We start from the raw sequence: 72,089 nt of genomic DNA on the forward strand, positions 1-72,089 counted from the left end.
GTTTTTGAAGCAATGTGTAAGTATTAATTAAAATCAGACAATATTTTATCAGCATGTGTGGAGTGAAGCTAGTGAGCAACTAAAGTTATGTTGGTTTGAGTGCAGCGAGTGCACAACCATGAAGTCATTCACATCTTGACTAATCACTAAAAATGGAGCTCAGCTGCAGCAAAGCACAGAAATCTGATAGAAACAACTCGGCAGCAAACTACATTTAGTTGTCTTTGGAACGACAGCGCAAACTGTTCAAGCCAATTTGATCTTAACACTGACATAAAGCTATGTAGAAAATATAAACTTGCAATTTACCAAGATGGAATGTAAGAATACCAGCTGTGCACAAGTTGGGCAAAGTTTTGATCATATAGTGAGGGGTTAGCCTCGCCAACTTGGCACCATTCCCACCTCCCCCATTTTCAATCACCGGTTCAAGACTGTGTAGCAGATGTCTAGTCCAAGCAGGCAGCGATTAACTAAGAAAGCTCATGCTGTGGTGAGATTATTCTGCTGAACTGTATTTTAACTCTAAACTGCGTTTTCCAGGTTCTTGACTTGTGTGCATGTGTTGACTGAGCTCTTGAAAGCTTAATTATTGTGATGGGCATTACACTCATGACTCTTTCTTGTTCTCATTGTAGAGTCCACAGTGAATAATAGTTGAAGACTCTCTAATCTAGCAATATAAATAAACATTTCGAAGTTTTGATGAAAGGTCGCCACTGAAATAATTAAGGTGGATTTCCATCCTTGTGACAGAAATTGAGAAACTTCCTGGCTCTTCCCATTCCCATCCCACCTCACTGCTATCCCTGCAGGAACAGAGGGTGTGCACAAAGATGGGATTTTCATTGCTTGTTGGGGATGGCATGTGTGGAGATGTTACAGGGCTAATTGACCTGGGAAATAATTCAGAGGTGGGCACGAGGGCTGCAAGATGCCAAGGTGGGCTGTTTAATAAGGCCATCCTGGACTTGTGAGTCTTTGTGGCATTTATAATGCTAAGGGCAAGGCTGTCTGGCCCTCACCCCTCACACATTCACCATGCTCTATCCATACCATTTCATGCACTTCTGCACCCCTACCACATGCTGAGCCAGGCTGGATGTTTGGGAGCTCTGCCAAGTATCATTATGCATTCATGGTTGAGACCCCAGGCTTCCAATAGACTGCTGAAGTGATCACAGAGAAAATAATATTAGATAAACAGCTTTCAACTGCTTTCCAATTTTGCTGTTGATATATTAAATAATCTGGATGAGTAACCCTTTCATTGGCCTACAGTACAAGGAGTTTTATAAGAAATTGAAAAGTTATCTTTGAATTGCTTTCTTTTAAAATAAAACCTTATCTACACACCCTATTGTTGTCATTGGGTTAATTGGCTCTATGTAGTACATAGTGGGTTAATAGACCTGAAAGTTCATGGTGAGGCATGTCATGAGGCACCAAGAGGTTAGGTGAGGGGCACAGTTAGCTTGGAGGCCGCCAGATGCCATAAAGGGTAGATAGAGGCATAGTTTAGCAAGGGAATCCATGAGGAAGATCTTTCAAACTTACCATCCAAGGGGTTTCATCAGGCAGACTACAGTTGTTTGCATCTCTGAGGTGTTGTGAACCACAGATTCATCAAAAAGCTGATGACTCCATGAAACTTGCAGACGACTAGGACATGCTTAGAAGTGCAATAAAGTTCGTCAGGTTGAGAGGGTAAGTACAGACTCATTATCCGAACCAGCCCATACCCTTAAGAGTTCCTGGCGAAATTTCAAAACACCGGGATAGGGGCTGGGGAATTCTAAAACTGAGTCCCAGCCATCATTTTTATCATTGTACAGAAGCTCCCTGACTCCAAGCAAACCTAGGTCATTCACTCTGTTTTGCTCTGTTAAAACTGATAAGCATCTAACATACCGCTTTATCATTTTGAGGGTAAACCTTCCAGTTTCATTTTTGCCAGTTTCCTCCCCTCCAACCAAACTACACTTAAACAGAATGCCATGTCTGACAGCTTCCACCCAGAAGATAAGGAAGCTACTGTCACCCTCCCTCACCCGACCGAATTGGTCTTGACATTCAATGCAAAACTTCAGAGTGTTCTTTATAAATAAGCAGTACATTTCTGGCTGGTCACTCTCTGTCAGTATCTCTATGGCCCCCTCAGTTGTCCTAACACCTCATTATGATCATTCTATGCTAAAATTCTTTGGACTTGGGTGAATGGGTTGAACCTACACAACGGAAATAAATATTTTTCATCCGTTAAGCAGATATTTTATCACACAAAATCATGATCAAGCAACGGTCACTCAGCCCATGATGTTTATCCATCTTAGTTACAGCATCCCCTATGTTTTTCTTTAATTTGCATGGACAATCATTTCCAGTTCAACATGACTCATGTAAAATTTGTTTTGCTTCGTCCTCATCATGAAATGCAGTGATGATCTGAGTTTTCCTCATTATGTAACCTTGAAAGGAAACAAAATATCAAAAGGTTGCAATTCTTTCTCGTAAACTCTCCGGTTGCTGGTGCTTAGTTAATTATTTTTCTTGGACTCCTCTTTTTTTAAGTGTATGCTTTTCCCAAAAGGACATAAGCTGCTGGAAACCAAGGATAACTTTACCCAACAATGTGTGGATCCTTGCTAAATGGTAGACTGTGCCTGAAGTAGACTATAATTCTTTGGGGCTGAAAATGTGTTGCTGGAAAAGCGCAGCAGGTCAGGCAGCATCCAAGGAGCAGGAGAATCGACGTTTCGGGCCTGAGCCCTTCTTCAGGAATGAGGAAAATGTGTCCAGCAGGCTAAGATAAAAGGTAGGGAGGAGGGACTTGGGTGAGGGACGTTGGAAATGCGATAGGTGGAAGGAGGTCAAGGTGAGGGTGATAGGCCGGAGTGGGGGTGGGGGCGGAGAGGTCAGGAAGAAGATTGCAGGTTAGGAAGGCGGTGCTGAGTTCGAGGGTTGGGACTGAGACAAGGTGGGGGGAGGGGAAATGAGGAAACTGGAGAAGGAAACTTGTCTCAGTCACAACCCTCAAACTCAGCACCGCCTTCCTAACCTGCAATCTTCTTCCTGACCTCTCCGCCCCCACCCCCACTCCGGCCTATCACTCTCACCTTGACCTCCTTCCACCTATCGCATTTCAAACGCCCCTTCCCTAAGTTCCTCCTCCCTACCTTTTATCTTAGCCTGCTGGACACATTTTCCTCATTCCTGAAGAAGGGCTCAGGCCCGAAACGTCGATTCTCCTGCTCCTTGGATGCTGCCTGACCTGCTGCGCTTTTCCAGCAATACATGTTCAGCTCTAAGCTCCAGCATCTGCAGTCCTCACTTTCTCCTCTATAAATACTGTGGCCTAGACTCCCCACACAAACACTAGCCTTGTAAAAAGCATTGCTAAATTTCAAATTTGGAAAAGGATTACTGCAAAATAAACTTCAAGGAAATATCCAGAGCAGATTCGCTAAATGCCGAGAATATTTTTTCCGATGAATTTCAAAACGACCAGACAGACATTACCAAATGCAGTGATAAACATTACAGCATTGATGGAAAAAACAACCCATATCCCCATCCTCGAGAGAAAGTTCTTGAAAGGGAGTTTTGAGGGCTGCCAGAAAAATCCTTTACCTCATAAATCTTATTGTATTTTTCTAGCATGGTTTTCTCAATACAAGTATTGTCTTTAACAGGGAGTTTAAAAAAAAAGACATTGTGAATATTTGAGATGCTCACCATTGTTTAAAGTAAGAATTTTTTTTAAAATGTGTTACCTGTAATAAATTAGCTCAAGGGTTGATCTTTTGCTTATCAATTCGACCCTCAGAGCGTTTTGTGAATGTCACAAAGATTTCCAATGTTTGTCAATTGTTAAGTTCGACAAAAAAGAGCTCACTTTTATAAAGCACGATTCACACCCTCATGATGGATCCACTTGTTTCGCAAAGAGTTATTTAAATCAAAGGTAACTCTACACACAACCTCCGAGCAATGAAATGATCTGTTTTTTGCTATGTTGGTTAAAGGACAGAGAGCTAGCCAGGCATGTGCAGTGTTATAAAGTGAGCATTCGTCCAGGTATTAGCTTTGAATGTCAGTGTTGGTCAGGCATTTGGAAGAATTGTTTATCTGAGACAGAAAACAAGGATACAGTTTAGCAGCATTTCTAAAAGACAGCACTGACCTCCTCAGTTCTGTGTCAAATTGCCAATCTATATGATGTATTTAAATCTTGAAATGCAGTTTAAACAGAGGTGAGATTAATACCACTGAGCCAATATCTGGAAGAATGCTTACTTTATAACACTGCAAAATATATTTATGTCCATTTTACATTGGTTTATACTTTGGTCACATTCCTTTGGTATGACTTACTTTGTTATGCTGTCTGTTGATAGGAGTTAAGCAGTCTGGAACATGGATTTCTCTGGAGCAGCCTCCAAAGCTGATTTTAATGCATCCTTACAAGGACTTATTCAGTAGGGAAAGCCAACCTGACATTTTTACTTCTTTAATGCAGCTGTGAGTTAAAACAACAGACAACTGGATTCCTTGAACTTTCAACCTTATAACTGGAAGACTCAAAGGCACCCACAATTCAGTCAGCTACTAGTTGGCAAACATTTTTTTTTTTGCGTAGCATGATTCTTAGTTGGAAACAAGTGTCTCACAAAGTTGGACAGACTGATTGTTTGGAGCACAGAGAAACATTTGCGAAATAACATTCCTTGGGCTTCTATTCACTATCAGGAGATGCCCCCATTTAAAGATTTGTATAGGAATGTCAGCAAAATATCAGAAGTAAAATCTGAATATTGGAGGAATTATCCAGGCCTACTAATAAATTCATCACAATTTTTATCATTTTAATGTCTGTTCCAAACATCTACCTCAGTAACTTTCTATTTGAACTTACTGTGGATAGGATTTCTAATTGTTCTGGGTTTCACCTTTCTTCAACTCCATTTGATCACCTCAAAACTACCACAGCATATTGTCCTATTCTTTCATAGTTTGAAATATTATCACTCGATGAGCACAGTACATCTGTAGTGGACAGTGAAGAAGGTTGCCTCAGATTACAATGGGATTTTGATCAGATGGGCCAATGGGCTGAGAAGTGGCAGATGCAGTTTAATTTAGGTAAGTGCGAGGTGCTGCATTTTGGGAAAGCAAATCTTAGCAGGACTTATACACGTAATGGTAGGGTTGTAGAGAGTGTTCGAGGAGAAAGTGAGGTCTGCAGATGCTGGAGATCAAAGTTGAAACTTTATTGCTGGAACAGCACAGCAGGTCAGGCAGCATCCAGGGAACAGGAGATTCGACGTTTCGGGCACAGGCCCTTCTTCAGGAATGGCCTGAAGAAGGGCCTGTGCCCGAAACGTCGAATCTCCTGTTCCCTGGATGCTGCCTGACCTGCTGTGCTGTTCCAGCAATAAAGTTTCAACCTTGTAGAGAGTGTTGCTGAACAAAGAGACTTTGGAATGCAGGTTCATAGCTCTTTGAAAGTAGAATCACAGGTAGATAGGATAGTGAAGAAGGCATTTGGTATGCTTTCCTTTATTGGTCAGAGTATTGAGTACAGGTGTTGGGAGGTCATGTTACAACTGTATAGGACATTGGTTAGGCTACTTTGGAATACTGCTTACAATTCTGGTCTCCTTTCTATTGGAAGGATGTTGTGAAACTTGAAAGAGTTCAGAAATGATTGACAAGAATGTTGCCAGGGTTGGTGGATTTGAACTATAGGGAGAGGTTGAACAGGCTGGGGCTGTTTTTCCTGGACCGTCGGAGGTTGAGATGTGGCCTTATAGAGGTTTAGAAAATAATGAGGAGTATGGATAGGATAAATAGACAAAATCTCTTCCCTGGAGTGGGGAAATCCAGAACTAGAGGGCTGAGGTTTAGGGTGAGAGGGGAAAGATATAAAAGAGACTTAAGGGGCAACATTTTCAGTACCTAAGGTGGTGTGTGTATAGAATGAGGCTGCCAGAGGAAGTGGTGGAGGCTGGTACAATTGCAACATTTAAAAGGCATCTGGATGGGTATATGAGTAGGAAGGATTTAGAGGGATATGGTGTGGGTGCTGGCAGGTGGGACTAGATTGAATTGGGTATCTGTTCGCATGGACAAGTTGGACTGAAGGGTCTGTTTTCGTGCTGTACATCTCTCAGACTCTATGACTCTATGGAATGATATCTGTTCCAACAGGATTTCAAACCACCCTCTCCAGTTATCCCCAATGCAAGTTTTATTACACGAGATAACATTCATGTTTATCTTCAGCATTCCTATTTTACTATCTCATCATTCTTCCTGTAAAATGAGACCCAATCCTTGATTTGCTCAGCTTTTGTAGAGATTCATCAATATAACTTATATATTATGCATCATCACTTGCCTAAAGACAATATTGTACGAATTCATTTTTAAAATTAATTTTATCACATTGGTGTATCAATTATAGCTTCCCATTGACCCATTTGAACCTTCAAATCCCTTCGCTCTACAGTCACCTAAGGTTCTAAGAAATAATTATGTATTGCTTTAAATGTCAAAGTGTAGCAACTGAAATTGAATTCCACCTGTCTATTCGAGCAACTTATCAATATCTCTTGCAGCTTAATGAATTCTTAGAATTATTTACTGTGCTTTCTGTTTTGGAATGTCACATGTATCTGAATACTAGTGACCAGTGTACATGTATACAAACAGGCATTGATTTTAGATAGGGTGAACAGCAATAGTCATCAAACAAAACGATAATTATATTGTCAATATCAGTGCTGAAGTAGCTCTTAACTCCAACTTTTTTACAATCTTCCAACCTGTTTTGACTCAATATTCTCTTCTTCCTGAATTTGATACATCTTATTTTCTTGACAATGTGAAACATGGTTAAAAGTATTCTCAAGGTCAATGTGGCAATTGCTATTGTAATCCCCTCTCCGCTATAGTTACAATAGGTTTTCCAAGTCACGAAGAAAACACCCACATCCTGCTTAAAGCACACATCACTATCTTATCATGTACTTTAATTGTAAGGAGGGAATTCTCCCATTTCAAGTTAATGAGTGGTGGCCAGTGTAACCAAAATGCTCATTGGCTAGAGAGGACCATGGTGCTAGATGGGTGGATGTAAGAGCTGCTGCTTTTTTGAGTTATTTTCAGTGCTGGAGCTGAGTTTCTCGAATTCAAAGAGCAATAGTTACTGTTTTACAACCTGTTGCATTGTTTTGGAATGTTGGGGGAGAAAATGATCAAAAGAACGACACTTTAAAAAGGAGGAAGGAAGATAAAGGCCGTGACTATCTGATAAGTGATTCAAATGAAGAAGGAAACCAACACTGCTGTCTGACCCAGTAGACAATCTGCAGAGCTGCTGCTTTGCTGTTTAGTTTCAAGTATCTCTGGACATCAGAGTTCATTCTAAGAAACAATAAACAAACAGCAAAATTCACAGCTGACCTTGGCGAAAACCAAGTGCAGGGGAGCTCACTGCAAGGGGGCAGTAAGTGACTAGTTTTAAAGGGGAACCTTACTTGTTTTTGTAACTCTACAATAGTGAGTTGCATAGGGTTCTTTCAATTATATGTTTTTATTGACATCTGTCTCTTGGTTAAATAGTAAAAATACAAAAACATAGCTACTGAGCTAGCCTGGATTAGTGTTTTTAGAGCAGTAAGACTGCGTTATTTTCTGGGTCTGTAGATGTTAAGGTGCAAAGGTGGCCTTTAGTGGAGTGATAGGCTCTTCCCGTCAGATGTGGGAAATTATGGAGAGTTTCCATTTTACTGATGATTACGTCTGCAGGAAGTGTGTTTGATTGTGAACCTTATCAGATCGCAAGGATCAGTTGAAGCACAGTGCAATGAGGAGTTTACAGGGGCTGGCGGGTTTGATGGATGGTGGCTGCAGGGACGAAGATAAACCAAAGATACAGTCAGGTCGATGGGTTACCTCCAGGAAAGGGTGGGGAGGGAGGCAGGTTGTGCAGAAGTCTCCTGTGACTGTCCCCATCTCAAACAAGTATGCAGTTGGGGTGATGGTCCCTCAGGGGAACATAGCACTGACAGCCAGGTTTTTGGTACTGAGACTGGCTCTAATGCAATGAGGGGTATGTCAGGTTCCAAGCAATTGATTGTGATAGGGGATTCTTTAGTCAGAAGTGCAGACAAAATTTTTTGTGGCTGACAGTGATACATCAGAATGGTGTGCTGCCTCCCTGAGACAGGAAGAAGGATATCTCAGAGAGGGTGAAGAATATTCTCAAAGGGGAGAGAGACCTGCAGGAGATCATTGGCTGTAGTGAGATAAGAAAAGGAAAAGATTCTGAGGAGAGAACATGGGAAGTAAGGCGGAAAGTTTAAAAAAAAAGGTTCTCAAGTATAGTAATATCTGGATTAATCCTATTACCATGAGCTCGTGAGGGTAGGAACAGGAGGATAGAGCTGATGAATGTGTGGCTGAGGAACTGTGCAGGGGAGAAGGATGCACATCTTTGGATAATTGGAATCTCTCCTGGATAGAAATGGCCTTTAGGATGGATTGCACCTGAATTGGAATGGGACTAATAGATTGGTGGGAGTATTACTAGAGCTGCTCGGGAGGATTTAAATTAGTACATTGGCCGGGGTGGGGCTGCGGGGTGGTGAGACCCAGGGAGATCATGAGGAAAGAGATCTGTCTGAGACTGGTACAGTTGGGAAAAGGAATAAGTCAAACAGTCAGGGCAAGAAGGAACAAAGCAGAGAACAAAGTAGGTCTGATAAATTAAACTGCATTTACTTCAATTCAAGAGGCCTAACAGGTAAGGCAGATGAACTCAGGGTATGGATGGGAACATGGGACTGAGTTTTCATAGCAATTACAGAGACGTGGCCCAGGGATGGACAGAATTGGCAGCTTAATATTCCAGGGTATAGATGCTATAGGAAAGATAGAAAAGGGAGCAAGAGAGGAGGGGTAGTGGCGTTTTTGATTAGATAACATTACGGCTGTACTTAGGGAGGATATTCTTGGGAATACATCCAGGTGAGTTATTTGGGTGGAACTGAGAAATAAGAAAGGGAAGTTCACCTTAATAGGATGGTACTATAGACCCCCAGTAGTCAGTGGGAAATTGAGAAACAAATTTGTAAGGAGATCTCAGTTAATAGTAAGAATAATAGGGTGGCTATGGTAGGGGACGACTTTCTGAACATAGACTGGAACTACCATAATGTTAAGGGCCTAGATAGAGATGAATTTGTTAAGTGTGTACAAGAAAATTTCCTGATTCTGTATGTGGATGTATCCATTAGAGAAGATGCAAAACTTGACCTCCTCTTGAGAAATAAGGCAGGGCAGGTGACTGGGGTGTCAGTGAGGGAGCACTTTGGGGCCAGTGACCATAATTCTATCAGTTTTAAAATGGTGATGGAAAAGGATAAACCAGATCTAAAAGTTAAAGTTCTAAATTGGAGGAAGGCCAATTTTGGCAGTATTAGTAAAGAACTTTCAAAAATTGATTCAGGGAGAATGTTTGCAGGTAAAGGATGGCTGGGAAATAGGAAACCTTCGAAAATGAGGTAATGAGAGTCCAGAGATAGTATGTTCCTGTTAGGGTGAAGGACAAGGTTGGTAGATGTAGGGAATGCCAGATGACTAGAGAAATTAAGGTTTTGGTTAAGAATAAGAAGGAGGCATATGTCGGGCATCGACAGCAGAGATCGAGTGAACCCCGAAAGGGTATGAAGGCAGTAGAAGTATACTTAAGAGGGAAATTAGAAGATCAAAAAAGGGCACATAAGATAGCTGTGGCAAACAGGGTTAAGGAAAATCTAAATGGATGCTAAAAATGCAGTAAGGACAAAAGGGTAACTAAGAGAGAATTGGGCCCCTTAAAGATCAGCAAGGCACAGTTTGTGTGAAACCGCAAGGGATGGAAGAGATACTAAATGAGTAGTTTGCATCATCAGATTTTACTGTGGAGAAGGACATGGAAGATAGAGAACATAAGGAGATAAATTGCGACATTTTTCAAAATGTCCATATTACAAAGGAGAAGGTATTGGATGTCTTAAAAAGCATAAACGTGGATAAATCCCCAGGACCTGATCAGGTGTACCCTTGAACCCTGGGAAGCTAGGGAAGTAATTGCTGGGCCCCTTTCTGAGATATTGTATCATCGATAGTCACAGGTCAGGTGTTGGAAGACTGGAGGTTGGCTAACGTGGTGCCAATATTTAAGAAAGATGGCAAGCAAAGGCCAGGGAATTATGGACCAGTGAGCCTGATATCTGGTGGTGGGCAAGTTGTTGGAGGGAATTCTGAGGGACAGGATTTACATGTATTTTGAAAGGCAATGACTGATTAGTGATAGCCAACATGGCTTTATGCATGGGAAATCATGTCTCACAAACGCAGTTGAGTTTTTGTAGAAGTGATGAAAAAGATTGATGAGGACAGTGCAGTGGATGTGATCTATGTGGACTTCAGTAAGGCATTCAACAACGGTCCTCATGGTAGATTGGTTATCAAGGTTAGATCAAACAGAATAGAGAGAGAATTAGTTATTTGGATTTAGAACTGGCTCAATGTTAGATAACAGAGGGTAGTAATGGAGGGCTATTTTTCAGACTGGAAGCCTGTAACCAGTGGTGTGCCACAAATCTTGGTGCTGGGTCAGTTATATAAATGATTTGGATGTGAATACAGAGGAATAGTTAGTAAGTTTCCAGATGACAACAAAATTGGAGGTGGAATGGAGAGTGAAAAAGATTTTCTCAGAGTATAATGGGATCTTGTTCAGATGAGCCAATGGGCCAAGGAGTGGCAGGTAGAGTTTAATTTAGATAAATGTGAGGTGCTGCATTTTGGAAAGGTAAATCAGGGCAGGACTTGTATACTTAATGGTAAGGACCTGGGGAGTGTTACTGAACAACCAAGCCTTGGAGTGCAGCTTCATAATTCCTTGAAAATGGAGTCACCGGTAGATAGGATAGTGAAGAAGGCATTTGGTATGCTTTCCTTTATTTGTCAGTAAATTGAGTATAGGAAGTGGGAGGTCATGTTACAGCTGTAGAGAACATTGGTTAGGCCTCTACTGGAATATGCATTCAATTCTGGACTCCCTGCCATAGGAAGGATGTTGTGGAACTTGAAAGGGTTCAGAAAATCTTTACAAAGATGTTGCCAAGGTCGGAGGTTTTCAGCTATAGTGAGAGGCTGAATAGGCTGGGGCTATATTCCGTGGAGCATTGAAGGCTGAAGGGTGACTTTATGAGAGGTTTATAAAATCATGAGGGGCATGGATAGGATAAATAGACAAGGTCTTTTCCCAGGGGTGGGGGAGTCCAAACCTAGAGGGCATAGGTTTAGGGTGAGAGGGGAAAGATATAAAAGGGACTTACGGAGTAACTTTTTCACACAGAGGGTGGTGTGTGTATGGAAAGAGCTGCCAGAGGAAGTGGTGGAGGCTGGTACAATTGCAAAATTTAAAAGATATCTGGATGGGTATCTGAATAGGAAGGGTTTGGAATGATATGGGCCAAATGCTGATTAATGGGAATAGATTTATTTAGGTTATCTGGTCGGCATGGACGAGTGGACAAAATGCTATATATCTCTACGACCCTATGACTCTAAGGTTTTTCATCTCCTTAATAAGCGAGATGTTGCACAATTATTTGGGGAAATGGTGTGACAAATGAACCTTCATTTCTTGCCACTGGGCTCAATTGGGTTGACATTTCGGGCCTGGTGACCCTTCCTCAGAACTGTTCTGAGAAAAGGTCACAGGACCTGAAACATTAACTCTGATTTCTCTCCACAGATGCTGCCAGACCTGCTGAGCTCTACCAGCAACTCCTGCTTTTGTTTCTCCTTTGCAACATGCGCAGTTCTTTCAGCTTTTATTTAGGGTTCAATTGATGCTTTATTTCTTTCAGTCTAAGATGGCTGCACCAGAACCGAACACATGGCTGCTGGGCATGACAAATTTCAACGAGCAGGTAGCCACTCTTAAAAGGTTGAGTTCTTGGAGTCAGGTTTTCAGCTCCCTCTGCAAACCCAACCCAAGTTGGTCCCAAGTCTGGGATTTGATCCTGAAGCTGGGAAGAAGACAGGACAAATTGGAGGAAAATATGTGATGAGCTGGGAATGAGGCTTCAGGAAAAGTAGAATCAATTATAACAGTATCAACATGGGCAGGTTGGAAGCAAGTGGTGAGATTGGAAGCAAGTGGTGAGATAAGATCAGCCACTGAAACTCTAAATAAAAATGTTTGGTTCAATCAGGCAGCATTTGCGAAAAAAGAACCAGCATTTATGTTCTGAGTTGAATATCACACTTCTTCACAACTGAAGGAGCATAAGAATGTGATGGCGTAAAAAAGGGAGAAGAGGGAGGAAGCACAATAGGGAAGGTCTAGGACAAGATAGAGGATAGGAGAGATTAAATTACATGGATATTGAAAGCAAAGAAAGTTGGGATGGTTGCAGTAAGGCGGAACATTTGTCGAGCATAAATGCAAAAGCTAGAATAATTAATAACTCTCTGTGAGAGCAAAGACACGAGAAGCACCTATATTAAAAGAAATGCATCTAATAGAGGACTTTTTAAAAATTCATTCACAGGACAGAGTAGGCCAACATTTATTGGTCATCTCTCATTGCCTAACATTCACTTAAGAGTAATCTGTGGATCTGGAATTACACGTAGGTCAGATCAGGTAAGGAAGGCAGATTCCTTCTCTAAAGGATGTTGGTGAACCAGATGGGTCTCCCCCCTAACAATCAGCAACAGATTCATGGTCATCATTAGTCTTTTAATTCCAGTATTTATTGGATTTGAATTCCACCATCTGTTGGGGCACAATTTGAACTCAGGTACCCAAAGCATTACTGTGTCTCTCAATTAACAGCCCAGTAGTAATACCATTAGGCTATTGCCTTCCTATGCAGCATGTTCTTGGTCTGCAGTTGTTGAACTTAATGTTGTGTAAAGTGCTGAACCTCAAGCTTGTGTTTAGCTTCACTGAGCAGGGGTATGATCATAAGATTATGGTGGTAAATTAAAATAGAAGGCTGGGGATCATGCTTGTGGACTGAGTGGAAAAAGTTATCCAGTCTGTGTTTGGTTTCCCTAAAATAGAGCCAATGCCTTGTGAGCAGCACAGACAATGGATGGGATTGAAAGAAGTACAAATAAATCACCACATCACTTGGAATAAATGTCAGAGGCCTTGGGTAGTGAGGAAAGAGGAGATAAAAAGGCAAGTGTTATACCTTCTGAGATTATATGGAAAAGTTCCAAGTGGAAGAGGGTGAGACTTTTAGAGTGATTGAGAGGGGAATGGTCCTTTGGAAAGCTGACAGGGAAAGGATGTTGTATTTGTCTCCTTGTGGAGGTGATAGATGTGTTGGGTGATGATCGTCTGAAAGTGGAGGCTGGTGGGGCACAAAGTGAGAACAAAGGTAAACTGTTACATAGTTCTGGGAGCCAAGGTAAGGGATGAGAGTTGAAGCCATGGTTGTAATTGAATTAAGAGACATATTACAGCCAAGCTATGTCCACATATTGAATAGAAATTCATGATAAAATGTTTGCAGTAGTTAGTAATCTCACAGGTGTGGATGTTCATTATAAAGTTCTTTTTTAAAGTTTAATTGATGTTAAACATTGAGCTATATCGATGGATGATGAGGAGTTAAAACTGGACTCACAATTTATAAAACCTGTAGGAGTCATTTTAAAAGTAACCCGGAAGTAATTTTATCTTGAATGAAAGAAAGGAGATTAACATGTAATAATCGGGGAGTGAGTAAGGTGAGTAAGTAATGACATAACTAACATGAAGAACGGATAAAATAAATTGAGTGGGCACTGTTCGAGCAAATTCTTGATTTTGTGGAAAATGAGTCACAGCATGAGTCATCAACTGCAGTAGAAAGGAGTTAACATAAAACCAAAGAACCATGAATACATCTTTGCTCAGGGACTGATAATAACTTGATTTAAATTATTTAGTGCTGTACCAAGAAATGTCCAAAATAGATGATAATTTGCAAATGATTAAGAGCAGAGTTCTTACATTTTTCATCATCAACAAACTCATCAATGCAACAAAAAGAATGAAATAAGAGCTTGGTTCCAAATATGCCCTGTTTGTTACATAACAACATTTTTCAGTATTAACATGACAGATAATAAAGACCAGCCTTAATTTTCTCAGAAATGAATTTTCTCATTTTGAAACAAATGTGTTTTTCATGTGAGATTGCTGGTGCCACATCCACCATTTTCCAATGGTCACATAATTTTCTGCTATTTGCTTTATTAGTTATAAAAACAGGCTGTATGACACCCATCTCATGGGGCTGTGTGACAGGAGAGGTGGAAGTCGTCACCATTGCGGGGACTTTGTGACATTCACACCATTGGCTTGATATTTCAACCTAGTTCCATTGCACTTTAGACACTGCAGGCCAGGAAGTGCCCTTCATAATGTGTGACTGCACCATTATTCTCATGGAAATGGCAAAGACGGGTAAGTTAGTTCTTGGTTCACTGACAGGGACCTGGAGATTCGGGTAGAAGGGGTGGAAAAGTGGAGAATAGTTCTGTATCTTGCTGACTAGCAAAGGAGAAAGTGAGGACTGCAAAATCTGGAGATCAGAGCTTAAAAATGTGTTGCTGGAAAAGCAAGCAGGTCAGGCAGCATCAAAGGAGCAGGAGAATTGACGTTTTGGGCATAAGCCCTTCTTCAGGAATGATTCCTGAAGAAGGGCTTATGCCCGAAATGCCGATTCTTCTGTTCCTTTGATGCTGCCTGACCTGCTGCGCTTTTCCAGCAACACATTTTTAAGCGCTGACTAGCAAAGGAGGCCACCTCAGCAGGTACAACCAGTCTGGACACAGACGATGGCCCCAATCAATGGGTGGCACGGTGGCTCAGTGGTTAGCACTGCTGCCTCACAGCATAGGGACTTGAGTTCTAATCCACCTTCGGGCAACTGTCTGCATGGAGTTTGTGATTCTCCCCGTGTCTGTGCGGGCTTCCAGCCACAATCCAAAGATGTGCTGGCTAGATGAATTGGCCATGCTAAATTGCCCATAGTGTACAGGAATGTGTAGGTTAAGTGCATTAGTCTGACGTAAATATATGGTAGGGGAATGGGTCTGACTGGGTTACGTTTTGGAGGGTTTGGTGTGGACTTGTTGGGCCAAAGGGCCTGTTTCCATACTTTGGGATTCTAATTCTAATTCAGTGTAACATCCCGGGTGAAACCCAATTGCAGCAGTACATGAAAAGATTAATGATCTTTTGCACACTGCAAGGGCAAATGCTACCTTCTTCTCCTTACTACCTCGTGGTCATAGAACCAACACTCACTCTAACTCTGCCACTGCACATGCATCTCACTGAGGCTTATAGAAGACAGCTATTATGTCCACTCAATGGCTGGCATCCATCTCATCCACCCAAACTACCAATTCTTCTTGCCCTTCTGACTTGCTTACTCCTTGGGTGCACCTCACCACCGCTGCTGCTCGTGAATCACCACCAATTGCTCTTTCACCCATTAAGGCCAATCTCTCATTTTTGATTTGTCACCATCATGTGGACTTTGCCTCCGGCAGGTAGTTGTCGCTTTGCTTATTGTAGCTCCCATAGCATAAGAACCAAATGTGGGAAACATGGTACTGAAAGATTCAGTCGGCTTTTATTACTGCTCTTGATTCGGTTACAAATAGTAGTACATCGTGCTCGTTAGTGTGTCAGGCTTCAAGTGGCCTCAGTTAAGACTGAGTCTGTGACCTTTATACCTTCAGATCATATGCCATGAAACAGTGATAGTATCATGAACACGCTTCTTTAAGGTATCCTACATATACCAGTGACATAAAACACAATACCTATGCTTCATTGTAGGATAAAAAAAAATTGCTTGAATTGTGTTCATTGTGTTTGCCACATAAGCCACATGGCACATGTAGTGGGTGTGACAATGTCATACTATGATACTGTACAGCAACATATCCACCCCTTACCTGTTCAGTGCTCTGAACTGTGACAGGCAATCTGCCTATCCTTTTGCACTTAAAAGCAATGCACACTTCAGAGGCTGGCAGGGTCCAAGTAAGCACATGATGAGTGTGTGCTTGTAAATGAAGCTATGAGCCTTAACATATATCCTGTGTAGTTGCATGAGATGCATGTATGTCTCCTCAGAGGATCGCTGAAGGAGGGTTGCCTGTCACATTCTCAGTATGTCTGGACCGTTATTCAGAAATTCCACCTCCGCCCCAGCTCCAGCGTAGAACAGGCTGCCTCCACTCCAGCTGCAGATTATGGAGCATTGTGGAAATGCGGTGGGAAGTAAAGAAAGAAAATTTCTGAGGGCACATAGGTGACATATTATTTCAGGTAAGTTTTCACATTTATAAATATATGCTCTTTTCACCAACTTTTGTGTGCATACATGTCTGACCAGCCATAACTGAAACATTGGAGCTACATAACTCATTCATTCTAAGAACCATACAAAGCTTGATCGTCCCACGATGTGAAGTGAGCAGCTCGTGCAGGCTGTGGTTTAAGCGTGGAAGGCTATGGGTTAATCATTGGTTGCTGCTGCTTTTGCATCTGGGGTCCAGCTTTCCAAGTAGACAAGCATACTGTGCACAGGTAAGAGAGCAGCAATTTCTTTAGATTTATTCATAGGTTTTGGTGCTGCTGGCTAGGCCAGCATTCATTGTCCTTCCCTTTATTGATCAGAGTATTGAGTACAAGGGATGGGAGGTCATGTTGCAGCTGTACAAGACATTGGCTAGGCCACTTTTGGAATATTGTGTGCAAATCTGGTCTCCTTCCTATAGGAAGGATGTTGTGAAACATGAAAGGGTTCAAAAAAGGTTGAGAAGGATATTGCCAGGATTGGAGGATTTGAGCTATAGGGAGTAGAGAGTAAATCATATTGTTGTGGGTCTGATGTCATGTACCAGCCAGTCTAGGAAAAGATGGCCGTTTCTTTCCGTAAAGGACATTATTGAAATGGATGGGTTTTCCTGACAATCGATTCATGGTCATCATAAGACCATAAGACATAGGAGTGGAAGTAAGGCCATTCGGCCCATCAAGTCCACTCCGCCATTCAATCATGGCTGATGCGCATTTCAGCTCCACTTACCAGCGTTCTCCCCGTAGCCATCATTAGACTTTCAATTCTAGATTTTTACTGAATTCAAATTCCATCATCTGCTCTGGCAGGATTCATACCCAGGTCCCCAGAACATGACCTGAGTGTCTGGATCAATATGCTAGTGAAAGCACATTTAAGTTGTCACCTTTCCTTTGATTGATTATTTATCTTTCATGATGCGGTCAGGAATAAATGGGATAAGCATTTGGATTGCACACAGTAGGTTACAGATAGAGTCATAGAGATGTACAGCACGGAAACAGACCCTTTGGTCCAACCCGTCCATGCCGACCAGATATCCCAAGCCAATCTAGTCCCACCTGCCAACACCTGACCCATATCCCTCCGAACCCTTCCTATTCATATACCCATTCAGATGTCTTTTAAATGTTGCAATCATACTAGCCTCCACCGCTTTCTTTGGCAGCTCATTCCATACACATAGCACCCTCTGCGTGAAAACTTTGCCCCTCAGTTCTCTTTTATATCTTTCCCCTCTCACCCTAAACCTATGCCCTCTAGTTCTGGACTCCCCCACCCCAGGGAAGAGACTTTGTCTACTTATCCTATCCATGCCCCTCATGATTTTATAAACATCTATAAGGTCACCCCTCAGCCTCCGACACTCCAGGGAAAACAGCCCCAGCCTATTCAACCTATCCCTATAGCTCAAATCTTCTAACCCTGGCAACATCTTTCTAAACCTTTTCAAGTTTCACAACTCCTTCTGATAGGAAGGAAACCAGATTTGCACACAATATTCCAACAGTGGCTTAACCAATGTCTTGTACAGTCGCAACCTGACCTCCCGTCCCCTCTACTCAATACTCTGATCAATAAAGGAAAGCATACCAAAAACCTTCTTCACTATCCTATCTACCTGCGACTACACTTTCAAGGAGCTATGAACCTGCACTCCAAGGTCTCTTTGTTCAGCAACACTCCCTAGGACCCTACCATAAGTGTAAAAGTCCTGCTAAGATTTGCTTTCTCAAAATGCAGCACCTCACATTTGTCTAAATTAAACTCTATCTGCAACTTCTCAGCCCATTAGCCCATCTGATCAAGATCCCATTGCAATCTGAGGTAATCTTCTTCGCTCTCCACCACACCTCCGATTTTGGTGTCATCTGCCAACTTACTAACTATACCTCTTATGCTCACATCCAAATCATTTATATAAATGATGAAAAGTAGTGGACCTAGCACACTCCACTGGTCACAGGCCTCCAGTCTGAAAAAACAATGCTCCACCATTACCCTCTGTCTTCTACCTTTGAGCCAGTTCTGTATTCAACTGGCTAGTTGTCCCTTTATTTCATCAGATCTTACCTTGTTAACCAGTCTCCCATGAGGAACTTTGTTGAATGTCTTACCGAAGTCAATAGAGATCACGTCCACTGTTCTGCCCTCATCAATCCTCTTTGTTACTTCTTCAAAAAACTCAATCAACTTTGTGAGCCATGATTTCCCACGCACAAAGCCATGTTGACTATCCATAATCAGTCCTTGCCTTTCCAAATATATGTACATCGTGTCCCTCAGGATTCCCATCAGCAACTTGCCCACCACCGATGTCAGGCTCACTGGCCTATAGTTCCCTGGCTTGTCCTTACTACATTTCTTAAATAGTGGGACCACCTTTGCCAACATCCGGCCTTCCAGCACCTCCCCTGTGACTATCAATGATACAAATATCTCAGCAAAAGGCCAGCAATCACTTCCTAGCTTCCCACAGAGTTCTATGGTACACTTGATCAGGTCCTGGGGATTTATCCATTTTATGCGTTTAAGACATCCAGTACTTCCTCCTCTGTAATGTGGACATTTTTCAAGATATCACCATCTATGTCCCTTCATTCTATACCTTCCAAGTCCTTTTCCACAGTAAACACTGATGTAAAATACTCATTTCGTATCTCCCCATCTCTTGTTGAGACATAGATTTCATAATGGGCTTCGAGTGCTCACAGGTGTGTTTCAGCTTCATCATATGGTGCTCTGTGAAGTGATATTGCCCTTTGAAGGACCTCATATCACTTCAAACTAGCCCCTTCACCCACAGAGTAAGGCCATCCACTCCAGGTGTGCTTACAGCCATTTTCCTCCACGTTGTGCCCCTTTTATATAAAGGATGAAGGAAGGCAGCATCTGCTCCTCTTGGATAGTGAGTTACAGGCTTTGCCTCAATGTGATGCTGAGCCCTCAAGCGTAACCATCCCTTTTCTGATTGCCTACCCCTTTTCTCAAACCCTTAGGCTTCACCTTTCTCCAAGTCATGATCCAACTCATCTATCTGACTGTGCATCTGCCTAATTTTACTCCATCCCAGCGTCTGACATGTCAAGTAAACATTCTAAGCTTGTTAGTGCATCGTCTGTCACCGTACCCTCACCCTCCACAGCAACCCAGTTGCGGAGACAAGTGTGCTGTTCCCCATCAAACCTCCCCCCTCCCTCATGACCCCTTTTTCATCCATGCTGTATAGCCTCACACTTTATAGATTGAGTTGCCCCTTTCACGTTTGTATTCCCTCTGCATCCCAGCACTCAGCCTCCAATCCCAATAATAAAGCTCCCCAGCCTTCCTCCCATTGCACTAACTCCTAGATAGATCCCCCTTCACTTTTAGTGACCATGTCCCACCCCTTGAGTGATTTGGCCAGGCAGCCCCCTGACTGATATCTGTGCAGCTTGCCAGCTGGGTTCCCACACTTCCATGGACTGATTGCACTGGACTAGGAGAAAGTGAGGACTGCAGATGCTGGAGATCAGAGTTGAGAGTGTGGTGCTGGAAACGCACAGCAGGTCAGGCAGCATCCGAGGAGCAGGAGAATCAACGTTTCAGGCATAAGACTTTCATCAGGAATTATCTGATGAAACACTTATGCCCGAAACGTCGAGTTCCATGCTCCTCGGATGCTGCCTAACCTGTGGTGCTTTTCCAGCACCACACTCTCAACTCTGATTGCAATGGACTCTCAGAGCTCACTGTGACCCATTCTCTAAACTGAAGAGGTGGAAAACGTTGACCATGACTATCCAACCAAACAACTGACTGTGACCATGCCCAAGCCTCTGATCTGATATCTGAGGCTGCTCTTGACTTACTGTACTGGGGCTCCTGACTGCATCTTGTCTGGCCTTGCCTGAGGACTTCTCCCTTTAGATTTTGAGATGTGGTCATTTGTCTGCATCACATGCAGTACGTTGCCATGTATGCAGGTGGCACATGTCGCAGGTGTGAAATCGACGTGTAAATGTACAATGCAGCAAGATGAACACACCTTGACTGATTACCGAGAATAAACATGACACGCCACCTGGCTTTGTGTCTGCACTAAGGCAGCACAGCAGTACCAAGTGCCTTTCAGTTCTGGTTGAGTGGGAAAAGCACAAAATGACAAGGCAGGCAAAATCAGGTAGCTGCAAGAATCCAGCTAGGCGTGAAGTGAATGAACGTTAAGAGAGGAAGTGAGCAGTCCTGAAATGCAGCCTGGTCCAATCTGTCAGGCCAAATGAAGTGTCCTTGTATGAGCTTCACGGTGAACTGCTGCTGTGTGCTGAAGTACAGCATGCCAGTGCAGGACTGCTCTGTAAGTTGGATGGTGCCATGATGGTGCGGAGAGGCTGGCAGACGTGTCATGGATGTAGGGTCTATACAGCTGCTGCTTGTTGGTGAGACAATGGTGTCATTTAGCCAAGTATGCAGCCCAGAGGAGCAAGCGACTAGCTGGATTCAGTCAAGTATCTACTCAGATCGAGACGTCGCAACATCTTGTGAATGGTAGAATAGGAGAGTGAATATTGACATTGTAAGATTATGTGATAATTACTGTGAAAATGAGTCACAATCTCTATTAATAAGCCTCTTGTTGCTCCAGAATAAGCATCTTATGTACACACCTGCAACATTGGAAAAGGCAACACCTGACGTCAAAAAAGCCTCATATAATCTCTAAAAGGTCTTGCCCATAACCACATTGTTCAGACCTGGGAAGGAATGGGTGGCACATTGGCTCAGTGGTTAGCACTGCTTCCTCACAGCACCAGGGACCCAGATTTGATTCCTGCCTTGGGTGACTGACTGTGTGGAGTTTGCATGCTCTGTGTCTGCGTGGGTTTGCTCTGGTTTCCTCCCACAATCCAAAGATGTGCAGGTCAGGTGAATTGGTCATGCTAAATTGCCCATAGTCAGTGGTGAATATGGGGAATGGGTCTGGTTGGGTTACTCTTCGGAGGGTCAGTGTGGACTTGTTGGGCTGAAGGGCCTGTTTCCACACTGTAGGGAATCTAATCTAATAAAGTTCCCCTCAATTATTCACAATGCACACCTGGTCACAGAATTAATTAACAATGACTTGCCAATTAGCAGGACAAGATAGCACAAACGGTTGAAATAATTTCTTCAGCAACAGAGCCATGTCAAACCCGTAAAAGAAAGGTGAATGTTATTTTTCTATTACAGTTATATAATTTCTGGCTGCCAATGGTCTGTCATTTCCAATCCATCTTCAGGAGCATCTGATGCATAAAATAGAGATGGCAATGGTGTAGTTGGAAATACCTCATCTGGAATTTTAGTGACGCTACAATAGGAAGAAAATGGTTTTGCATTCGGGTTTTGTTTTCAGGACTGGCTTCTGAATGCCACTGGATTTCTGAAATGAGGAAGTGTTTTGTTCCACCACAGCAACATTCTTCATTTCGATGCTAGCTAAGAGAATACTCATAGCAAATGAAATCGATTGGCTTCTTTCCCACTGTTGGCAGACGTTTGGCTTAAATCCTACTTTCTGTCACAATTATGACAGTATAGAGGGCAAAACACTGAGCAAACTCACCCCTAAGAATTTTTTTTTATTTAAAAAAAGGCTCAGGTTAATTTTGATGCAGCATACTTCAAAGGGTGTTCTGTGTTCTGATTTTCCAAAACACAGTGCCAATCATACCACTAAAAGTCTGTCTGCATGCAAACTCTGTGCCAAAGATGGATTTGAAAAACCTCTGTATTGTTAACTGCATTTTTCAAAGCCCAACCAAACAACTAAGGGAAATAAATTAATTGCGCTGCTGCCAGTCAATAGCAATCATTCAGTGTTATAATTAAACTTGGAAGAATTAGCTAATCAATGAAAAAGCCCCTAAAGAATCCTGCTGACTATAATCTGTTTTGAATAATTATCAAAGAACAAAAGACCTGATGAATAAAAATGCTATTTTTTATACATGTTCCAACTCATTGTACAGTTTACTTTCACAAACACTTGAATTAGAGTGATTGTTTTATTTGTTCACATAAACTCAAATTAGAAGCCCTGGTTACGGTATCTCAATACGGAACAGTTATTCATAAGACTTAACATTAAATGTTTTGCTTGTAGAATCCAAGCAACATATTCACTCAAGGGTTGAAGCATAGCAGCACAAATAATCTCTCTGGATATGTCAGTCACATTAGATGCATCACACTTTAGTGTTTCAATGTTGAAAGAAAATCATTAATTTTACCTTGTTTTTGATTCAACCTGAAACCAAAGTTTTACAAATTCCTTCCAAGTGGTATGACCTCCCTCATGAAACAACAATTAAAATCTCAAAATAAGATTTAGCAGAAGCCGGGAAATGAAAATAAATTTCAGAATATACTGGAATTACCCAACCCGTCTGACAACACATCGGGAGAAAGAAACAGTAAATATTTCAGGCCATGGCTTGTGGATTTCAACATTCAGTATTTCAATTACATTCTAACCTCAGGCTTTGTTTAGTTACAGAAATTACATTTACTGACTTTAAAGGGACAAACTTGTTTAACAATAAGAGAATTATATGTTGAGATTTACATGGATTAAAGCTTTTATCATCTCAAATTGTCATATCATTAGATATCAGCAACCTCAGGGTGATCCTTGGATTTTGATTGAATACAGAGGAGAGGGAAAGGATTCAAATCAACTAATTGCAAAAGGCTGTGAATTTTGGAAATCTGAAATAAAACGGGAAGTTTTAAAGAAATTCATTATGTCTGAAGGCAGAAATAGAATCAACATTTCAAGCCCAATTTGACTCTTTTATGGAATTCCAGTTCTGAAAAAGCATCAAATCAAATGTGAAAAGTGAATTCTGTTTCTCTCTCCACAGATACTGCAAGATCTCTTGAGTTTCTGATCTAACTCAGTTGATTTCAAAGTAATCAGGCAGAACCAGCATGAGTTTGTCAAAGGAAAATCTAACTTATTGGAGTGCTTTGAAGAAGTAACTTTTACCATAGATAAAGGGGAACCAGTGGATGTATTGTCTTTAGCTTTCCTGAAAGCATTTACTAAGATGCCACATCAAAAGTCATTGTGAAAAAGAAATGCTCATAGTGCAGCAGGGTAACACATTGGCATGGATAGAGGACTGGCTTGCCAACAGGAAGCAGAGAGGAGGAAATAGTGCGTCTTCTTCGGTTGGAGGCTATCACAATTGGTATACTACAGGAGTCAAGTTGAACCCTCAACCCTTTCCAGTTGATGTAAATGATTTGGATTATGGTAATGAAGTATATATAATAACTCAGAAGCCTGACTGGAAAGGAACACCATTTATGTTACGCAGCAAAACAGAGCCAGTACTCATGATGTACATCAGCTAGTCCCAGTCCAGGACAGACAGCTCTACAGACCTGTTCTTGCATCTGTTTTTTTCATTGTTTTTTTTAACTTACTGACCATCACCAGTAAAACACCTGTGAAGCCAGTCCAATAATTACAGGCAAAACCCATTATGGGCAATGCATGCCATCAAAAGTGAGGTGGGGGGCTGTACGGAGATTGAGAAGTGACTAAGTTAAAATGGACTTGGAGGGAGAAATAAAACGTGGTGCCCAACTCTTCTAAAGGTATCAAGAGCATTGGTGGGCACCACATGTTCATTTTCCAATGATACCCGGGCTTGAACATAACCATGGAAGAAGGGCAGAGAGTTGGTAGATGTGACCTGATCCACAACCTGCTGTTTGTACCTGCTTATAGCTAGCCTGGCCAGGCCCAGGAACTGACTCAAGAGGAGGTCCTACAATCTGCAGACACCCTTCTGTATTGAGTGCCCAAAGACCAGGAACGTAGGGCTGAAGTGCAACTAAAACGTATTAAAAGTTATTGAAATAACTAAAAAGGGATCATAAATTGCTTTGCGATGCAGAGAGATATGGTGTGCATGAATCACAGAAAGTTAGTATGCAGATGCAGCAAGTCATCAGGAAAGCAAATAGAGCATCATGTTTTATTATGATGGGAATTGAATGTAAAGGTAGGAGGTCATGCTTTACTTATACAGAGTTAAAAATCACACAACATCAGGTTATATTCCCACAGGTTTATTTGGGAGCACTAGCTTTCAGAACACTGCTCCTTCATCAGGTGGTTGTGGAGTATAAGTTCGTAAGAATAATTACAGGGTATTGATGAGACTGCATCTAGAGTACTGTGTACTGGACTGATCACTGTATTTACTGACAGAGGACAGATGTTAATGCATTGGAAGCAGTTCAGACAAAATTGACTAGATTAATATCTGGAATTAATGGATTGTCCTATGAGTAAAGGCTAGTCAGGCTAGGCCTATATTTGCTGGCATTCAGAAGTATCAGAGGGTGATTTAATTGAAACATATAAGATCCCAAGGAGATTTGAACAGGCCTCTTCTTGTTCCTTGTTCATATGATTGATAAATTCATCTATATTAACAATTTTATGCAGTTTGTGGTGACTTCGGAGCATTACATCAAAAGATGGTGGAAACATTAAATGGTAACTTCTAAAATGGAATTGGATACAGCAAGAGAGCTGAATAGCTGCACTTGAATAGCTCTTTGAAAGAGCTGGCACAGATGCAACCAGTTGAATGTGTTTCATTGATAGAATTCATACTCTTCCTTAATTTGTGTTTTGGTAAGGCAGTTCTTTAACTCTTTGACCACTTATGCTTCAGCTTGAGCTCTTTTACTTGGCTTTTTCTTTGTTTGTGATGGTTTGCTTTTGTCTTTCCCTCTCAGGGACTGGGTGTGAATGCTGACCCCTAGTCTACCTGAGCCGTAATCATATCAAATCCAAATGCTTGGTGCTAATCTAAATTATATGGTCACCAAATGAGTTAACAAGGCCCTGCAATTCTATTATTTGTGATAATGAACCATGAGCCAAAATAAACCTGCAAATGAAAGTAGCCTGATAATATGTAATTTATCCAGTGTGAGAGTATCCTACTCTCAAGAAAGAGCCATCTAGCCAATCTGGTCCAATCTAACATTTGGGGTTTGAATCATTTTATGACACAGTACTTGAGTATTACTGGTACAAGAAACATGCCATTGAAGATTTTCATCTAATCAGGACAGAATCACAAGAAAATCAGATTTCAAAAGGAATAATTATTTTTACTGCATGAGAAGAGACTACTGATTGATTTGCAAGTGGACACTTATTAGTAGAGGCACCGCAATGTGTTGAGTGATTTGCTACAGATTTATTGTTTATTTCAGTTCTCTCACTGTCAAAAACAGCTATGCCCCATAAGGGAAGAGGGAAAAATCCTTTGTTGGCATGCACCATAAAGTTGTTTCAAACTGACTAGCTGACAAAGTTCATGCACATTTCAAGCTACAAGTTTATTTTTGAAGAGCTAAAGGGGTTAGTGTTGTGAGATCCATCACCTGAAATCCACACAATTCTGCTAGAATCATGAAACCCAACTCAAAATTGCTAACAAATGCAGGGACTCTTAAGTAAGTACAGAAAATGCCACAATTATGCAGCTAGCCCTGAAAGAGATAAAGGTCATTTCTCATGGGAACTTCTGCTTTTATATTTGATCTAACCTTCATCCCTGTCGAGGAGCCATGGGAAGGAATGTGTTGCCTAAGTATGCTAACAGGTCATAGTTTTAATTGGGACTGCATCTGACATTCTTTTCATCATAACTAATGGGTCTTTGGGGATGCTAAGGATCTGGTCTTTTATACATTCAAAATATTAGGAATACAACAATAAGCAGGTCTTCTTCTATGTTACATATAGACAGTTACATTTGCTGCGAAGTTTGTGGTATTCTGAAATCAAGTTATACAATAATTTCAGTAATTTCTCTTAAACAATTCACACAGTCACTGGGAATTTGGCTGTAGGTTAACTTGTTTTCATCCAAACGGAGAATCCTCAATTGGGAATAATCCACTGGGTTTACCTTGTGACTGAAACTGCTTACATTGAGTTCTGTGTGAAAGAATACAAAATAAAGAATCATGAGTAAAATCTGGTTTAACAATCTTGTTTTCTACAAAAATCCGTAAGCACGGGAAGAGATTATTTTCATCACATTTTGCCTTAAACACAACTGTCAAGATTTTCTGAAGGAATGTTCCAGTGGCCTGATTTTCATACATGTTTCTGCCTCGGATAATGTCAAAGGAAATGCATTTCTGAGTGTTTGCTAATGTTTGACACTTTTTGATCACATTCTAAATGGAATTGTAAGGGTACATCACATAGTAATTATCAGAGCTCAGTGGCTTACTCTTTTTTTAATTGGGATTGATACATGATAGTTCATGCAGCGACAAAACCAAATCATGGGAGACTTAGTAGGCATCTTGTTTACTTCATTTCAAATTATCTTGTAGTTTGAACATGGTTATAAAAAGCAAATTAGTTATACCACGGAAGTGCAATAAAAACAAATCTCCGATATGTTGAGTATAAACCTTGCTATGTCAAGGTAGAATGTAGAACATTCATTCCTAATGACATCCACCTATAGTTGGTGTCTTTAAATTTTCCAACTTTTATGTTCATTGTAAATAAAGCTAATTTTTAACTCAACAATTGATACATGACTTATTCGCAAGACAAATATCATAACAAAACCTGCCCTGGTGTATCAAAGCATGAACATGTTTTTCTTTTTATTCACTCAAGAGTATGTGGGCATTACCATTGGAGCATCATTTATTACTTAGAATTAATTGCCCTGGAGAAGGGATTGATGAGCTACCTTCTTGAATAGCAGCATTCCTGTGGGGGTATAGGAAAACCAACAGTGCTATTAGGAAAGGAGTGTCAGGATTTTAACCCAGTGACACTGAGTTATAGTTCCGAGTCAGGATGGTGAATGTCTCAAAGGGGAGTTTGCAGTGTTACCATACTGGCCTTGTACTTCAAAGTGGTTATGATTGTGGGTTTAGAAGGTGCTGTCAAAGGAACCTTGGTTAGTTGCAACAGCGCACCTTGTAGAGTTAGACACTGCACTCTGATAATGAAAAGAGTAAATATTGATGCTAGTGGATCAGGTGCCACCCAAGTGGCTTCCTTGTCCAGAATGATGTCAAGCTTCTTGTATTTTGTTAGAACTGCACTCATCCAGGCAAGTGGGGAGTATTTCATCACATTCCTGACTTGTGTCTTATAGATAGTGGACAGGCCTTGGGGATTAGGAGGTGAGTTACTTGCCACAGAATCCCTAGCCTCTTGCCTGCTTTTGTGGCTGTAGGATGTATATGGTTGCCCAATTCAGTTTCTGTTCTATGATAACACTCGGGATGGTGATAATAGGGGATTCAATGCTGGTAATACTTTTAAACATGAAGGGGCAATGGGTAGATTCTCTTTTGTTGAAGATGGCCATTGATTGGCACTTGTGTAATGCAAATACTACTTGCCACTTATTCTCCAAAGCTACATGTTGCCTTGATGTGACCCGAAATGGATGTGGGCTGCTGGAGTATCTGAGGACTCAGGAATGCTGCTGAATATTGTACAATCATCAGCGAACATCCCCACTTCTGATCTTCTGCTAGAGAGAAGGTCATTAATTAAGCAGCTGAGGAGGATTGGGCCGAGGACACTCCCCTAAGGAATTCTTGTAGAGATGTCCTGGAACAGAGATGACTGACCTCCAACAACCACAACCATCCTCCTATGTGCCAGGTATGACTCCAACCAGTGGAGAGTCTTCCCCAACTTCCATTTTGCAAAGGTTACTTAACAGCACACACTGTCAAATGTTGCCTTGATGTCTAGAGCAGTCACACTTAACTTCAAGTCTGGAGTTTGGCCCTTCTGCCAATGTTTTGACTAAGGCTGTAATGAAGTCAGCAGCCAAATGGCCTTTGAGGATACCAAACTGAATAATGGTTAGCAGGTTATTCCTTTGCAATTACTGCTTGATTGTACTATTGTTTCTGCTTGCAGCGCTTTCCTATTGATTGAGAGTAGACCAATAGTGAGATAGACAGCTTTATTGGATTTGTCTTGCTTTTTGAACACAGAATATATCCGGAAAATTTTCAGCATTGCTTGGTAAATATTGGTGCTGTAACTGAACTGGAACAAGTAGCCTGGGGCACAGCTAATTGTACAGCACCAATCTTCAGTACTATTGCTGGAATGTTATCAGGAGACACAGTCTTTGCAGCAATTCTGCAGCCTGTGCAGGCATTAAAAAATATTAGAAAACATTGTTTGTTGTATCCAGTGCTTTCAGCAGTTTCTTGATATCATGTGGAGTGAATTAAATTGACTGAAGACTGTACTCCGTGATGCTGTGGATCACAGAAGGAAGTGAAAATGTGTCATCTAGTCAGCACTTGTGGCTGAAGGTAGATGCATGTATTTCAGCTTTGTGCTTTGTACTATTGTGCTGGGCTCCTCCACTATTGAGGATGTGGATATTTATGGAGGCTCCCCCCTACCAACCCACACCTCTTATTAGTTATTTATTTGTCACCACCATTCGCAGCTGGATATTACAGGACTGCAGAGCATAGATCTGATCAGAATTGTTATGGAATCACTTAGCTTAGCACTGTCTACTTCATGCCTATCCAATTGCAATTAGCCATACATTATAGCTTCACCAGGTTGACACCTTATTTTTAGAGGAGCAGGAAAATCGATGTTTCAGGCAAAAGCCCTTCATCAGGAATGGTGTTGAAAAGCTACAAACTCAAACAAGCAGACAAAACGTGTCCAAAAGCCCTAGCCACTCTCCCCTACATCAAAGACATCTTGGAAATGACTGCCAGACTACTCAGACCTCTTGGCATCATGGTAGCCCACAAAGCCACCAACACAGTAAAACAGCAGCTAATGAACTTAAAAGACCCCAAACAAACAATAAGCACAACTAATGACATTTAAAAAATACCTTGCAAGACCTGTAACAAACACTACATTGGACAAACAAACAGAAAACTAGCCACCAGGATACATGAACATCAACTAACCACAAAAACGTATGGCCCACTCCCACTAGTATCATTATATACATATGAGGAAGGACACCACTTCGACTGGGATAACATATCCATCTGAGGAAAAGCCAAACTGAGACATGCCCAAGAATTCCAAGGAGCATGGCATTCCAACCAGAACTCTCTCAACAAACATCGACTTGGACCCCATTTACCACCCCATGACAAAAAAGGAGAAAAGCCACCACAGTTAATGACATCACCAACCCAAGGAAACCTAAACACATAAATAGAAAGTGGGTCACTAACACCAATGCTTTACCGGAAGCTCACTGATAATGCTACATAGGATGGTGCTGAAACGTCTGAAAATGAACCTTCCAGCTCAGCTTATGTAAGGACAATGGGTAGAGTTTCAATTTGTAGTTAAAGTGCATTTTTGAGTGAAATTCATAGCACCTAGACAGTATGTCTTGGAGTGACTTTTCTCATGTCATCTTCTAATTTTCATCTCGTTAATTAGGCAAGCAGGGTTTTGGATAACTGTCTTTTGGGACTGAGCAGCTGAAGAGGTAGACATATCACCACTGCCAGAACTTCCAGCTTTCACACCCCAGGCACTATATTTCAAGCCCAGTAGCATTCCAACCAGATGTTACAAGCCAGGAACTAGCCCTCACACTGTAGTACTTGACCATTATGGTCTAGAGGAATGGCTTCCATTGCTACAGAATGATGTCTCAATGGCACTTCTACTGACCTACCCTTAATCCTCAGGCTCCTTGCACTTGAACTGACTGTGGTCAACTCCTTATGGATAATGGGGATTGGGGGAAATATTTAAACTAAGGAACCATCCACCTTCTCAGGATGAAATGCGACATTCCATGGCACTATTTAAAGGATGCAGAAATGTTTGCCTTTGTGCACTGACAGAGATCTATCCCTCACAGCCACTTAAATCAAATAATCATGTAATCATACGATGGACAAAAATGATCTTCTTTGTGGGATTTCACTGTACATAGCCTGGCTGTTAGGTTTTCAACATAAAAGCACCTCAAAACTACTTCATTGACTCTGAATAGTTTTGAGATTTCCTAAGGTTGTGAAGGTGCTATATAAATGCAAGTTTTTTTTCTCTTTGCTTGCCTATTAACAACAGTAAAGAGGAACTAGGAGAGAAGACTATAATGGAGAGAAATGAATGGTACTGATGCTAAGTGAGGGCCTGTCTGAATTGATTTTTGTCTCTGAAGTAGCTCTAACCAACAGACCACATCCCAAAATGCAAACCAACAAATAAATTATGTCTATGAGTCAGTTTATTCAGGAAAGAAGAGCAAATACTGTGTTTAAAAATGAAATAGAATGGCTTTTTCCAAGGTTTCAGAGGGAAGAGATCTGACTCTTGGGACATTATTCTCAACAAGTGTGTCTTGTCTATGTGGACAGCAAAAGCAGTGGTCAATTTCCTTCAAAGTGTTTCATGATGTAAGGTACATCAACATCATGAAAGTCTAACAATCCTGGAGAGTCTGTATAATATTTGCTAAAGTCATTTCTAAGATTTGACGTGTAATATTTTAATGTGTTTATGTTGAATACATTTGTAGAGTTATATCCAAGTCTTTTGTGGAACATTTGCCATAAATGACTTGAAGAGTGAAATATATTTCCATCATTGTTTATGACTCCCATATCCATGTTGCTCTGGCAGTAGGCACTTTAGTGTGTTTGCTTAATATTTACACTATGATGTGATAAGTTATAATACAAACATCAAATAGAATTTGCTTAGTTTATTTGACTCTTAGAGGGGGAGATCATATCTCTAAGATAGTTACTACACAAAACAATAAGGAATTCAAAAGAAACTTCTTTACCATACTTGGTTAAAATGTAGAACTTGTTTTTACATGCAGTGATTGAGGCAAATAGCATACATGCCGGTCAAACAAAATTAGGAAAGTTCATAAAAGAATAAAAGAATTTGCTGATGAGATGAAAAGTTGGAAGGGAGCTTGTGTACACTGCATACTAGTTGGGCTGAATGGTCTGTACCTATGCTTTAATTTCAACTAAACATCTTTTATATAACACTTTTTCATGATCTTATGCACAATAAGGACTTTGCTGTGGCTCAGTTGGTATACACTCACCTTTGAGTTACTGAGAATGGAATCTTATAGGGATCTGAACAATGTGGGCTATGGTGAGAAATGTAGCAGAAATAAATGAGAATTCCTGTGAAAGATACTTTGATGTGTTTACTTTTAACTAAGTTCTGACTATTGAAGTGAGATTCTTGCTAAGCAGCGACAACTTGGCAGCTTCCCATTCCACCATTATGCCCTGAACAAATTAGACACCCAAGAATTCTTGACATGGAAATCAGATTGGGTATTTGTTAAACTTTATCTTGCCACACCAACGTCTCAAGGCCTGCACTATGCATACCAGCCACAAGTACCCCACATTCGCAGACATTGGCATCCAACTTGTGCCAGCCTCTAAGATAGTCCATGACATATCTCCAATCCACTTACAACACTACTATGTTTTACCTCAGGGCACAATAGCTAATGTCATTGCAATGCTGCTGCAAGGACAGGCCCCCAGTTCAGCACATGTACCAGGCTACATCTCCAGGCCGTTAATGCTCACTGGCTTTGAATCTACCTGGAGGCTCACAGCATCCATGCCTTGCCTTTCCTTGCCTCTTTGCACCTTGGCCCTCAGTCAGAGATACCGGGCTCACAGTAGAGATGTTCCCTTTAGTGAAAAGGCACAAACTAAGATGCTTGTCATTGTCAGCTTTCCTGAGACATGTCAAGGGAGATAGCCTTCAGTCAGGGATTCCCAGCACAATAGGTCAAGGGCAGCCTCCAGCGCCAGTTAGTCAACTGTTTGGGGTGGTCAAAGTCGGGATACTCTCCATGTAAGGGCAGAATGTTGGGCACCCATCTTGACTCTTTTTGCCTTGTACTGAGATTATTTTCCTCCTGGAATGACAGAGAGTAATAATAAGGAAGATGAAAGTTGGTGGCACAGCTGCTATTTGAATTGCAGATGGGAGCACATCCCAAACGAGTGAACAGGGTCAGGTCTCTGCTCATAAAGTGGTACGCCAATATCCCCCTACTGCCAGAGCAGACATCAGAAACCATGCCGGGCATCTCCAGACTAATAGAGCTTGTCTGGGCTACTATAAAATTTTCATGATGGCACTGATGCCAAGGATACCAGGTCCATTCTGGATTATGCCAGCAGTAATAAATTAATCTGGTTATGGTGAGGTGGTGCAGTCATGGAGTCATCCAGCCACAGAATCATGGTTTGTTTTGGCATGGAAAGAGGCCCTTCAGCCCATCATACCCATGCCCGCCATCAAACATCCTCACGGGGAGAGAGGAGCCTCATGTTTTAATCTCCAAGTGAGGAGGTTGAAGTGTTGCAAGAGCTGGTGAGCGAAAGTCTTCTTGCAAATACTGAGAGTGGCAGAGCTTAGTGGGAAGTGTGTGCAGACACAGATAGAATGAATGTGAGGTAGCAGAGCGAAGAGTGTGGTACTTACCTTAGTGGAGTGCAGAAGGTTATTGACCTTCTTATGGTATTGCTGACTGTTGGTCTGGATTACGGATATGGCACTGATCTGGTTAGGGACCTGGAATCAGACCTCCAGAGTCCAGTGGTGTGGCCTCCCCTGCCTGTCCTCTGGGAAAAGTCCTTTCTATCATACCCTCTACAAGGACTACCAGCTCCCTGTCAGAAAATCACGGTGCCATCCTCCCCTTCTCTGACATGTTCTATAAATGAAGAAGGGCTTATGCCCGAAACGTCGATTCTCCTGTTCCTTGGATGCTGCCTGACCTGCTGCGCTTTTCAAGCAACACATTTTCAGCTCTGATCTCCAGCATCTGCAGTCCTCACTTTCTCCTCCCATGTTCTATAAATGTCCTTTATCAAGCACATCAGCTTTGGAATGCACAGCAGCCTTTTAAAGATGATGTAGACAGCTATCCGTGAGTGGTGAGTTGTTCTGGGCTTGGCATTTGATAAGTTGGGGCTGGAATCGGTCATGAGGGATGCCATGGGTTTGAGTAGGTACGTAATACAGTGTGTTTGGTGAGATAAAGCATCAGAACTCATTCAGCATTTCACCAAAATGGTTGCCAAAAACATGATGCAACTCAGCTTTAGCCAAAAAACATAAGAGCTAGCCTAATCATTTTATTGTTTGTGCCTACATCTCTGTACTATTTTTCCAAAAGAAGGCATGTTTAATTTTTTAATTTGCATTATTCCTCCTCCTTTGACTGTCAATTTTGGATATAAAAGCAAATTGAGAAAATAGCAAATGCCTTCATTACCTAAACTAGGTTTAAAGGATCTTTTCTTATAGTGACAGACCAGGCTCTCTGATCTGCTTACATTCAGTTTAACATCAGAGCCTTTTTTTTTGACACATTTCTAACAGGAAAAGTAAAGACAGTAAAAACAAATTTAACTGTAACTTTCAAAAGGGAATTCAATAAATATTTAGTTAAAAATCACACAACACCAGGTTATACTCGAATAGATTTATTTGGAAGCACCAGCTATCAGAGCGCTGCATCTTCATCCACCATCTGATGAAGGAGCAGCGCTCCTCAAGCTAGTGCTTCCAAATAAATCTGTTGGCCTATAGCCTGGTGTTGTGTGATTTTTAACTTTGTACACCCCCAGTCCAACATCAGCACCTCCAGGTCATGACGACAATAAATATTTGAAGGGAAGAAGATTGCAGGACTAAGGGACCGGGTAAGGAAGTAAAATGAATTAACCAGCTCCTTCAGACAAATAGTCTGCCTCTATTTTGTGGCTTCAGCCATTGGAAATGTATAATGAAAAAACGGCTGGTATAGTCCGCTTTGTCAGGAGACTATAGGCCACGGCAAGGCTCAGGCCCAATCTTGCTCCTCTTGGGTAAAGCCCCGTGCTGGATCCGCAGCAGTACAAACCGCACCCATTACATCAGAGACCTCCAGAACCAAAACAGCAGACTTGTGGAAAAACAGACGGTGAGTAATTGCTGCAGTTACTACTTAACTGAAATGATGTTGCCATCCGCAATTATGAAATTAGATGGAAAAGTTTGAGTAAAACTCTAGCAATTTTTTTTGTTCTGGCACTTGCTAATAATGGGCAAAATGTCTCGCTGATGATCCTAATTTGGAAGTCACTGCTCTTTGTATTCATCGCCAAATAGTAAAGCAATCCATTCTTGATTGGACTGAGTAAGAGAGAATCCGAGAATGAAATGGTTCACCTGATACATTAATCTATCTTTTTTTACCTCAGCCCAGCATTGCATAGAAACCTAGATATAGGAATTAAGAACAAGGCTAGACCTTCAAGCCTGATCTGCCTTTCTATATGATCACGTTTGATCATTCAACTCAATATCTTGTTCCTGCTTTTGCTCCATATTCTTTGATCACTTTAAGCCCTAAGCACTACATCTATGTGTCTCCTTCTTGCCTTTCCCTTCTGTCTCTGAGTCAAAAGGTCGTGAATTTGAATTCAACTCCTGAGAGTTGAGGGCTTAATTATTTATTGAGGTGCTGAGGAAGTGCGTTACTCTCAGAGGTACCATCTGTTGGTTGAGATGATAAACCAACTTGTTAGTCTCTCAACTAACGTAATGGAAACAGGTCTGGCTCTTTGTCTCATTGATCCTTCTGTGGATTAGAAAATAGGCTTTTTCTCATTGCAAAATGATGACACTCCAAAGTGATTAATTACCAGTGAAGCACTTTGAAGCATCCTGAGATAATGAAGCCACTATATAAATGCAAGTTCTTCCTCTTTCACATCTTGACTAATGTGCTTTACATCTCAGCATCCGTAAATTTAATTTCAGATTTCCAATAGTGTCACTTTTACCTCTACTGGAGCCAAGTTGGAAATGTTGTAGCTGCCTGAAGAGATTTGCTGTGTTGGTTTATGACCAATCTGTTTCAAATGGTTCTGGATATATATCCTAAGGGCTGCTGGTGCTGTTCAGTTCTCTGCACAAATATAATGCAGCAGTTGCAAAGGAATGGTTTCCGAATTCATGAATGATTAAATAAATCACCACTGGTGCGTGTTGAAGGATCATTCTAGACAGTGATTATAAAATCCATCACTAGCTGGTATAATCTGCCTGAATGTCCAGCCTGTCTGTGATCAGACAAAGAAACAGCCTGCAACAGAACAATAGAATGTCATCTGCATCACTCCACTGCCATGGACATCAAGACTACCTTCAATAGCAAATTAAGTGCAACATTATCAGATCTGATCTCACTTCTGATAATGTTTCAAATACAGTATATACTATCCCACGTAATTCTTTCTAGGAGTTTTGAACTTCATTGGCTGCTAAAGGACTTGGAATGCTTTGAGTTCATGCAAGATACTAAATGAGTGTTCTATTATTTGAGTAAATATTTGTGCAAGTCAAGTTGTGTGTGCTGTTGATGGAGTGCCTCCTCATACTAAGGGCTAAGTCTCAATATACTTTGAATGAACTAAATGTCTGTAAGTAATGTTAACCTGTTGCAATTCACCATATTGTGTTAGTCCATTTTTCTGGAGCCAAATCTGTTCAAATTTTCCAACTGAGCAAGTTGTAACTAATTTAACCTCTTGGCGCCATCCAGATGAATGTTAATATGCAATGATTTTGTGTTGTTTATAGTTACTGTTTCTGTGCCATTATGGTATATTTTTACAGTTTCTCATTTTCTGTTTTATTTTTACTTCATTGTGACAGATATATCAGCCATTTTACAGGATGCTATGTGTAAGTGATTCTAGCTTTGAAGCCTTTTTCATGATAGAAATACTAAGGCAAAGTCAAACACCACAGATACTGAAGTCAGAAATGAAAACTGGATGTGTCATAAAGCATCTGCAGGGAAAGAAATGGTTAATGTTTGAGGTCGATGACTTATGACCAAATTCCCTCCCACTGACTGGAGGATACGTTCGGGAGAAAAATAAGCAAAATTTCATGGACTTGTGCCCGTTGTCAACCCCTATCCACTCATAAATCAGACAGCGTGGTGTGGAAAATCTGGGCATCAGTCTCCTGATGGAAACTGGCTTGTTGCTGAGAACACAATTAAAGGTTTGGTACAAAGTCCAACACTGGAGTAAAGTTGGCAGCTATAGGATGTCTCAATATTGAATAGATTGTCTTCATTCAGTTCTTCCGGGAAAGCTTTTATTATGCATTGAACTACAAGCTACAATAGGCGACATTTATCCCAATTTATTCAGGACAATGTAGTATTGCAGCAGTTACGACAGACTGAGGGAGGCTCTGCTTTTTTTTAACTCATCAGTAGGTGTGCGGTACTGTGTTCAGTAAGTTTTGATTATCCACTTTCTGCAGCATAACATTACAATGTAATTGTAGAAAGGGGAGAATTTTATGAGCCCATGCATCATTATCATCCATTGTGAATATAATGGTGTCCCTAATACTTATAAGTCTCTCTCAGGCAGCCTAACATCACCTTAAGTATCAAAACTGGCTAAGGCATGCTTCATTTGGGATATTTATTTTAATCCTAGTTGAATGTAATTTAAGTTAGGATTCAAGATGCTAGATATAATTATTGAATGCTTACAGCACAGAAGGAGATCATTTGGTTCATTATTTCCACGCTCAGATGTCTGTAAGATCAGCTTGCCTCATCCCACTTGCCTCCCTTTGCCCCACAGCTTTCTCCTCAAACAACTATCCAGTTCTCTTTGTTCATGGTCTTGTGCCCATTGTCAACCTCTAACCACTCAGCTGAGTCTGCCTCTGTCTCATGCACAGTTAATGCTCTCTGCATCTTAACCATTTCTTACATGAACAAATTTTCCACGTGTCACTGTTACTTCTTCTGACAGTTTTCTTAAATTGGTGTCCTCAGTTCTTTTGGAAAGAGGAACAGGTCTCTTTCCCTATTTACTCTGTGCAAATCCTCCATCATTTTGAACACATCCACCAAATCACCACCATAGCCTCCAAGTCAAACAGCTCCTTAAAATAATTCTTGTGAATACTTTCCTTCCTATATTTAATATATTTTAACATATTTATTATTTGCCCAGTATTTATTTTCCTCTTGGAAGTATTTGGAGAATGAGGAACTTACGTGTTCTTTATAGAGAATATGCATTACTTAAGACTTATCATCACAGAATCTCCACAGTGTGAAAGCAGGCTATTCAGCCCACTGAGTCCATACTGACCCTCCAAACAGCATCCCACCCAGACCTACTCCTCTACCCTATCCCCACATTTCCCATGGCTAATTCTTCTAGACTGCACATCCCTGGACTCTATGGGCAATTTAGCATGGCCAATCCATCTGGCCTGCACATCTTTGGACTGTGGGAAGAAACCTACGCAGACACAAGGAGAATGTGCAAACTCCACACAGTCATCTCAGCCTAGAATCGAACCTAGGTCCCTGGCATTGTGATGCAGCAGTGTTAATCACTGAGCCAACGTGCCAAATTGTTTCTCTTTGATATCTTCCACATTAATGGAAGGGTCTATTTACCTGTAGAAATTGGTACTGGGGCCAAGAGCGCTTAGGTATGAAAAGGTAATCAATAATGTTTACAGCAAAGCCAACAGGCCATTCAATCCATGCCAGTCTTTATGCACCACATAAGCCTTCTCACACTGTCCTTCATTTTATGCCCATCCACTTATTCTACCATTCTTTTCTCCTTCTTGTTTTAATTTCCCCACAAATGCTCCTATAGTTTTCACCTCAAATACTTGTGGTGAAAGCAAGTTCCACTTTCTACCCATTCCCTGGACTAACAGGATTTTCCTGAATTCACTATTTAGCTGTTTAAGAGGGAGTCACAAATTAGATACTGAGATATGGAGGAGGGAGTTTGAAAGGGTGATTGTTAGTTAGTTTGAAAGATTAGGGAAATGGAAAATTTTCAAAAGTCAAGAGTAGAATCAGAAAGGTGAGGGAATATGGGGAGAATTCCTGATACCAAGATCATGGTAAGAAATATTTAGCTACCTTGATCACAACAAGAGGTTCATACACTCCAGGATGGTATGCATGGTGACAGAATTGAGACAAGATTGTGTAAGAGTTGAAATGAATCAAATAAGTACAGCTGTACATAGGACTTTGAGCTAAACAGAATGGAGGAGGATTCTGGATAATCATCTACCTTCTTGATTTGCAATCAAAGTAGATAACTTCACATTTATTCACTGTATACTTCATCTGCCATGCATCTACCCATCCATTTCTCTATCTTCCTCACAGTTTACCCTCCCACCTAACTTTTCAATCTTGGAGATGTTACATTAAGTTCACTCATCGAGTCTATGATTCTATCTAAGTCATTAATATAAATTATGGGGAGACAATGCCTAGTGGTATTATCGCTAGACTATTAATCCAGAAACTCAGCTAATGTTCTGGGGACCTGGGTTTGAATCCCACAATGGCAGATGGTGAAATTTGAATTCAACAAAAAAAAATCTGGAATTAAAAGTCTACTGATGGTCATGAAACCATTGCTGATTGTTGGAAAAATCCATCCAGTTCCCAAATGTCTTTCAGGGAAAGAAATCTGCCATCCTCACTTGGTCTGGCCTACAAGCAGCTTCACAGCAATTCTCAATTGCCTTCTGACTTTGCCCAACAACCATTCAGTTGTACCAATCTCTACAAAGTCTCAAAGAAATGAAACTGAATGGATCACCTGGCATCAACCTAGGCACCAGAAAGACAACAGCCAACACCAATATATCGACCCTGCAAAATCCTCCTTACTAACATCAGGGGGCTTCTGCTGTCTCACAGACTAGTCAAGCAACAGTCTGACATAGTCATACTCACAGAACCATTCCTTACAGACAATGTCACAGGTACAACCATCACTATCCCATATATAATCTGTCCCACTGGCAGGACAGACCCAGCAAAGGTGGCAGCACACTGGTATACAGTTGGGATGGAGTTGTCCTGGGAGGCATCAATGTTGATCCTGGACCCTATGAAGTCTCATGCCTTCGGGTTAAAAATGGGCAAGGAAATCTCCTGCTGGTAGATATGTACCATCTTCCCTCAGCTGATGAATCGGTACTCCTCCATGTTGAACAACACTTAGAGGAAGCACTGATGATGGCAAGGGCATAAAATGTACTGTGGGTGAGGTATTTCAATGTTCACCACCAAAAGTGGCTCAGCAGCTGTATTACTGATCGAGCTGGTCAGGTCCTAAAGGACATAGCTGTTAGACTGGGTCTGCATCAAGTGGTAAAGAACCAAAAGAGGGAAAAACATACTTATCCTCATCCTTACCAATCTGTCAGCTGCAGATGCATCTGCCCATGACAGTATTGGTAAGAGTGACCACTGCACATTCCTTGTAGAGAGGAAATTCCACCTTCACATTGAAAACAACCTCTATTGTGTTTTGTGGCACTATCACCGTGCTAAATGGGACAGCCTTCAAATAGATCCAGCAACTCAAGACTGGGCCTCAATAAGGCATTGTGGACATTCAACATCAGCAGAATTGTACTCCAGCACAATGCATAATGTCATGTCCCAGCATATCCCCCACCCAACCATTACCATCAAGCCAGGGGATCAACCCTGGATCAGTGGACAGTTCAGGATGGCAGGCCAGGAAGAGCACCAGGAATACCTGAAAATGAGGTGTCAAACAGTGAAGCCACAAAACAAGATAACTTACATAGCAAACAGGATAAGTGGCAAGATAGACAGAGAAGTGATCCCACAACCAATGGATCAGATCTAAACTGTGTAGTCCTGCCACCTCCAGTCATAAATGATGGTGGACAGCTAAACAACTCAACGGAGGAAGACCTGCAAATATCCCTATCCCCAATGTTGGAAGACCCCAACACATCAGAGCAAAAAGTAAGGCTGAAGCTATTGCAGCAATCTTCAGCCAAAGGTACCGAGTGGATGATCCATCTCAGCCTCCTCCAGTGGTTCCCAGCATTACAGATACCTGTCTTCAGCCAATTTGATTCACTCTACGTGACATCAAGAAATGCTTAGAGACACTGGATACAGCAAAGGCTATGGGGTTTGATAACATTGCAGCAATAACACTGAAGGCTTGTGCTCAAGGGCTTGCTGCTTCCCTAGCCAAGCTTTTCCCATACAGTCACAACATGGGTAATCAACAGACAATGTGCGAAATTGCCCAGATACATAAAAAGCAGGACATATCCAACCCAGCCAATTACTGCTCCATTAGTCTATTCTCAATCGTCAGTAAAGTGATGGAAGGTGTGATCAATAGTGTTATAAAGCAGCACCTGCTCAGCCATAACCTGCTCAGTGATGCCCAGTTTGGGTTCTGCCAGGGCCAGTCAGCTCCTGACCTAGTTACAGCCTTGGTTCAAACATGGACAAAAGAGCTGAATTCCGGAGGTGGGGTGAGAGTATAAGCCCTTGACATCATTGCGGCATCTGACCAAGCGAGCATCAATGTGCTCAATTGAAACTGGAATCAATGGGTAGATGGTATCAAACTCTCCAGTGGTTGGAGTCATACCTGGCACATAGGAAGATGGTTGTGGTTTTCTGAAGATCAGTCATTCCAGCTCCAAGATATCTCTGCTAGAGTTCCACAGAGTAGTGTCCTAGGCCCAACCATCTTCAGCTCTTTCATCAATGACTTTTCCTCCATCAATAAGATCAGAAATGCGTTGCTATAAAAACTTTTATAATAGATTCTAGCATTTTCCCTAATGTCAGCTATAATTTCCTGTTTTCTCTCTATCACCTTTTCCTAAACAGTACAGGTACATTAGCTACCCTCCAATCATAGGACTTATTCCAGTGTCTGTAGAATCTTGAAAGGTGAGCATTTTCGCTTGGGCCACTTCGTTCGGTAGTCTGGGCCCTAGGGGTTTATTGACCTTTAAACCCCTATACCATTTCCCTATTTAGATTAAATCTAACTATTAGATTACTTATAGCATGGAAACAGGCCCTTCGGCCCAACAAGTCCACACCGACCCACCGAAGCGCAACCCACCCAGACCCATTCCCCTATATTTACCCCTGCACCTAACACTACGGGCAATTTAGCGTGGCCAATTCACCTAACCTGCACATTTTTCTTTTGGACTGTGGGAGGAAACCGGAGCACCCGGAGGAAACCCATGCAGACATGGGGAGAATGTGCAAACTCCACACAACATGAGGCGGGAATTGAACCCGGGTCTCTGGCGCTGTGAGGCAGTAGTGCTAACCACTGTGTCACCGTGCCGCCCTCTTAATCCTGACTTCCTTCAGTTCCTCCCTTTCATTAGACCCAGTATTCCCCAATATCTTTGGGGGAATTGTGAAGACAGAAGCAAAATATGTATTTAATTGGTCTGCCAACTCTTCATTCCCCTTTATAACTTGCCCAGTTTCTGATTGCAAGTGACCTACATTTGTCTTCGCTCACCTTTTTCTCCTCAACATACCTGGAGAAACTTGCAATCAGTTTGTATGATTCCTGCAAGCATACTCTCATGTTCTATTTTCCACTTCTTAATCAGTCCCTTTGTCCTCCTTTACTGAATTCTAAACTGCTCCAATACTGAGGCCTGCAGCTTTTTAAGCCAATTTGCATGTCTTTTCATTGGATCTGGAAGTATCCTTGATTTTGTTTGTTAGCCATGGATCAGACCACCTTGCCTGTTTATTTTTATGCGAGACAGAAATGAATAATTGTTACAGCTCCTCCACGCACTCGTTAAATGTTTGCCATTGCATATCCATTACCGTCCTTTGAAGTAAGGTTCCCCAATTTATCATAGCCAGCTACCTTTGTAGATTGTTTCATTTCGAATCAGGACTCAGAATCAACTGTGTCACTCTCCACCTGAATGAAGAGTTTAATTATATTATGATCACTTTTCCTTAAAGAGCTCTTACACAGCTCGATTGCCAATTATTCCTTTCTCATTACACAATACCTAGTCTAGGACAGCCTGTTCTTGAATTGCTTCCTCAATGTACTGATCCAGAAAACCATCTCAGACACACTCCTGGAATACTTCCTCTACGGGCGCTATTACTGATTTGATTTGCTTGAACTATATGCAGATGAAAGTCACCTCCAATTACAACAATACCTTTGTTGATTGCATCATTAATTTGCTATTCAGTGCCTTCCCCAACATTACCAGTACAGTTTAGTGGTCAATATATAACCTTCACTATCATTGTCAGTCCCTTGGTGCTTTTAAGCTCTACCCATAAGAATTTCACTTTGCTGGAGATATTTTTCCTTTCTCACGATTGTGTTAATTCTATCCTTCCTCCTTTTTCTCTTTGTCTGACCTTCCTAAAAAAAAACTGAGAACCCCTGGCTATTTAGTTCCCATACCTGGCCACCCTGTAGTCAGGTCTTCATAATCCAGTCTTCTCAATCCACCCTCCTGTATGATCCCTTTCTGAGACTTGCTTTACCATATCATGGATGCATAATCATGGTCAATCCACTGGATTGGTATCAGCGGCTGCCCTTGACTGACTGCACTGGGACCTTTTGACAAACAAGTGCCTCCATAAATTTCAGGGAGGACTGATTCCCCAAGACTTTGAAACATGACAGCTTGTTTGCTGTGTGTTGCTTGCTCAATAAGTTGCTGGTACATAGTGCAGGTATAAGATTGACGTAGCACACTGCCGTAAAGATGTGTTCGTCCTTGACTGAGGGCTGCTGACCAGTAACGTGTCATGTTGGTAGTGATGGATACCAACGAATTGGACTACTATTGAGCACACAGTGTGATATTGAGGCATAGTATCTGCTAATGGGGCAATCACACAGAAAACCTGCAAGGCCTCATGGAGGGAAGAGACAAAAAGTGTGGTGCTGGAAAAGCACAGCCGGTCAAGCAGCATTCAAGGAGCAGGAGAATTGGCGTTTTGAGCACAAGCTCTTCATCAGAAATGTGGCATTAGGAATCAACTGTCCTGCTCCTCGAATGCTGCCTAACCGGCTGTGCTTTTCAAGCACCACACTTTTCGACTTTGATCTCCAGCATCTGCAGTCCTCAGTTTCTCCCCATGGAGGGAAATCCTCTATGAACCTTGGAGAAAATGACACTTAGTTGATTTCTGGTCGGATTTACCCCATTAAAGCTTACAAGATTCTTAGGAGGCTTGAAAGGGTAGAAACTGAGGGCCTTTTCCCCATCTGGGATAGTCTAGGCTGAGATAGCACAATCACAGGTTAAGGGGTTGCCCATAATGACAGAAATTAGGAGAAACATTATTCTCTCATAGCATAATGAGTTTGTTCACCATTTTACCAAAGGGGGCTGGAGAGGTTGGATTATTAACGATATTCAAAACTGAGATTGACAGGTTTTTAATTTGTCAGGGAATCGAGGTTAATTGGGAAAAGGCAGCAAAGTGGAGTTGAAGATGATCAGATCTACTGTAATTTCTTTGAATAGTGGAGCTAACTCAATGGCCTGAGCGGAATACATTTGCTTCTACATCTTACAATCTTCTGGGAATTTTTACATTTAATATGCTGGGGATATTCAACAGACATTTTGCTGACCACCTACTAAAATAAAGTGATGCTGGTGTCAGTGAATCAAAGGATTTGTAACGTGTGAAAAATTCTTACCTCTGATCTGATTGGCTTCCATATAGAGATACTGAAGATTTTCATGGACTTGTGGAATGGAGGTGAAGTTGTTATGAGACAAGCCTAGTTCAATCAGCCTGGAGATGTTTGAAACTATTTGGAGCCAGACCATCGTTGGTGAGCTTGTTATGGCTCAAATGCAGATAAAGGAGTTGATGAAACTGTGTCAAACAATCTTCCATAAGAGTTTTGACAAGATTGTTGGTGCAGTAAAATCATTGGATTGTATTTGGAAGATTCTTGGGAAACACAGACAACTGATTATAACTCAAATCTAGATGAATAACAGACCTCAATCCTGTCATGGTAGAAAAAAATATATTACTCATAGTTAAACATGTTACATCATTTATTTTGTTTTAGTCATTGGATAGGTTTGAAAACAAAGTGGAATCCAAACAGAAGGCAATACACATAATGACTAAAAATACAGGTAAAAATTTCTGGTGAAAATCACTTAAATTGTCATTGGGCAGGTTATTTTTTAGATGCTGTTGGGGTCAGGAGAAAGATGGGGAGATATGGAATTTGAGTGGGTAACCAAATGAGGCAGTTAAAGGACTGATAGAACCCCATTAATGGATGTCAACTGGATCTTACATTCAGCCTCTTGAAACCATCCCATTTACTCTTTTGCATTTGGCCTCATCCATTCTTAACCCGAAGATGTTGCCGCAATGTTGGATATAGTCCACTAGGTTCAGACACATGGTTGTACATCCCTCAGACAGCTATTATCCATTAATGGGTATTGATAGTAAATGTTATTAGGTTATTTGAATGTACAGGGCAACAAAATTAATTCCAGTTCTGTCTTCGCTGATGTTGACGCACATACCTTTCCATCAGGTCTTGCCAGATAATTATATGAAATAGAAATCCTGCACAATGTCCCATTTCCAATCCAGCAGCTCAGATGCCAATTGAAATGTCCTTACCATTGCCAGAGAGATTATCTAACTCAGCACAAAGCCATAACTTAAACTGAGACCATCTTCATTTATAAAGCTCATTCATTCAATCCATAAACTTTGTGTGGGATGTGGATGAAACACTGGACAAACTACTTCTACACTTGAATTTAAGGTAAAAATAAAATGAATAAATTGATTAATACCAAGGAACAGTAAAGTTTTCCCTGTATAGTTGTCCCCTGAAAATATGTGCTTTGCATTTAGTAATACTGTACAAAGTAATAATTTTATTCCTTGTGGCTATATGTACGTATTGATTATAAAGTATGGCATTAAACCACAAATACCAAAAAGATAGGTTTGACTCCTTGGTTACTTAGTATCTACAATTACATTTACCAGGGAGGGGGGCCACAAAAGTTCATGTAATGGTGGGTTTGTTCTATGAGGAGAGTTTTAAGGAGACTAGGTCTTTATTTATAGAATTTAGAAAAATAAAAGATGATGTCTTTGAAGCATTGAATGTTTTTACAGTCCTCAACTGGGTAAATCCAGAAAGGAAACTTCCTGTCACTGAGAGAATCCAGAAACAGGAGACACAATCTCAGAATAGGAAGAGGCAATTTAGGATGAGGTGAAAAAGAATTTCTTCAGCCAGAGTGTAGTGAATCTTAGGAATTTTCCACCCAAGAGAGCCTTTGAGGCTCACTGTTTGAGCATGTTCATTGTAGAGATCAATATACTTTTAAATATTAATGACATCAAGGATTTGGGTAATGACATTAAGGGAAAAGATCAGTCATGATCAGGTTGAGTGGAAGATTAGACTTGCTGCTCCTCGGATGCTGCCTGAACTGCTGTGCTCTTCCAGCACCACTAATCCAGAATCTGGTTTCCAGCATCTGCAGTCATTGTTTTTACCACCTTGATGGGCCCAACGGTCTATTCCTTGTATTTCTTATATTCCTGTGTGGTTTGGCAGCAGCTACATAGTTGCAAACCTCAGTATCATTAGAATGAGGAGATAAGATTTCTGATTCAAATCCTAGTTGGAAGGTGCTGGTATTAGACTGGGGTGGACAAAGTTAAAAATCATACAACACCAGATTATAATCCAACAGGTTTATTTGGAAGCAATAGCTTTCGGAGTGCTGCTCCTTTAACTGATGAAGCAGTAGCGCTCCTAAAGCTAGTGTTTCCAAATAAATCTGTTGGAATATAACCTGGTGTTGTGTGATTTCTAATTTCATTCAAGTCCAACAGTGATAGTTGAACTCTTAACATTGTGACTCAGAAAAAAGTCCTATGATAGGCCTGAAATGTCAAAACAAAATCACCAATTGCTTCCATTCCTGATAGTATTTACCACAAATGTGTGTGGATACATGGTCATGATAAGGGCAGGTTCAATCATAATATCCTTCAAGCTTGGGTAGTCAGCTGTCACTTGGTTTGAATCCACAAATGTATAGAGTGGTCATTTAAACAAGAACTGGAGAGCTATAACTGTTGTTGGAATGATGATTTAGTGTAAGACACTGAATTCAGAAAAAAATGTCACTGAGAACAGATGTAATAACATTTAACTCAGAGACACCATTCAGCCAATGACCTTGATTTCCCAGTTGCGTTAATGTGCTTTAAAAAAACATGTAACTCAAAACATTAATGTAGCTAATGTGGTTCTTTTGTTCAAGAAGGGCAGTCAGGACAGGCCAAGTAATAACAGAGCAGTTGGTCTGAGATTGGGAAATTCTGAAGACCGGATTAACCAACAGATAGAAAGCCAGGGATTGATCAGGGATGGTCAGCACAGATTTGTTAGAGGGAGATCCTGTCTGACTAAAGTAATTGAGTTTTTTGAAAAGGTGTCTAAATGTATTGATGAGGGTGATGCAGTTGATTTACATGGACTTCTATAATGCCTTTGACATGGTCCCACATGGAAGGCTGGTCAAAAAGCTAAGAGCCCATGGGATCCAAGACAAGTTGGCAACCTGGATTCAATTAAGTGGCTTGTAAATATGTGGCAAAGGGTGATGGTGGAGGGATGTTTTAGTGATTGAAAGTTTGTGACCAGCAGTGTACCACAGGGATTGGTGTTGGAACCCTTGCTGTTTGTTATCTACTTTAGCAACTTAGGTGTGAATGCAGAAGGTATAATGAGTAAGTTTGCAGGTTACATGGAAATTGATGTTATTGTTGATACTGAGAATGATGGTCTTAGGCTACAGTCTGATTTGATGAGCTGTTAAATCAGGTAGAGAAATGGCATATGGTTATAATCCCGGTTAATACAAGGTGACACGTTTTGGCAGGTCTAATAAGGGAAGGATATGCGCAATGAATGATAGGTCCTGAGGAGTACTGATGAACAAGTTCATAGATCAATGAAGGAGTCAATATGGGTAGACAGGGTGGTGAAGAAGGCTTGCCTTCATTAGCCTTGTTATAACTGTATAAAAAAACTGGTAAAAGCATTGCATGCAGTTCCAGTTGCCACACTAATGGAATGATATGATTGCACTGGAGAGGATATGGAGGAGTTTCACCAGGATGTTGCCTGGAATGAAAAAACTCAGTTCAGAGGAGATAGTAGATAGGCTAAGTTTGTTTCCCTTAGAGCAGAGAAGGCTGAGGGGGATCTTAGAGCAGAGAAGGCTGAGGTATATAAAATTCCGAGAGGCAAAGACAATGCAGACCATGAGAATCTTTTCTCTACAACAGACATATCTAAGACCAGAAGGCATAAGCTTAAGGTGAGGAGCAAGTGGTTTAGAGGAAGTCTGAGAAAAAAAAATGTTTTCACCCAGAGCGTGTTAGAAATATGGAATGTGTTGCCTGAGAAGATGGTGGAGGCAGATACACTTGCAACATCGCATACTGAAAATGCTAGGGCATATTAGGCTACGAATCATGTGCAGGTGAAAGAGATTAGTACAGGTTTGTGTTTGTCGGTCAGCACATACAATACTGAAGTATTGATAAGTTAATGTCAAACAAATTAACTTCACCTTCCATATCACCTCCATCGATTGTTGTCAGTCGATTGCCATAAGAAGCAACATCACTAAATTCTCCAGGTTTTCAAATTGCTTTCAGGAGAGCTTTGTAATTATGGTGTATGCAAGTCTCAGCTGTTTTAAGCTGCTAGGCAATGGTGCTGGTATCTCTATCAAATTATTATAATTCATGTACAGATTTCCAAGTTGTTTAAAATTAGTGAAAATGCCTTTTCCAACATTTTCACTTCTAATTTTGTTTCTGTCCAGGATCATCCACTTTAGAGCAGTCATGTTCTTGAAAACCCCTTCAGGAAGGTACTTGATGCAATTGCCTTGGAGGTACAGATACTGCGTTCTAAATGGCAACTTCAGTGGCACATGTAGTAGTACTCTGTTATCACAATACATTTCATCAGGCCAGTGGATCAGACATCCTAAAGGACAATCTTCAACAGGAAGATTGTTCAACAGGAAGCTCTTCCTGAAGAAGGGCTCATGCCCGAAACGTCGATTCTCCTCCTCCTTGGATGCTGCCTGGCCTGCTGTGCTTTTCCAGCAACACATTTTCAGCGACAATCTTCAACAGCAAAATATCTAACGTGCTTGAAAGTGATTCTTCCACTGAGTGACAACACTGTGGGCTCTCCTTCTTCATCATTGTAGAAAACTGGTATCCCACCATAGTCAGCATAGCCACCTGCACAATGTACGGTAGAGACTATAGCTATTTGGATGTGAACAAATCTGGTGCCCATTTCAACAGCATGTATACATTCAACAGGTCCTTGGAAAAGGTGCTCAAAGATATTGTAATTCTGCAAAGGAGAAATGCAGTTTACATTTATGTAATTATTACAAAGCTATCATTCTACAGATAAGTAAGAATGATCACAGGAGGAATTGAATGCATTCTAGGATAGATGTCAGTTTGTAGACCTGTCTCAATCTCTCATAAGAGACTCCTTGGCTCTGTCTCCTACAAGCTGTACTAGAAATATAGGAAAAATCTGCTCTTAAAAGATTCAGAGCAATCAGATAAGGGGACCATTAAAACAAAGGACATACGGCCATCATGCTCAAGATGGTACCATCTTTCCTCCCCCTCAGCTTCAAGCTACAGCAGCTTCTGGGCTGGAGGGCCTTCTATGATACTCCAGCTTGAGGAGTCCATCAACCATCCTTAAGTGGATGACAAGTCTACCACTGCTCACTGTATGTCCAATTTGGGAGAAGTAATTTCTGAGTGTCAGTTTTCCACATAGTATAGAATCCGCCTTGTTCAAATTTTACCCTAACTGAGGGACCCTGACCAAAAAAACCTGGCCCTGGGCTGAGAAGATCTCCTGACATCCAGTAGTAGTGGTGTTGTCAAACACTGTTCGCAGCCAATCACATTGAGGCATTCTTGGAAACAGCAGACCAAGGAGTAAAAAGCACAAGATCCTGTCTCTTCACATTTCACAGATAGTGAGCTTACAAATGATTGATTTGATCATTCACATGAGATTAAGTTAGAAGCTAAAATATCATAAATTAACAATCAAGGGTGTAGGTTTGCTTGCTGAGCTGTAGGTTTGATATCCAGACGTTTCATTACCTGGCCATGTAATATCATCAGTGGCGACCTCCAAGTGAAGCGAAGCTGTTGTCTCCTGCTTTCTATTTATATGTCTGTCCTGGATGGGGTTCCTGGGGTTTGTGGTGATGTCATTTCCTGTTCGTTTTCTGAGGGGTTAATAGATGGCATCTAGATCTATGTGTTTGTTTATGGCATTGTGGTTAGAGTGCCAGGCCTCTAGGAATTCTCTGGCATATCTTTGCTTAGCCTGTCCCAGGATAGATGTGTTGTCCCAGTCTTCCTCTATTTTGGTATTTTTGATGATTTTTTTTCACCTTCAACAACATAATCTACAAACACAGCCAGAAACCCTAACCACCTTACCATACATCAAAGAAGTTTCAGAAATGACAGCCAGACTACTAAGACCCCTCAGAATCCTAGTGGCACACAAACCCACCAACACTTTCAAACAAAAACTAACAAACTTAAAAGACCCAGTCCAACGCATAGACAAAACCAACATCGTCTACAAAATTCTATGCAAGTACTGCCACAAACACTACGTAGAACAAACAGGAAGAAAGTTAGCCACCAGGATACATGAATACCAGCTAGTCACAAAAAGACACAACCCTCTCTCCCTTGTAGCCCTACACATGGAGGAAAAAAAACACCATTTCGATTGGGACAACACATCTATCCTGGGACAGGCTAAGCAAAGACATGCCAGAGAATTCCTAGAGGCCTGGCACTCCAACCACAACGCCATAAACAAACACATACATCTAGATACCATCTATCAACCCCTCAGAAAACGAACAGGAAATGACAACACCACAAACCCCAGGAACCCCATCCAGGACAAACATATAAATAGAAAGCAGGAGACAACAGCTTCGCTTCACTTGGAGGTCGCCACTGATGATATTACATGGCCAGGTAATGAAGCGTCTGGATATCAAACCTACAGCTCAGCAAGCAAACCTACACCCTAAACCTCAACCTGAGTTACAAACCTTGCATTAACAATCAACTTCAACCAGGTTATTTGTAAAATGCAGAATTTACATTAATGGTGGAACTTGACATTCAAGAAATTACTTACTCAGGGTCAATGTGGGTGTTTAGCTGCAATCAAGACCTTAGTTCACTACTAAAATCCCAGGCGACTCTCAATGGGTCTTAACCTTTTCAACACTATTATAACAGGACTAACATTGTACGGTGGAAATTCTCATCAACTCAGCAAATTCTATTTTTCACATTTAGACACCTACTATTTTCTTCTCATAGAGTGGTTACTACACAGAAGAAAACATTCATCCCATCTTACTGATGTCAGCGTTTCTATGATATATCCTTTACTCTATTTCCTTGCTCTTTCCTTCTAGCCCTACAAACTTCATATCTTCAGATAATGACCTAATTTTCTTCAAGAAAATTATTGCTGAATCTGCTGTCATCAGTGTACTCCAGATCCTAACAATTCACTGTGCAAATTCTTTCTCACCTCATGTCAGCCCTAGCTCTATTGCCAATTACCTTAAGTATGTGTCTTCTAGTTACTACTCCATTACTGCTGGAAGAAAAGTTTCTGTTAAATTACTCTATCAAAGTCATTCATGATTTTTAATCTCTCAATAAAATCTCTCCATAACCTTAAATGCTGTAAGTAAATTAACCCTGGTTTCCCCAGTCTGTTCACATAACTGAAAATTTTAAGCTATGAAAAGTCCTTCTCGAAATTCTCTTCTGAACCTGCTCCAGCATTGTGACATCCTTTGCTAAAATGTGATGCCCAGAATTGAACTTAATACTCCAGCTGGGACCTAATCCATGTTTCATAACTGTTTTGCATAACCTCTTTGCTTTTGTACTCTATTTCTTTATTCATTCAGCCAAGGTTACGTCACAGCTCTATTTATTTTCCCCATTCCCTCCTGGGTTATAGATCCTGAGAGTGCTGCTTGCAGGGCAACAATCCTTTCAAGTCCCTATTACATATTTATGAGATTTCATTGGGATTGCCAGCAGGTTAGTTTGGCCATAGGCGTCATGAGAGGCTGCTATCCTCAATTGACATCCTCATGACTATTTTCTAGAACGAACGATTGCATATTACTCTGGAGTGATTTTTCTTTCCTTAGTCCAAGCCAATTGTCACATGTCTACCAAAACTGGCAAAGCTAAATGCTGGCTTATGACTGAAGCATTGAATATTCTGTTTGTTTAAAGATCAGTTATTCATTGGAGAAACTGGTTGAACCATCAGAAGAGCTTACAGAAATATATATATATATAGACTATTGCAACATAATGAAAGACATGTCTTATGCACTGAGTTGTCTAGGATTTGGAATGCAATGTCTAAGGCAGGATGATGAAGACAGGGAATTGAAGAGATGATTTTTGGACTTTGGGTAAAACTGGAACAGTTGGTCTTGCTATATTGCTCTTGCAGAGAGCGAGCACAGACTTGATAGGCCAAATGACCACTGCATCATAACCACTCTGTGACAAGAATATAGTAGGTGTCCTGACAAACTGAATGAGAGGATTCTAATACTATTGTACGCATGAAGGTGGTGGCGGCAGACATTTGGACATTGTCTGAGAAAACATTTGTTTTTTTTACACCAGAGATACACATTATTGAAGAAGTTTATAAGAGTCTGAAAGGGTTAGTGCTGACAAGTGCCTTAAGCATTGTTCAGTGTGATAATGTCATAAAATGTGGGGGAGAACTGTTTAAGATCTTGAAGGACTAAAACCTACCATCTGGATCTTCCTCATAGTCTCTGTAACAATATCTATCTTATGAGTGTAATGTGTTCATAGTTGTAATTGTGCAACAGACTACATCTTGTTACAGACAAGAGTATCTTCTCATTAGATTAGCAAATGGTTTTCCTCTAACAAGCTAGACCAAGTAGGCTCTGTGAACTCCTACCAGGAAAGATGATGATTGAACCAAATCCACCAAATACCTGATATAACATAATGATCAGTGGGTCAGGATTTATCTTGCCACATGCATTAACCTTCTGTCAAGAACCATAATCCCAATATCTATCTTGCCTGGAGTTTGCAATGATATTGATAAGAAAACTGTCAGTGTCCATCATTGTTATTCCTCTGAAACTGGTAGAACATTTGGAGTTCCAGGCACGTGCAGTTAAGTGCTAAATTCGAGAGGCTGTCGTCAATGATTCAGCTCTTATTCAGAGAGAGCTATGGTGAAATCCAGAATGCACTAATTAGAAATCACTGAGTTGATGAGCATTTCCACTCTTACACTATTGGTCTTGCCGTACTTGTAGTGGAAAAAGTTAAAACTAAATGAGATTTGACTTGGCTTTAAGCATCAAACTAAACTTGTGATTGCTGCTAAACAGCCTCACTAACACTGAACAAGTGATTTTGCATTTTTGAATTTCAAATTCTCCTATTATTACTAATTCAATTTTTCAAATGATTTTTTGAAAGTTTGTTCTGATATTTTAGTTTCTACCTTAATTCAATCTGTGTGTTTCAATTACTTATTTGTAATACTGCTATCTGTAAAATTTGAAAGGTAAAAATAAGGGAATCCTGTTGTTTATAACTTGGTTTGCTGTTGGTGAAAATACCTCAATGTAATTGTCTATTTTCAGGTCTGGATCTGAATCTAAGGATAAATACTGGTCATGTGATCTCCATATTGTGTTGGAAACAGTCACTCAGCAGTGACAATTCCTAAATGGGTCAATTAGTAACCCGAGAGAGGGCATGCCACTCAGTTAAGGATATTGGGTGAGTTTCCCATGCAGGAGACTCAATAAAATGAAGCTGCAGTTTACATTTGACAAGATAACTGTCCAAAGTTTTAAGGGATTGTCTCTTATCTTACTAGTTTGTTCCAGATATTGTCTTGTTTAGAACATCCTGTGGGAAACTGAGCCAGAGGATCTCGATTCAGTGACTTGAGTGAGGCTACAATTCTGGAAGCTTGCAGACAAAGATATGATAATGTTGTGTCTACACAAGATGCAAATCTTAATGGTTAACTCACCCCCAACTATTTGCCCCAACTCTTACTCACCCATTCACCAAACCCTCACCTGCTCCCTAACCTTTTCTCAATTGGACATGAGCAACATAGCTCTCCACACATGACCCTACAATGTTCCACATTTTGTTTTGTAGGAGTTGGTCACTATGATCCTGAGGCTCTCAAGACCAGTTTGACAACTTTCTAAAGGGTTGAGAGTTCTAAAGAAATGGCTCGAGCAGCTCAGAGCGATCAGTGATCACGACTACAGCCAGAGAGAACTTTACAGGGTCTGTGGAGTGTTGGCCAACATGATCTATGGCTGGGACGCTGTGTTCAGGCTTAGCTCCCATTGCCACAGATGTCCAGTCCATCAATGATGATTGATGAAGTCACCTCAATTGGCTGATCGCTACTTGGGGGACAAAAAACCCTTCTGCCCACCTCAGCACCACATGCTATCTCATATCCAGGAAAATGACCTGGGAGTGGAACAGTGGTGGGGTGTGCTGGCATACTGGCTGGAAGGGCTGGTTCTTAGGACCTTTTGTTTAAGGTAATGGCTCTGAGTGGGTTAATATTGAAAATTGCATTGGTTGGGTGACACCCAATCTGAAGATGTAGCACAGTTCTGGGTGGAGAATTGAGGAGTGCTGCTCGATATTAAGGAGGTCAGATTTGTCACCTCTGGCCCCTGGTAGGTTATGTAATCATTCCTGACTGTGGGGACCATACAAAAAACCTCCTGTGAAGGAAAGTTCCTCCTCTTGTTAAGAGTCTTGTGGTTCATCCTCTAGCACTGCTAAACTAGCCTTCTGATGCATTTCAGAAAGGAAGATTTGTGCATCCGCAAGATTATAATGAATGCTACGTGGCTGCATTGCTAATAATAGAAGATGGCAGAAAATGCCACGGAATGTAGTTTGAAAAATGTTATTTCTCTAAAGTTCTGTATCCCCTCAAAAAGTCCTATCTATTTTCTTTAACTAAGTTTGAGGGCCTTCATTCTTTTTTAATTTCTACCTTGGCAAGGCCATTATTGCTGCAACTCCAGTTACAAATTGCAATCAAAGTCTTTTCCTTTATAGAAGGAGATCAAAACCTATTTAATTTCACATTTTAGAGAGAAGCCTGTAGCTTATTCTTGAGACTTGAAACTTGGAGTTCTGAACTTGGGAGTTTTCAAGGAGACATAGAAACAGACTAACTGGGAGCAGGTTTAGGCCACGCAGCCCTTGAGACCTGCTCTGTAATTCAGTAGGGTCATTGTTGATCGTATATCTCAATGCCATATTCCCACTTTCTCCCGTTACCCCTTGCTGCCATTAAATCTACTCATACACATAATGGTAAGGTCCTGGGGAATGTTGCTGAAGAAAGAGACCTTGAAGTGCAGGTTCACAGTTCCTTCACAGCTAGACAGGGTTGTGAAGAAGGTAGGCGAAAGTGTGTATTGCAGATCTGGAGATCAGAGTTTAGATTAGAGTAGTGCTGGAAAAGCACAGCAGGTCAGGCAGCATCCGAGAAGCAGGAAAATTGACGTTTTGGGGAAAAGCGCTTCATCAGGAATGAGGCACGGAGCCTTCGGGGTGTAGAGATAAATGGGAGGGGGTTGAGGCTGGGGAGAAGGTAGCCAAGAGTACAACTGGTGGATGGAGGTAGAGATGAAGGTGATAGGTTGGAGAGCAGGGTTGAGTGGATAGGTGGGAAGGAAGATTGACAGGTAGGACAGGTCATGAGGATGGTGCTGAGCTGGCAGGTTGGAACTGGGGTAAGGTGGGGGGGGGCGGGGAAATGAGGAAACTGGTGAAGTCCACATTGATGCCGTGGGGTTGAAGTGTTCTGAGGCTTGCCTTTATTGGTCAGTGCATTGAGTGTTGGATTTGGGAGGTCATGTTGCAACTATACAAGAAATTGGTGAGTCACCTTTGGAATACTGCATGCTTTCTGGTCTCCCTGCTATAGAAAGGATGTTGTGAAACTTAAAAGAGTTCAGAAAAGATTTTCATGGATGTTGCTAGGGTTGGAAGATTTGAGCTATAGGGAGAGGCTGAATAGGCTGGGGCTATGTTTGCTGGAGTGTAGGAAGCTGAAGAGTGACCCTATAGAGTTTATAAAATCATGAGGGGCATGGATATGATGAATAGCAAGATTTTTTTCCTGGAGTGGAGCAGTCCAAAACTAGAGGGTATTGGTTTAAGGTGAGAGGAGAAAGATTTAAAAACGGCCTAAGGGGCAACATTTTCACACAGAGAGTAGTGCATGTATGGAATGAGCTGCCAGAAAAAATGGTGGAGGCTGGTACAATTACAACATTTTAAAGACATTGGGATGGGTATATGAATAGGAAGTGTAAGGGGGATATGGGCCAAATACTGACAAATGGGAGTAGATTAATATAGGATATCTGGTCAGCATGGACGAATTGGACCAAAGAGTCTGTTTCGACGCTGTGCAGCTCTATGACTCTATTTATCTTTTTCATAAATGTATTCAGTGACTTGGCCTCCATAGTTTTCTGTGGCAGAGAATTCTACTACCCATTGAGTAAAGAAATATCATTCTGATTCGGTCTGATAGAACTGTCGAAAGTAATTGAGCATTAAGTAAAATCACATCCCAGGCCCTTGGCTACTGACTGAAGTCTGGGTACAGTTTTAACTTTCCTTCTAGAACTTCTGTGTTTACATCACCTTTTCACAAATTGTCACAATTAGAAACACCAACCTAATTGTTTCAAAATTAGCATCATGGAAGATTTCATAGCAATGTTTTTTCGGGTTATATTTTTTGCATGTAATTTAAAAATAACCTTCAAAGCATTTTGACTAATTCAAACCATTGCTACCTTGAAGATTTTGCATATGCTTTCAATCATACAACTGTTTCAGAATGGAGGTAGAATCTATCAAAATTTATTTTGTGTTTACAGTATTTAGATGTTACAAGAAATAATACTATTATTCATGGATTTCTCTTAATAACACCAATCATATCACCCCAGTGTAAACTTTGCAGAGTAAATGTTAAAGGAGGAGGGATTGACAGAGTTCAGAGATCTAATTTTACTCTTCAAAGATGAATTCTAACTGAATACTAGTATTATTCTGTGCAAGTGAAAAGGTGACACACAATTTCAAACTGGAAATGTTATTAGATTCCTGAGTAAACATAGACTGCTTCAACCAATCGATGAAGAATTGATGAATGCCAATGCATTTCCTTTGATGCCCTTCATGAAATAAGAATGGATCACAGTGTTTTATTGTGGCATTCCTCAATCAAATAATAAATCTGTGCATTTTTATCGCTTTTCTTCCACCTTTTAAAACCTTTTTGAGATGATTCACCTCCAGATTCAATATTAAAGTGAAAAACTTTATTTAAAACAGGTTTTTCTCCAATGTACCAACATGCCGAGAGTAACAATCTACACATCAAAAGCTCTCCAGTGTGAGAGAGCATAATCTGACTTACATTTTCCAACAAACTAATGAGGAGGTTCAGTAGAGATTTACAACATTTCTGAACTACATTACTACAAAACAAAGCATTTTTGATCCCTGTGGGGTTCTCCAATATTTGAATACAGACTACAAAGTTAATCTCAACTCAGTGGATTTTCATAATCGCAATGACTTTTGATTGTCTTCAATCTAATGTTTAAAAGATTGATTAGTTAAGAAATAGGCATAGCTTTCACTCTGAGTTGACTGAAATTCAAAAGTGCAATAACTGTCGGCAATAATTTTTAAGCTGTCAACAGCAAAGGAGACAAAAGGTACTTACTTGCAAGCAAAGGAACACCTCGAATGAAACGTTATTAACAGTGTATTTCAATTCTTCTTTTATATTCGTTCAGAAAAGTTTGCGGAGAATTTCTGAACAGTCAGCAAGTTTCAGAACCGTGTGTTTTAAAACAAGCTCAAACCCTGAGTTTAATCAAATTGCAATATAAAACTTCCTCATCAGGTTTCCATTTGTAATCAGTAAAGCATGTGTATTCAGAGATGGAACAAATGACAGTACTCTGTTTAACCCCTCTGGCTACTTTTCTGTTTCTAGTTTAAAGGATGACCTTAAGTAGCTATTATTATCACAGAGTGGGAGATGCTGATGTAGTGATAATGTGATTGGGCTAATACTCTGGGTCCATGTATTTAAATTCCACAGCCTCAGCAGCTGTTGGAGTTTATATTCAATTAATAAATCTGGAATTGAAAGTAAGTTCCAATAATACTGTCCATGAACCAATTGTCAACAAAAAAAAAATCATCCAGTTTACGAACATCCTTTTAAGAAAGTTAGTTGACAATTGGGAATGGGCAACAAGTGCTGAGATTCCTCACAATATTTATTGTATCAAAATCTATATATCTAACATCTAATATATCAGTATTCCATTAGGGGTTTGTTTTAAAGAAATGTAACCCAAAATACTTTACTAATGTCTGAACAGGAGTATAAAAAGCATTTGTCAGCTTATAATATGCCACCACTGGACAATCATTTTATTTTAATGAGCGAACTTTGCTCAGATATCAACACCTACTATAACTTTGATTTGAATGGATTAGGTTCCCAAAGGATATACTTAAACATTTGTTTCCTGGCAGCAACGTGCCAAGGGTTCAGGTGATTCAATGAATTTGAAGCAATGCTTGAGCAGATTTCTTGATTTGATTTAATTTGAATCTAGTGTATGACATATACTCCAGCTGAGATGAGTTACTGTTTGAAAAGCATTGAATGGAAGTGTGGCAGAAGTAGGGCATTGTTATACTACAAATTAATTTTGCTTTTTTAAAAAATATGAGCATATTAATAGGAATGAAAAAAGCTTTTAGGGCTATATCTATAGTTGTCCAGGCCATAGCCTCTTGAATTTCCTTCTAAAGCCTTTCTATTTCTCTCTTTTTCAGACACTCCTTAACATCGATTATGTCAGCAAAACTGAACATCAGGAAGCAAGGAGGAGGGCATCAATGGAACTGAGGTGGAGATGGACGAGAGCATCAAGTTCAAACAAGTGACCATCACCAACAATATGTCCTCAACCTCCCACAGTGATGCGATTGTCAAGAAGGCACAACAACACCTCTTCTTCCTCAGGACACTAAAGAAATTCAGCAAGTCCATAAGGAGTCTCACCAACATTACAGTTGCACCATAGAAAGCATTCTATCTGAATGCATCATGACGTGCTATGGCAACTGCTCTGCCCAGGACTGTACGAAACTACAGAAAGTTGTGAACACAGCCCAGACCATCGCATAAGCCAACCTTCCATTATTGATTACATCTCCACTTCTCATTGGCATTGAAAGAATAGCTAACATCATCAAAAACCTCAGCTATAATCTCTTCCAACTTCTTCCATCAGGCAGAAGATACAAATGCTTAAACACATGTACCAACAGGCTCAAGAACAACTTCTTCCCTGCTGTTATTACACAGCTGAATGGACCTCTCCAATTTCAAATCGAATGTTGATCTTGCTTCTTGGGCACCTTCTCTGCAGCCATAACTTTGTATTCCTCACTCTGTTTAGTCCCCCTATAACCTTTGTGACTTTGTCTGTTATGATCTGCTTGTACTGCATGCAAAATAAAATTTGTCACTGTTCTTAGGTACATGTGACATTAATAAATCAAATCAAATCAAATCTACCTGTTTGAGCAAACTTTGTCTTCTTCCATTTCACAGTTTATTTATTCCTTCATGGGATGTGAGCATTACTGGCAAGGCATTTATTGCCCATCCTTAGTTGTCCTTGAACTCAGTGGCTTGCTCAACATTGCTAGAGTCACATGTAGGCTAGACCAGGTAAGGGTAGCAGATTACTTTCCCAAAGGACATTTATGTTAATTTCAGTCTGATTGTCATACTGTGATGCAGTTTGGGATGCTGTATTGTACTAAGGTGACATATAACTGCAAGCATTATCATTGCTGTTTGGCTGAGACAAAAGGCTTGTAATTTCTCTGACGCCATGCAGTTGACTGGAAGCTCATTGGTAAATCTGTGAGGCTGTGGAGACTACTTGTGTGACTGTTTCTGCTTAACTTCCTCCATAGTAGTTTAGCTAATTCAGAAAATCATACAAATTATGCTTAAACTTTTGTAAAACTCTGGTGCAGGCACAATTGACAAATTCCACCCAACTCTGGAACTTTAAGAAGATGTGAGCATTCGTGGGAGGTGATGCTCTCCTTGGAGTAAAGGAGGTAGAGGAGAAATTTAATAGGAGTTTACAAGACTGTGACAGATTCAACTAAGATTGGCAATGAAAAGCTGTTCCTGATGGTACAAAGACTGCTGGAGTTGGGGAGCAGAGAATACATATGAAAGGTTTTGGACAAAAGATTTAGGCATGATGGGAAGAGGAAGAATATTTAGCACACTGAGTGAAACTGACTGCCTGGAGGAGCAGGGAATGAAGAGGCAATGATTTTTTTAAAAATTGGATGGCACTTGAGTGAATCAAACAGAAATGGGATAGAGGAATGGGACTGACTGGATTGCTCTAGAGAGAGCCAGCCTGGACTTGATAAACATACCGGCCTCCCCCAGAACTGCTATAACTCGAGGTTTTATAATCTCCAAGTCTGGCTGGCTGCCAAGTGGGAAATTCTAAAGAATCCTTACCTTTCACAGCATCCATTGGATTTCTGGATTTCTTATCACTGCGATGCGCTTCTTAGTAAAAAGCGGGTGATCTGCACATGACATATTGTGGACAGTCGCAATCAAAGTTACAAGGCCTCTGATCCATGTGGAGGTGAAGCGAGGTAGAAACTCCAATGTCCTAAACAGTTCTAAATGTTGTTGTCAAACAATTTACTAAAGGATAACATAGAGGTCTCAAACTAGAAAAGCCCTTTCCACTGTTTAACATTATTTGGATAGTTTGAACAGATGTTGAAAGATGAACAAAATAAACAATGTTGCAAGTTCCACATGTTCAGTACTTTCAATACTTGAAAGTACTTACGTTTTTATGGTGTCCTCTCAATGCTAAGAGGATGTTTGCCCCATAGGAGAGACTAGGACTAGAGATGCTAATCTCAGAATGGACAGGTGCCAATTCAAGACTGAAGTGAGGAGGAATTTCTTGCCATGATCCTATTGAATGGCAGAGCAAGCTCGAGGGGCGGACACAGTTTTAGCTCATTGTAAAGAAGACTTTAAGACAAACTATTGAAAGTCAAGAGCAGCAGCAAAGTATACAAGGGAATATATCCTCAATTTTACAATCGCAATGAGCATAAACAAAGTGTTAGGACTTATTTATGGATAAAAATATCTCTTTGTGACTAATTCATTACTCAGAAAAGTTAAGCAGGCTATTTCTTCCCCACATCTCTGCACCTCTTTACCTCACTTTCCTTCTTTAAGACACAAAACTGCCTTGAGTTTTTGGCCATCTGATCTGATATGGCTGTATTATGTGACTCTGTTATACAGGCATTTTGTTTTACTGTGCTCCTGTGAAATGTCTTGGGACATTTCATCATGTGCTATAGAAATGTAGGTTGTTATTAGAATCTACACACAAGAGAAGAGCAGACACTCAAGCATTTCTCATAATTAAGTAGAAAAATATCATACGGTCATGACTTTATCCTGTTTCCAGATGCCATGCTGATAAATGAATTGGCAGAAAGGAAGTGCAGTCCCCAAAAGAAAACACTGACTAAAATTCATCTTTTGTTCATTAGATAAGTATTCAACTTTCAAACGGCAATGAAAGAACGTTCTCTTTGGTTCAAATACACTATCCTGAAAGATTGTTTTGCGCAGTTAAAAAAAGATGCCTCTTTGAAGTATAGCAAAATAAATGAGTGGTGATTCAGGGCTGGGTTGGCAATGTTTAGCAGATTACATATTCCGCTCCCCACTGAAGCCAATTAAATTATTTATCAAGCTTGTTGCATTCAGTGGAGTCTTGCAGGGACAGTGGTAGTGTCCTTACCTCTAGATCAGAAGATCTGAGCTCAAGATCCACCTGTCCCAGCATGGTTTCAGTGTTTGATTAAAATAATTGATGATCATTGGGTACATCTGTAACAGATTGTGACATTTTGAAGGATATATGGGGGATTATCTCCAGGAGGCCTACTGTACAGGACATTGGTTAGGCCACCTTTGAAATACTGCACTCAGTTACAGTCTCCTTGCTATAGGAAAGACGTGTGAAACTTGAATATGTTCAGAAAAGATTTGCAAGGATGTTGCCAGGATTGTAGGGTTTGAGCTATAGAGAGAAGCTGAATAGGCTGGGGCTATTTTGTCTGGACGTCAGAGGCTGAGGGCTGACCTTATTAGCGGTTTATAAAATCATAAGGGCATGGATAGGTTGAACAGACAAGATCTCTTCCCCAGGATAGGTGAGTCCAGAACTAGAGGGTATAGGCTTCAAATGGGAGGGGAAAGATTTCAAAGGGACCTAAGGGGCAACTTTTTCATGCAAAGGGTGGTGCATGTATGGAATGAGTGCCAGAAGAAGTGGTGGCAGCTGGTATAATTACAACATTTAAAAGGCACTTGGATGGATATATGAATAGAAAGGGTTTGAAGGGATATAGGCCAAGTGCTGGCAAATGGGACTAGATTAATGTAGGATATTTGGTCAGCATGGACGAGTTGGACCGAAGGGTCTGTTTCCCGTGCTGTGAAGTTGTATGACTCTGTGACTCTAAGGCTGGTGAGTACAGATTGGAGGACCCTTCATAGCTGGACCAGGACATCACCCCTGACTTCAGAAGAGGGTCAACAGAGCAACTCACAGGAACTGAGGAGAGTGGATATTTTAATCATTGCTGATTCCCTTAAGTGTACCATTGACTGCACCCATGAGCCCACCAAGATCCTGGGTGACTATCTGTCAAATGAACAGACTTTTACTCCCTTACCGTTTAACTGTTTAACCCTACAACCTGCATAGATGGGATCCTAGGGACAGAAAATTTCTCTAGAAAAGATGATTACTTTAAGGGAACCTCAGAAAGTTGTTATACAATCAATGCCATCTACTCAGATGGAGAACCAGTGAACAGTGATTGGGCTTCTGAAAGTGATTCTGCACCCAGACTGATCAGACAGTGCCATGCAATGGCCTCTTGTCAGGATCAATGGTCTGCTGTGTAAAGAGGTGCAGTCCTTGAGGACAGAGAAGTGCTGGAAGAGGATAGATCAGGAATGAGACAGGAGTAGGGCGAAGATGGTGGAAGTTGGCACCAAGGTGCCCATGCTCCATGAGCAGGTAATCCTCTCCTGCCACTCTCTGAAGTGAGACATAGCTTCAGTCAGGTGTCAATCCTTCAGTTCTGCTCTGAAATATGACTTATCTTCAGAGCTGTGGAACACTTTGGCATCATCATCAGAGAACAATTAGCAGCTTCAATCATGGGGAGGATACAGAAAGCCCACATTCCATTTGATACCCACCTGTTCCCACTCCCACTGCCTGCAAAAAGGAAATGCATCTCGATACCACTTAAGACTTGCTCACACGGAAATTGTGATTTAAATCAGATTCCCACGAGAGGCAAAGTTTCTGACCCAAAAACGATTCCAACTCCTGATTCCTGCCTCCGTGGAAAAAAATAATCAGCTCATTGAGGAAAAGCTAAGTGCTTTCCTACAGAGATCAAGGAAAGCTGGAAAACTAGAACTTCATACCATACATCTACAAATAGCAAGTTATTTTCCAGTGTGCCATCTGGTGAGGGGAGAAATATGCAATGGATTGAAACTCGAAAAGGTGAGAAGGATACCATCAAAGAAAGAGGCTGGGCACATTTGGAATGAAACTGTGATCAGCATTTCTTCCTCCTTAAGAAGTTTCGAGATCAAAGAATGCTCGAGATTACTTGTTTGAGCTTGTGCACCACAGGCACAGGCCAGTGATAAGGAAAATTTGATCAACTCCCTAGATAAATCATCTTTTTTCTTTTGAACAGATGTTTTCCATTATCTGATAAGTTTCTGCTTCAGTTTCTGCCATAAAGAAACCATGTCTTGGATGTTGCCATTTTATTGGAAGCTATATGCTTAGATTATAACCTTCGATGTTTCTTCGTAAGGATGCAAATGAACTACTCTTGTGACTAAAAATTAGCATTAATAAACCTTTGAACTGAAAACAAGGAATACAGTTAAGGTGGATGATGCACATAAGCAGTTTCGGGAATATACTTTCCAGTGACGTCTCCAGAGGCTATTTTCAGATTGAGCCCTGTGGACTTTCCTGTTTGAAGATGCAGTCCTGTGGTGTTGATCTGCCTATTATACTGTTTGTTGGCCTAATTGAGCAATAAAATAAAAGATTGGAATGATTGCCAAACCATCCAGCCTGTGTTATAGAAGATCCTTGGAACAGAAATAAGAGTTGCTTATATAGCCAGAGTTGATCTTGCATCACACATTTTACTAATCTATGACAAAAATGATACAACAGATTAAATCAAATGCAAAAAATGCAATGAAATAGCTATGTAGAATTAGTGAGATTGTGCAAACTACCTTGGTTAGATGAATGCATTTAACAAAGGTTAATTAGCCATATTTAATCAAAATTTTAAAAAGCTAGTCACAATTTACAAGTTATTTACACAATATTGAGAGAAATGTGAAATAATTTAGAAGCAAAGAACCAGGAGTTGGCCATTCAGCCCTTCAAAATGGTTCTAAGATTCAATTATATCATGGATGATTTGTATCTAAAGTTTATCTATCCACTTTGTTCTCTTTTAATTAATTTGTTTATTAGATTTGGAAGTCGCTCATTAGGCCAGCATTTCTTGTCTATTCCTAATTAACCCTAGGGCAGTTAAAAGTCAAACCGTATTGCTGTAGGCACGGCAGATTTCCTTCTCTGAAGAACATTATTGAAGCCGATGGGATTTTAATTAAAAAATCAAGGTTGGCTTACAGTCACGATTAGGCAAGCTCTTGAAACTCTAGATTGTTGTTGAGTACAAATTCCATCAGCTACAATGGTAGGATTTGAACTCACGCCCAGGACATTAGCTTGAGGCTAATCTAATTACATTTCCACAACATCACTGTCTCTAGCTGCAATGGAGTAATTAAGAGTGAAGAATAATCTATGCATTTTGGGTTTTGCTGTATGTGAGATTTCCTCAATGTAATTGGTTGTTGAGCTAGTTAATTCTATCACTGCTACTGAACACTGGGATTCTTCATTACAGTTGGTGACTGAATCAAATGAATATTAGGAAAAGTGAAATCATGCCACGCAAGTTGTCGAATGTTAATGGGAAGTTTCACTTGAAGTGAAAATGCAATCCTTCTACTGAATAGACCATCCGCCACTCATTGTTTTCCAAGTTTTTCACAGGATATTGGCACCATTGGTTAGGCTAGTCTTTATTATTCATCCCTAATCACCACCCATTTGCTGATTGAATCATGGAATTCCTACAGCATGGAAAAAGTCCATTTGGCCCATCAAGTCTGCAATAACCCTCTAAAGAACATCCCACCCCAACCCAGTCCACTACACTATCCCTGTAACCCAAATTTACTATAACTAATCCACCTAGTCTGCACATCCCCTAGGAACTACAAGGCAATTTAGCATGGTCTATTCACTTACCTTGCACATCTTCAGACTGTAGGAGGAAACCGGAGCACCCAGAGGAAACCCACAAAGACACAGGGAGAATGTGCAAACTCCACACAGACAGTCAATGGAGGGAAGAATCGAACCTGGGTCCCTGGTGTCATGAGGCAGCAGTGCTAACCTCTCAGCCATAGTGCTACCCATACTGAGCCTATTTGAGTTTTCACTAATACGGAGGGTATCCATAATTTCTTGATGACAAGATTGATTTAAAAAAAGGTTCCTCTTCAGCTGATGTAATTCTTTTTAACACAATTCCACAAGACTTTACGATTAGGCTCCCATCATTGTCAGTATTGTCAAGGACAACTAGGGATGGACAATAAGTACTGGCTCTGCTGGTGTTGTACACATCCCAAAACAAATATAGAAAAATAAATAGAAGGATTGTAACTTTTTGGATTCAAGTTTGAACACTGTCATTGATTGATCTTCTGCAGTCAGGCTTGAAGAGAAAGGGAAAATCCCATTTGGAGATAAATATATATTCCACATTATCTTTGCTTATACAAAAGAAGTATCATGAACCAGTGTTTCTCTTTGAGGCTGCCTCATCCTCCCAGACTAGCCCAGCTGCTTTCCAACTTGAAGAAAGTAATTGAAGAAGAGACAGCTGTAAAAACAAAAGAAATAATGTAGGGTAATTAAATAGAGATCATAACAGCAGACATTATAACAGCCTAGATGGTTCTTCTCTTGTCCTAAGGAATTCTACTATATCCCTCAGGAACTTTTATGATCTTACAGAATACTTCCAAATGTGTTCAGAACACATCAGTCTGAACAAGAAGAGCATTTCAAAACAATATACTAGAAATTTTTGAAGACGCCAAGGTAACCTTTTAAGTAATTTAAGCATTGTAAATCAGAGAAAAGGCCAGCAAATGATCACCCCAAGTTATTAACATTTGTTAAACTGAGAGATGTTGATAATTCAATTTGGCAAATTTTTAACACAACTTCATATAGAACTAAGTGACTTTTTTTGTATATTCAACACACACTTGAAATATGCATGTACCTGTGATATCACAAACATAGTTTGTGTATAGGTGCCAACATGGATTTTAAATGTGTTCATTCAATCACTGTACACAGCATATTAGCCTTTAAGTAAAATGATATCTAACATTGACAGCGAACTTAAACTTCAGCCTGTCAAGGTTATCTTTCATAGGGGCCACAAAATGACTTGTTGTATTGTAGACCGATAATACATTTTTCTTTCATTTTGAGTGTTTTAATACTTATAAATATTATTACTAACTGATTTGAGTCTTTTAAGTGTATTGCATTTAAGGTATTCATTGCATGTTATGTCATTTAAAGTTTCAAAAGAAAGAACTTGCACAATGTTTAAATTAACACTTGGCTTGTGAGCTCTATGAGTCAATCGCATTCTCGCTCGAGTAAATAGTGACAGCATGAATTGGACATAAGTGTGCGTAAATGCCTGTCTTAGCACATCTGTAAAACAACACAAGTCAAATTGCAGGAAGACTGTAGAACTTCTCACATATAACATTTAAAAAGAACGCTCATTGGCAAGAATTTTAAACATCATGACATGAAGGTGTTGGATGAAGCATTGACAATGCCTTTAAACACATGACACAGTGTTTTTTCCAATTTGGGAATTCTAACTTTGTGCTTGGTTTCAAGGAATTGTCCCATGAAGTTTATTTAACTGAACATGCTTAAATGAAATCTTTCACCTTTACCATTTTGCCTTCTATATAATTGGTGGGCATGGTGTCCATTCGTTATAAAATTCTAAATTTTCTGCCATTATTAGGTGCTAACCACATTGTGAGCCTGCTCTGTGATTGGCATTGTGAGCAATGTGTTTTGTCAGTGTGATTTGTTTATATTCCATAATCTCTCTGTTAAGAGACACAGCAACAGAAAGAAGTTGAATACAACTGTTACTAATTTCATTCAAGCATCTGCTGAGAGAAGGACAAGATGCAATGAGTTGCTCAATAGTGGGATTGACTGACAGAGCTTTCCATCCCTCAACATTATCTTAGTAGCAAGAAACAACTTTACATTGAAATCACATAATGCAACAATGCAATTTCAGATAATAGCAAATTCCATAGATGGAAATGTGAGGATTTGCTTCTACCTTCCTTAATGACTTTGTGAAGTGATACAGAATGGTGAGGTACAACATAAACAACTCATGTGCTCATGGAGGAGAAGTGTTCAGGATAGTGTTGGGGGAGGGGGAAAGCCAGAACATGGAGTCGGTCTTGTAGAGATTGTAGCGAGGTCAGGCAGCTGATCAGCTCTGCAATCTTGCCACATCCTGTCTTGAATGGTGGTGGACAATTAAACAACTGACTCTTAGAGGAGGAGACTCCACAAATATCCCTACTCTCAATGCTATGGGAGCTCAGGACACCAGTGTAGAAGATGAGGCTGAAGCATTCGCAACAATCTTCAGCCAGCAATGCCAAGATTAGATTAGATTACTTACAGTGTGGAAACAGGCCCTTATGCCCAACAAGTCCACACCGACCCGCCGAAGCGTAACCCACCCAGACCCATTCTCCTACATTTACCCCTTCACCTAACACTACGGGCAATTTAGCATGGCCAATTCACCTAACCTGCACATTTTCAGATTGTGGGAGGAAACCGGAGCACCCGGAGGAAACCCACGCAGACATGGGGAGAATGTGCAAACTCCACACAGAGAGTCGCCTGAGGCGGGAATTGAACCCGGGTCTCTGGCGCTGTGAGGCAGCAGTGCTAACCACTGCGCCACCGTGCCGCCCCCAGATGATCCATCTGGATGATCCATCTTGGCCTCCTTCAGTGGTCTCCATCACCGCAAATATCAGTCCTTAATCAATTCAATTCACTTCATGTGATATCAACAAAAGGTTGGAGCACTGGCTACTGCAAAGGCTATGGACCCTGACAATATTCCAGTAATAGAACTGAAGATTGTGCTCCAGAAATGCCACTTCCATAATTCTTCCAGTACAACGACAACACTGGCATCTACTTGACAATTTGGGAAATTACCCAACTATGTCCTGTACACAAAAAGCAGGACAAATCCAGCCCAGTCAACTGCCCACCCATCAGTCAACTCTCGATTATCAGTAAAAAGATGGTTATCATCAACCGCAATAAAGCAGAATCTGCTAAGCAATAACCTGTTCAATGATGCCCCATTTAGGTTCTACCAGCTCTTGACATCATTACAGCCTTGGTTCAAACATGGACAAAGGAGAGCTGAATTCCAGAGTGAGGTGAGAGTGACAACCCTTGACCTACAAAACCAGTCAGAAGCTAGGACTGCTGCAGCAAGTAAATTTTCTCCTGACTCCCCAGACCCCATCTGCTATCTACAAGGTGTAAGTCATGATGGAATACTCTCCACTAGCCTGGATGGATGCAAATCCAACACTACTGTAAAAGCTTGACATCATCCAGGACAAAGTAGCCTTCTTGATTAGCCCCACATCCACAAGCAAACACTCCCTCCACCAGAGCTCAGAAGCAGCTATGTATATCAACTACAAGATGCACTGGAGAAATTCACTAAAGATCCTTAAACAGCATCTTCAAAACATACAACCTCAGCCACAAGAACAAGGGCAGCAGATGTATGGGAAAACCACTACCTGCTCCTTCCCCAACAAGCCACTCACCATCCTGACTTGGAAATATATCACATTTCCTTTACTGTAGCTGGGTCAAAATCTTGAAAATCCCTCCTCAAGGGCATTGTGGATCTACCTACAGCAAATGGACTGTAGTGGTTTAAGAAGCCAGCTCACCATCAGCTTCTTAAGGGCAACTAGGGGTGGATAATAAATGCTGCTAAGCCAGAGATGCACACATCTCATGAGTGAATAAAAAAAGCTTATTTATAAAAAGATCCTTGTTAGATTCTGGTCAGAATAGCAGGATCGGATGGAAATTTGCATTTTTGCTGCAGGATTGATGAAGTCCCATTGACCATTGTCACTGGGAAGGGTTAAAATTGGCCTCTGCCCAAATTAAATTATTCCTTCAGGAAAGGAAATGCACAGTTAAGGATTCATCTTTCTAGATCTAAAGTCAGTATTTGAATAAGAAAAGCTTTAACCAAAAGCATTTCCTCAAAATATATTCTTTGATTTTCTTTGGGCTACTTCTGTGAGCAATTATGTATTTATTACTCAGCTAGAAAGACCTAGGGAGCCAAGGAGACCCACAGCAGTTCAGAAAGATTTGTGAGTAAATTCATTGTATGCTTTTAATGTTATGTTAAATGACGTGTTTAAACTATAACTCTTAAGTCTAAATTTACCCTAATTCCTTCTTTTTTGGCTTACTTTTTATTTTACTGCAGTGTGCAAGTAATATTTTCATTAAAATTCTGTAAGTCTTTATTTCTCATTTCATTCTTTGATAGAATTACTTGAAGGGTTGAGTGAAAAACTTTGTTTGCCATTTTGAAAAATAAAACTAATCAGACGTTGAACAGTATTTCTGTTACAAATTTGACTCTGCCCTTTTGTTTTGGTTTCACATTCCATCCATAACTGACAATTTCAATATTTGAAGTTTGTCAAACATTTTCAACATTGTCTGATTTATACATTGGAACAAACCACCAAGTTACCATATGGATGGTTACAACTTTGAGAAGCTGCAAAGCTCATTACCATTGCAGGGTGTTTTATGAATAGAGTATTTTATAAAAAAAAGTAAAGTCCAGAGAACTAACCAATTATTAATCTGACAAGTTGGTGCATTATTCTTAAAGAAAATTTCCAAATCTTAAACCAAAACCCAGGAAAAAAATGAAACCAAAAATAAATCTTATATTGTCAAATGTGTTCTGTTGTAAGTAGATAATTGTAATGCAGGAAACTTAGTTTTGCATACCGTTTATTTCTAACCAACTTTGTTGCCAAATATCTTTATTTATTTCACCATGAAATAAAGGAACATTCTAACCTGAGAAATTAAGTTATGGTTGGACTTCCTCTTGCTTCTCTGTTTTTGGAAACTACCTAAATGCCTTGCTGCTCATGAACTGCTGAAACGTGTGTGTAACCAGACTGAAAATATAATGGGCTGAATTTTAGGGTTTTAATTTTTAGAGGGAAAGCCTTTGCATTCCTGCGTCTATAACCAGATTCCTGATGAAGGGCTTTTGCCCGAGACGTCGATTTTCCTGCTCCTCGGATGTTGCCTGACCTGTTGCATTTTTCCAGCACCACTCTGATCTTGACTCTCTAACCAGAGCTGAGTTTGGCCTCCTTTCTGATGCAATCTTCCAGAGGTGGCCAGTTAAACACCCCATCTTTAGAATTGCCACACATTAGAAATAATGGGCAGTCTGAGAAAATGAGAGGGTGAAGCTGAAAGAGTAATGTAAAGGATGGCTGTCTGTCTTCACCTGTGGCTATTGTGAGAGCCCTGAGGAAGTGAACAATGTGCTGGAGTAAGGGAATGAATGCGAGAGGAAGCTGAAGGTGACAGAAGGCACAAAACCATCCTGAGTGCTGTACTTCACAGCAGTGCCCACTGTAATAATAAGCTTCTGTCTATAGATTATGAAGACTTGTTGTTTTTACTAGGTGCCATTTGCCCCTAATTGTCCTACCACATAGACTGCTAGATCTGTGAGCTGTTGGGTTTAAGGACACTGCGCAGATTCCCTTCTGCAAGCATTTCATTTTTATCCGATAGTTGCCTCATTTGCAAAATCAATTCCCACCATGTACTGCTGTGTGGATACTGATATTACAGTCAGCCTGGGGCCCCTAGATGAACATAGAACAGTACAGCACAGTACAGGCCTCGATGTTGTGCCTATATTTTATCCTACACAAGATCAAACTGAGCTACTGTCATCCATGTGCCTATCCAAGAGTCACTTAAATATCCCTAATGTATCTGACTCTATTACCATTTCTGGCAGTACATTTCATGCACCTACCACTCTCTGTGTAAAGAACCCACCTCAGACATCCCCCCTAAACCTTCCTCCAATCACCTTAAAATTATGCCCCCTCACGTGGCCATTTCTGCCCTGGGTAAAAGTCTCTGGCTATCCACTCCATCTATGCCTCTCATCATCTTGTACACCTCTATCAAGTCACCCCTCATTCTTCTTCGTTCCAATGAGAAAAGCCCTAGCTCCCTCAACCTTTCTTCATAAGACATGCCTTCCAGTCCAAGGCAGTATCCTGGTAAATCCCCTTTGCACCCTCTCTAAAGCTTCGACATCCTTCCTATAATGAGGCGACCAGAACTGAACACAATATTCCAAGTGTGGTCTAACCAGAACATTATAGAGCTGCAGCTCAATCACCCTGCCAAAGAAAAACAACCCTATCAACTTATTAGCAACTTTAAGAGATCTATGGACGTGGATCCCAAGATCCCTCTATTCCTCCATATTGCCAAGAATCCTGCCTTTAATCCAGTAATCTGCATTCAAATTCAACCTTTCAAAATGAATAACTTTACACTTTTCCAGGGTGAACTCCATCTGCCCAGTTCTGCATCCTGTCAATGTCCCATGGCAACCTACAACAGTCCTCCACAGTATTCGCTATTCCACCAACCTTCATGTCATCGGCAAACTTATTAACCCACTCTTCCATTTCCTTATCCGAGTCATTAATAAAAATCACAAAGAGCAGAGGTCCTAGAACACCACTGGTCACTGAGCAACAGGCTGAAGCAGCCAGAGAGATGGGAGCATATCTACAAATTGTTGTAATTCATTTCTCTCACATGTTTTTGCAATGCATTGCTGCTCCACCACCTTCAAATTTTCC

At 40.8% G+C, this 72,089-nt stretch overlaps 2 protein-coding genes across 2 annotated transcripts in view; one reads left to right on the plus strand and one right to left on the minus strand.

The window, feature by feature from the left end:
- Positions 1-22,506: 22,506 nt before the first annotated feature.
- zgc:113307 (uncharacterized protein LOC553753 homolog) lies at positions 22,507-58,563 on the minus strand. The gene is given in 7 exon segments (XM_043716569.1): positions 22,507-26,442; positions 44,109-44,217; positions 44,219-44,427; positions 48,058-48,099; positions 48,102-48,494; positions 48,620-48,863; positions 57,429-58,563. Coding segments are annotated over 6 exon segments (1,089 nt in total). The 5' UTR covers positions 48,804-48,863; positions 57,429-58,563; the 3' UTR covers positions 22,507-26,290.
- Positions 58,564-69,492: 10,929 nt separating this feature from the next.
- LOC122563123 (decorin-like) overlaps positions 69,493-72,089 on the plus strand; it is a 76,158-nt gene continuing 73,561 nt past the window's right edge. The window contains exon 1 of the mRNA XM_043716571.1: positions 69,493-69,524. The gene's annotated coding sequence lies outside the window, so the exon portion shown is untranslated. The remainder of the gene's footprint in view (positions 69,525-72,089) is intronic.

This window comes from Chiloscyllium plagiosum, chromosome 26 (assembly GCF_004010195.1).
Source record: "Chiloscyllium plagiosum isolate BGI_BamShark_2017 chromosome 26, ASM401019v2, whole genome shotgun sequence".
In the NCBI taxonomy this organism is placed as follows: domain Eukaryota; kingdom Metazoa; phylum Chordata; class Chondrichthyes; order Orectolobiformes; family Hemiscylliidae; genus Chiloscyllium; species Chiloscyllium plagiosum.